The sequence below is a fragment of the Silurus aristotelis genome (genome assembly GCF_946808225.1).
Source record: "Silurus aristotelis genome assembly, chromosome: 12".
In the NCBI taxonomy this organism is placed as follows: domain Eukaryota; kingdom Metazoa; phylum Chordata; class Actinopteri; order Siluriformes; family Siluridae; genus Silurus; species Silurus aristotelis.
In genome coordinates, this window is record NC_139585.1 from 17,788,892 (window position 1) to 17,860,980 (window position 72,089).

General features: G+C 40.0%; 2 protein-coding genes and 1 long non-coding RNA gene across 3 annotated transcripts in view; 2 read left to right on the forward strand and 1 right to left on the reverse strand.

The window, feature by feature from the left end:
* Nucleotides 1–16,345: 16,345 nt before the first annotated feature.
* shisa9a (shisa family member 9a) lies at nt 16,346–45,439 on the reverse strand. The gene is made up of 4 exons (XM_083555624.1): nt 44,604–45,439; nt 43,350–43,456; nt 20,763–20,981; nt 16,346–18,125 (listed from the first exon to the last, which is right to left on the reverse strand). Exons 1-4 carry the CDS (start codon nt 45,110–45,112, stop codon nt 17,722–17,724), a joined length of 1,239 nt encoding a protein of 412 aa, XP_083411750.1. The 5' UTR covers nt 45,113–45,439; the 3' UTR covers nt 16,346–17,721.
* LOC310734039 lies at nt 30,739–31,688 on the forward strand. Its single transcript, XR_014535956.1, has 3 exons — nt 30,739–30,893; nt 31,266–31,334; nt 31,619–31,688. It is a non-coding gene; the product is annotated as an uncharacterized lncRNA (long non-coding RNA).
* A 14,573-nt stretch (nt 45,440–60,012) lies between the features above and the next one.
* cpped1 (calcineurin-like phosphoesterase domain containing 1) overlaps nt 60,013–72,089 on the forward strand; it is a 23,451-nt gene continuing 11,374 nt past the window's right edge. Inside the window, exons 1-2 of the mRNA XM_083555625.1 lie at nt 60,013–60,170; nt 66,652–66,870. Of these exons, the coding sequence (XP_083411751.1) occupies nt 60,107–60,170; nt 66,652–66,870 (283 nt within the window). The 5' untranslated portion in view covers nt 60,013–60,106. The remainder of the gene's footprint in view (nt 60,171–66,651; nt 66,871–72,089) is intronic.

The following is a 72,089-nucleotide window of genomic DNA, read 5'->3' on the forward strand; positions in this document are numbered from 1 at the left end:
CAGAACCATTCCTAGAGCTGGCCGTCCGGCCAAACTGAGCTATCAGGGGAGAAGAGCCTTGGTGAGAGGTAAAGAAGAACCCAAAGATTACTGTGGCTGAGCTCCAGAGATGCAGTCGGGAGATGGGAGAAAGTTGTAGAAAGTCAACCATCACTGCAGCCCTTCACCAGTGGGGCTTTATAGCAGAGTGGCCCGACGGAAGCCTCTCCTCAGTGTAAGACACATGAAAGCCCGCATGGAGTTCTCCAAGATGGTGAGAAATAAGATTCTCTGGTCTGATGAGACCAAGATAGAACTTTTTGGCCTTAATTCTAAGCGGTATGTGTGGAGAAAACCAGGCACTGCTCATCACCTGTCCAGTACAGTCTCAACAGTGAAGCATGGTGGTGGCAGCATCATGCTGTGGGGGTGTTTTTCAGCTGCAGGGACAGGACGACTGGTTGCAATCAAGGGAAAGATGAATGCGGCCAAGCACAGGGATATCCTGAACGAAAACCTTCTCCAGAGTGCTTTGGACCTCAGACTGGGCTGAAGGTTTACCTTCCAACAAGACAATGACCCTAAGCACACAGCTAAAATAACGATGGAGTGGCTTCACAACAACTCTGTGACTGTTCTTGAATGGCCCAGCCAGAGCAATGACTTCAACCCAATTGAGCATCTCTGGAGAGACTTAAAAATAGCTGTCCACCAACGTTTACCATCCAACCTGACAGAACTGGAGAGGATCTGCAAGGAGGAATGGCAGAGGATCCCTGAATCCAGGTGTGAAAGACTTGTTGCATCCTTCCCAAAAAAGACTCATGGCTGTATTAGATCAAAAGGGGGCTTCTACTAAATACTGAGCAAAGGGTCTGAATACTTAGGACCATGTGATATTTTAGTTTTTCTTTTTTAATAAATCTGCAACAGTGTCAACAATTCTGTGTTTTTCTGTCAATATAGGGTGCTATGTGTACATTAATGAGGAAAATAAATGAACTTAAATGATTTTAGCAAATGGCTGCAAAATAAAAAAGAGTGAAAAATTTAAGGGGGTCTGAATACTTTCCGTACCCACTGTATATTGAAAATTCGGAAAAATAACTGAACTCGTACTTGAAAAGAAAGTCAAAGTCACAACAACAAAGTCAACATATTATTATATTATTGTATTATATTACATCATTAGGACAGAGGCAGACAGTGCATTATCCTATTTCAAGCAGCATATTGAGGAATGTTTGCTTTTTAGCAATTGGACTAAACAAAATCTAATTGGCGAGTCACTCAGTGGTCAGCTTAATTAATGGGAAATGTCTATGTTTGGTAAAACTATGTTTTTATTAAAGGACATGTAATAAAATGTACATGTATGCATAGAGTGCGTGCACATAGAGTATAGCCAAGCCATATCACAAAGTAATTAATATAGTGGTCCTTTTTATTTAGACCCAAAAATCCAGGAAATAGACCAGGTTTTTTCAGTACTTTGTTATCCAGACTTAATATTTCTAATTTATTCTCAAAAAAACAGGTTTCTACGAATGTATTTCTACTTTTTTTTCTGAGAAAACGATCTGCTCTCATTTTTCACCTCTTTCAGCCCAGTGAAATATAGCTCCATTGTGTTCTTTTCAGTGACTTTTACTAGAATCACTGAAAAGCAGAAGCACATCACCATAGACATTAGCTCCACTTGTTTTCGTACAAGACTTTTTTATTGTATCACGAAACCTGCTTCTTTCACATGGCCATTATTATTCCTTATTTTTGCTACCATGCTGCTGTCTCACTCATTCAGAGATGTTTTCTTCAGTGCTCCATTGTGCTCCAGCAGAAATAATGTGCTGGCATGGGGGGAGAGAATAGGGCCTCATGTGGAGAGCAGACCAGCAACTATCTGTTCTGTGCAATCCACAGAGGCATTCTCTTCCTGAACAATACATGGCCCTGCTTCCCATCTTTCTGCCTGCACAATAGGTGTGTCTTCAGCCGCCGCCTGCCTCTAGCTGAGAGAGAGCTTTCTCTCTGCCTCTGCCCATACTCATTCACTCGCATGAGCTTGCTGCAAAATCAGCCTCTGCAAAGTGCATACACACGTAATCCAATCATTTCTGTTCAGCTCCTTTTGCACATACTGCATGCTGGCATGAAGGGAAAATCCTTTAAAAACAATGGCCCGTGAGGCATCACAAATGAACTCATCCATTTGTTTATGGGTGAACAGCTTGCTCTGCTGCTCTTCTATATCGTTTCTCTTTTGGATGAAACGTGAGCATTATGGCAAATGTGTCAAGTCTCTCAGGACTTAAAAGTTCACTCAACTTCCTCTTTTAAGTGATATTTAAATTGGGCTTTTATTTGTTTTTCATTCGACTTTATTCTCTTTTATTTTGCCTTTAATTGTTTTTGTGTGCCTGTGCTACAGACACATTATCCAGCAGAATGTAAGAGAGGAGAGCAAGAGAGTGAATTCTGTAGTACAAATGAAAAAGAATCACTTCTGGCATTTCAAGCAACTGCAAACGAGAAAACTTAATGAAGCTCATTAAAAACAAGGTTTATTACACCACACAAAGGCCATTAACTCATTCCATGATTTATTCATTGCCCTCATGGACAACGAATATGAAAATAGCTTGGCTTGCTCCGGAGAGTACGCTAACAAATAGTAACCAACTTTAATACAGTCATATGTGACTGTTATACACAAAACATCGGATTTACACCCGGATTTGCAACATTTTGTTTTAAAACCCTTTTTAATTATGGAATTACACGTGTTAGATATTGTGAAATGCATTTTATTCATAAAAATACAGAATAAATACCTTTTATTCATATACTCGTGGGCTTACCCACATATCATTTACATTTATTTGTTGTGTATTTCTGCTCTGGCTGCCACTGATTATGCTTTATGTGTCTGTCTTACTTGCACACGTGAAATAGTGTGGAAGTGTGTTGTGCTGATTGAGTTTACTTTATCGCAGCAGGCTCTGGTTATGGCTCTCCAGTCGTTTGATATCACACAGAGTCATGTGTTGTAGTAGCACCATGGGCAGCTCAGTGTTGCTACACTGTTACAGGGCTGGCTAGACATTTAGCCCACTTGATTGGTTCATTTCACTAAATATATGACATTGAATCTAAATGTTCTCTTTACACTTCATGCCTGCTCTTATTCTAACACATTTTCACACACCAGGACACACACTTATACAGAGTGTACAAGCAAGGGTTTATAATCATCTGAACATGTCCATCTGAGATTCACAGTTTTGTGATTTGCTTTATGTAACAAGAAAGGACAGATGTTGTCTGTTATGTGTTGAGCCCTGCAGTGCTTCAGTTGGCCAATGAATCTTCTGTGTTCTTGTGATTTGTACATGTTGAAGCCTAAATAAATTTGACTCACTATCAAAAGACATCATGGATGTAGTGTGATTTATATATTAACACTCCAAAATACTGATGTTGAATCCAATGTAACCGATATTTAATGGTTAAGAAAGAAGTACCAGGAGTGGTTGTTTAAGTTTAGCTCTTGCTCTTATAAGCATGTGATCTATTACAGATCATGTTCAATGCTTGAACAACTGGAGTCACATCTGTAACAATACAAACAGCTAAAGGACAGCTAGAACTACGATGCCCTTGGGACCTGGGACTTTCCCCAGTGTATACACACAGTACACAGTGCATATATATACACAGCCCTCGAGGGCCAGCATGGATCGGCTCCATCTGTACTCCATTTGTGCTGTCAACTATCTCAACTGACACACATGTGATAAAACCCTCATAGGACTCCTGAAGTGTCCTGGTCATAAGGGCTGTGCCTGTTCACCCATAACCCACTCTGGGACTATTACTGCCAGTTGGAATCAGCAAAAAATTACAAACATGGCTGAGGTTAATAGAAACAATTTGTACATGTACATGAGTCAAAGCCCAATTTTTTTTAGTAACATTTGGGACAGACTACACATAATAAATACAACCTTTACATTTCAATATCTATTTAAAAGCAGGATTCTGTCCAGCAATACTTGCCTCCATGTCAGTTTCATTTTCCTCAGTATTTTACTGAAATCAGTACACTCAGATATACACTCAGTCTTTTATATACAGTACATTTAGGAAGTGCAAAAACACCCAACTCATTAGTGAAATGTGGGCTTTGGCTGGGTACAGTGAGTATTTTCACAAGTGCATCATTAGTTTTTTATAAATTGTCTTATGCCTTTATTATCTGTTGTTTTTGCAGTGTTGTGTTGATGTGTTGATTTATTGTCAGTAGAAAAGACAGTATTAATTATGTCTTGTACAAGACTAAATGTTCACCTTGTAAATGTTTCATGTGAAATCTGAGTTATCTGCCTATATCTGCTTTCACATGGAACTGCTCCTACCTGCTCTGCAATGCTCACTTTACAACTCTCTGTTAGAAAGTTAGAAGGTTAGAAAGACTGTTAGCGAACTGTAGAAATCCACCAAATTTCATTCATATACCTGAAAACAAAGAAAGATAAACTGTTAAACATTAAACTGTTGGTAACTTTAAAACTTGTCTTTATCTGGGAGATCACGGGGAATATGTATGTAAAAATTTGATCTGTTAACTGGTTGCATATGTCAGATTTATTGCGTGACTCTGCAAACAAAAAGCTGTTGCTATCAAACATTGTTTACTTAATCAGCTGAGTAGTGTAATGATGAAGGAGATCAAATAGGCCAATTGATGGAAAGTTTGCAAAGAAATGTCGATATTAAACATGTTCTGTTCAGCTCTGTCTTTCTGTAAAAGTAATAAGAAAATTCAGAAGGCTGGGTCCAGAACACTTTTTGGTAAGACTGATGACAGCATAAGGATTCTAATTGGTTAGTGTTAAAACTCAGCAAAGACCTAAAACAGTATACAGTATGTTCTAGGTCCTTATTGAAAAGCTGTTTGTTTGTTTACCTTTTTTGGCCTACTCTATAACACGTATTCATTCAAAGGTGGCTTGTCTGAGTCTCAGTAACATTTCTCAAATATTATTTGCATTTTATTTCGCAAAACATTTGAATAAAACACAGGAGAACTGTATGAATTTCTATCACAACTATTTGTAGATAAATGTGGGGACATTACCTCCGATTTATGATCTTGTACCAAAGATACACGTCCATACTAAGGAAATAGAAATAGTGGGTACCTGTGTTTTTCTTTCAATTTCCTTAATTTAGTTTTTATTATTATTTTTTATTATTTTTATTTGTTTTTACATTTATTTAATAAAACTTTCCTTCGGCTTCTCCCGTTAGGGGTCGCCACAGCGGATCATCCGCATGTTTGATTTGGCACATGTTTTTACACTGGATGCCCTTCCTAACGCAACCCTCCACATTTATCCGGGTTTGGGACCGGCACTAAGAGTGGCTGGGGTTGGTTCCCTGAACAGGGATTGAACCTGGGCTGCAGCGGTGAGAGCGCCGCATCCTAACCCCCAGACCACTGGGGACCCTTAATTTATATTTATTTAATGAATTTTTTTAATTTTTTTTAAACATTCAACAAAATACTATGTTAAAATGCTAAAAAAAAAAAAAAACAGATATATCATTTTAGACTTCAGTTGATAATTGCCCTTAACATAAAGGTTAGTCAGTTTCATGACTATTTCTTAGAACAGTGTAAAAATGTTATGTTTAGGGTTTTTTCATGTTTTTGATAATGAAAAGGATATAATCTTTTTTTTTCTTAAATTTCACTTGTGGCTTTATGATAACAGGAAAATCTCTGACTACTCATTTTAATTATATTTTATCTAAAACTTGTACCGTCTCACAGAGATAAACCTTGTTGAGTTAACGAGCATGGTTTATTTCATAAGTCATTTAGTTTAGTTGTTTTTGGATGAAGAGAGCGATGAGAGTGATTTAATTCAGATACCCAGATGCTGCTCAACAGGCATGTAATTAAGCAGGGTGTTTGTGAGAAACTTGCTGCTGCTTTTCTGTCCATCAGAATAAACTAAATGTGTGATTGAAAACACACCTGTGTTGGTGTGATTGTAACTGTACATTTGTGAAATCTTCAGTATGCATCACCACTAACATCACTGAGGTTCTTTCAGGAGATGTGTGTATGTGTATGTGTGTGTGTGTGTGTGTGTATGTGTGTGTGTGTTAGATTGTATGAGATTTGTAAATCATTGCATTCTGGTTTTATTTACAATTTACATATTGTCCCAACTTTTTGGGAATTGAAGTTGTACAATGCAATAATAATGTAAAGTTACGCACCTTGTGAGAAGGTGGGCGATGACATTTATTCTGAAACTTTTTATTCTGACACATTTAGTATGTTTTGAAGCTACAATTTCCTATAATACATTTTTCTCTGATTATATTCTGTGTAACATATGCACCATCTTTCATACTACTTTGTTCAAAGGGGCGTAGAGTGAGATGAGCATTGCAGGATTGTTTTAACAGAAAACGTGCAATATGTAGGACTAGAAAGTGATATTTACTTAATTGATACACAAATGCATTTTTCTTGTAAATCCTCAGGTCAGACACCTCCACCTTCTTTTTTATTTTGTTTTGACCAAAGAACATGCAGAAACATGAAAATGAAGACATACTGCTCATCAGCAAGAATCCCAAATAGAGCCTCCATTTTATAGAGCTCTGTGAAATAGCTGGAATCACATTCACATCTCATTGAACACGGTGCTGGGAGCTTTGTCAGCCATCCAGTCAGCCATCTGTTACTGCTGGCCAAAGGCCCAACTCAGGGGCACAAGCAGCATGGCCAGGTTGGCTCGGGCTTGAGGTGTGAAAATTAGCATGCAGAGGAGTGCTCACAGGACAAGAAGCACCTCCCTCATATGCCATACGTGTTTTCGCATAGCCATATGCATCTCCACTCATCAAGTCCTCATTAACACCTGCTTTCAGAAACACTGCTGAGGCTTCATTTTTAAACTAACCATCAGAAATGACAGTTAGGGATAAACCAAAAGTGGCTAAGCATTTGAACAATGATCCCCTATCTGTGTATATGCTCAGCGCTTCATTTTCCCTGAAGCTAATCAGATGTTAGTGGTTGTGGTAATTACAGGTACTTAGACAGCAAGGTGTACATGCAAAAATTACATCTGGAAGTTGGAAGCTGAGTGTACGGCTGATTGATGATTGCTTGTTGTGCTTGTGAGTGATGTGGAAAACATACGGCATCCTTCCGAAGTTTGAAAAAGACGATGTTCATGCAAATCAGCCTGGTCTTTAGAAAGTGCATGAAAACAGTATTTAAAAATAAAACAAACAAAAACACTGAAACTAAGGCTCTATCAGTACTGCATTTGAGACAGTGCAGTTTAAATAGAGCAGATGCTGTGCAGCTTTGGTGTATGGAGTGCAAAATAACTAATTCCATAATAATGAATAATTGCTTTTAATTCTTTATGTGTAGCCTCTGATTTCAGTATGGATGAGGTGATTAAAGGCTAGGTCGAGCCACATAATGGTTTTTTGCTTTCAGTGTTGTTTGGTTTTATGTGTTTGATTCATCATTATGTGTGACTATGTGAAAGGCCACATTTCTTTTATGGCAGAGCTTCATTCACATACTTACATTACAATTTCTATGATTGGTTACAAGCATTTATAAGCAGAGTTCACTTTCAAAACATTGTTAACAAAACAAAACAATAACGAAAGAGTGCTTTATATTGACTGAATAGTGAAAGTCTTTTTATTGCTTTGCACAAGCAACAGCTTACCTGAGGATGCAGTTTTGCTTTTAATTTTCTTAAACAAATTTTCTTAGTAAAATGGCAACATGTTTGGAATCATGAAAACATAGACTAGATATTTAATGACTGAGGAAGAAAGATGGCTGTGATTGGAAGAGAAAGGGGTAAAAGAAGACTGTGTGTAATACCATGAGAAATTCTGTATGCGATTGATTTTCTACTATTGATTTTAATGATTTTTTTATGACATGTTTGGATGTGGATTGATTTTATGACTTATGTGTGGCTGTTCAAAAGGACAGGGTTGACACTAACAAGTAAAGAGCTGAATTTTGTCTGATTGCGATGAATACATACATTCTACATGACTAAAAATAAACATCAGGATTAGCAAACTTTTGTTTGGACTCATTTAAATAAAATTTTACTGTGTGCTCTAAATTTAACACACATTTTTAGTGACTGGTAGATATTTTAGGTTTATAGTTTTATCATTTTGGGTATTTTGGATTTACTCTTGCAAAAATGTCAGAAAATGAACAAGACTGAAGATATATTAAAGTACTGTAGTACAAAATACAAAAGAACAAAATAATGCATCTTATTAATATTCAGTTTTACCTGATAGTGTTTTTCAGCTCATTGTGTTATAATTGACAAAGTGTTCAGAGAGAAACATTGCTAGTGTTCTGGTAGAATGAGCTGATTTTGAAGTGTGTATGAAGTGTTTTGATAGTTTTAGTGCATTTTACATGTGAGGATAACAGCTCTCTCTCTCGCTCTCTCTCGCTCTCTTTCTCTCTGCTGCCCTCCTCTCCATCTATCTATCCATCTATCTCTGTTTGTCTGTGTGTGTGTGTGTGTGGGCATTTCATTAATTAGTCACATTAACAATGCCAATGGAAGGTCCTCGCATGGATAGTAGGGCAAATGTGTGTGTGTTTGTGTGTGTGTGTGTGTGTGTGTGTGTATGTGTGTGTGTGTGTGTGTGTGTGTGTGTGTGTGCGTGTGCTTGTGTGTTTTTGTGTTCTCATGTGTGCTATGATATGCTTTCAAATTATAGCAAATGTCTTTGCATGATGCTTTTGTCCCGGCGTGTGTATTGCCAAAATGGTGTAGATTATTTTTCTTCCTAAGCAGTATCTCGGCAGTGTAAAACCCTATTAGCTCTCGTCATCAAGTAGGGCTTGCCTGCTCCCAGGTGAAGTGTGTGTGTGTGTGTGTTTGTGTGTGTATGGGCTTGGGGGGTCTGTGTACTTGCTGTACTCTCATGGGCTGCATGAGCACATGGCTTCTACATTATGATTTATATTCCTGTCCAGTCATTAAGCAGGACTGGCAAAGATTTGATCTCTGCTTCATCACTGGTTGTTGCTATGGTTAATGGAGGCTGCTTGTAGCCCTAGTCCAGCACTTTATGATCGGAGATCCACTATGCCACTCTGCTAGGATCTGTTTATCTCTGCCATCTATCAGCTGCTGACTAATGCTTTTGTTTTGTATCGGTCTTGGATAAGTGTGCCAATGAATTTTTTGCGGGCATAAACAATGCATTCATGCGATTCCCTCGATGCCCACAGTGCACCACCACCCGCTCCTCCACCCAGCTACAGTTGTTGCCGTGGAAACATACAAAGAGATTTCAAAGCAGACTGCACAAGTTCTGTCACCGTGGCAACAGTTGGCTTTGATCCAGGCATAGTTTGCTGTGTTCAACTAATTTTATCCAACTGACCACTGACTAGTACGTTACAACTGCAAAGCCCCCATGTCTGCATTAGTATTAAACTATATTCTAGTATTCTACCTACAGAAAATGCTGAACAGCTTCTGTTCATACTAAATACTTTTTCGATGTGTGCATCCACCATTAACAGTTTCTCTTTTAAAATAGTCTCTGTCTTCAGTCTATACACACTAATCTATTATTTTTTTAACCCAAATGACTTCGACTCGCCTGTTACTAAGGCACTCAGACAGTTCCTGTCAGAAACAAAGAAGTGATATTAGAATTTCCAATGTGCCACTTAGATCTTAATCACTCAGGATATCATTGCACCATAAAATGAAAGAACCAATCTGAACATTTCAAGTCAGTACCTCCTGCTAACTGCTCTTATGACCTGTCATGGTTTATTCATCTCTTTAATAACACACTCACTTTGCCAACACTATCCAATCTTCATTTCAAAGCGCAGTGCTAGCAGTGCAAGTGTATTTTAGGGACAAAAGCACTCCTCCCTCTTGGTGTCATCTTGACTTAAACTTCGTTATTGGTCAGTCAGACTTACAAAGGACTGATACAGCCCGACAGATTGAGCTCAGCCTCTTACTCACGTCTGCAGAGTAATCAATAAGACATTCGATGGCCTTTAAAGAAGGCCTGCTGAGGATCTTTTTTATCTGGGTTTGAACCAAGCAGATGGTGAACTACAAATCTGGCCACACTGAAACTCTGTGGAAGGAGGGGACTGTAGACTCTGATGCCCTCAGACAGCAGACAAGGCTTGAAGACCAAGAACAAAAAATATTTTACTTTTGTTCAGTGTTTCTATTAGGAACACAGAGTACTTAAAAACCTGGGTATTCTTTCCAATCATCAGTGAAATTCTGTTTGTTCTGTGCTCAAACATGGCTAATCTTAACAGCAATCAAGTCTATGTGCTGCAAGTACACATCTCAATTCTTAGCTCTATTGCTATACAAGGAAATAATACTTTCAAAAAAATCTAAACTATGGAGTTTGGATAATGTAAAGGCAGCGATAGTACAGTGAGATTTAAGATTTCTATATGAGATCACTTCCTGGTGTAACATTTTATTGCTGTAGGCTGTTGTTTTTTGTGTTTAATTGGGTTCTATCAAACACTGCTTATTTAAAGAAAACTTAGCTCACTTTTGTTGTAGTTTCAGCATGTACTCAGGAGATCAGCTCTGCAGAGACCATATGTAATTAATCTGAGAGAATACTGGCACCTGTATGTATGTTCACCTGGGTCACTGTCAATACATCTGAAATTAAAAATAATTAAAAAAAAAGAGAACTGTACAGCATGGATTTGGCTGAACACGTTAAGCATTCAAAGTATATAGCAATACAGTGTAGAATAGGTTCCATTTGAAAAGACAAAAAGAAAATGAAGGATCTGGAGTCTGAACGCAAAGCTTGAGGTAAAATGTGTCTGTTATTTCATTGCCTCCTAAGAGAATGGATTAGAGTATTAGCATACAGCAAGTGCTGCTTTTGAGTAAACAGAATCTCCACAGGCAGCTGAAGTGGTTTAAGAAGAGGATGTAGATCAACATTATAGGAACATTTTGGTGAACAGAAAAATGCTTTGTTTTTTCGAAGCACTTGAAATGGTGCTGAAATATTTACTGATTTTCTATCATAGAGCAGATTAAAATAAGGTCTAAAATATTCATAGCAGAAGGTCAGGTGTACATCTATAATAAAGAACACTTGCAATATTATTATATCCAGTTTTATTAAATTATTCTACAAATCTCTTTAATGCTCCATAAAGAGCATATTCATACTGTGTTTAGCTTCATATTACTAAATCCACAGCATCAACTAACTTAATCCCATTTCAGAAATGATCATAGATAAATATTCTAATGTAAAACATGAGAAGAAAACCTTTAAATAGACTAATGACTAAATCCATGTAATATTTTATACAAATATATATTGTACCTAACATTTATTTCCTACTTGTATCAGCCTTCTTCATGATGTGTTAGGTGTAAACTTGACTAGTATACTCCTTTTCCCTTTTTTCTTTTTTTTTTTTTTTTTTTTTTTTTTTACAATAATCTAATTTATACAACTGACCGCCACAGGTATTGATAGCCAACAGGGTACCGATGGAAACTGTTGAGGAGAAGGAGAGGAGGAAGACGTCTACAGAGACAGCAGGAAAAGGAGCAGTGTAAGAGAGTGGAGGTTCGGGTTGGTATTTTAAATGTTGGTACTATGACTGGTAAAGGGAGAGAGGTAGCTGATATGATGGAGAGGAGAAAGGTAGATATATTGTGTGTTCAGGAGACCAAGTGGAAAGGGAGTAAGACCAGGAACATTGGAGGTGGTTTAAACTGTTCTATCATGGTGTGGAAATAGGGTGGGGGTGATCCTGAAGGAAGAGTACAGTAAGAGTGTAGTGGAGGTAAGGAGAATTTCTGATAGGGTAATGAACGTGAAGCTGGAAGTTGAAGAGGTGATGATAAATGTCATCAGTGCTTATGCTCCACAAGTTGGCTGTGAGATGGAGGAGAAAGAAAAATTTTGGAGTGAGTTAGATGAAGTGGTAGATGGTGTACCTAGGAAATAACGAGTGGTGATTGGGGCAGACTTTATTGGGCATGTAGGTGAAGGGAACATTGGTGATGAGGAGGTGATGGGTAGTTATGGTCTTGGTCTAGGTATGTGGAGGGGCAGATGGTGGTAGATTTTGCTAAAAGGATGGACATGGCAGTGGTGAACACTTATAAAAAAAAAAATAAAAAAAAAGGATGATCATAGGGTGATGTATAAGAGTGGAGGAAGGTGAACAAAGGTAGACTATGTTCTATGTAGGAGATTCAAACTGAAGGAGATTGGATACTGTAAGGTGTTGGCAGGGGACAATGTAGCTACACAGCATCGGATGGTGGTCCGTAGGATGGTTTTCGAGGTGAAGAAGAGAAGGAAAGTTTTCCTTGCCACAGTCACCACCGGCTTGCTCATCAGGGACAAACTTACACTTATAAAGGACATCTTATTCATTTTTATAACCACATTATCTGTGTAAAGCTGCTTTGAGACAAAAAGCGCTATACAAATAAAAATGAATTGAATTAAGAGTGAGGACTGAAAGAAGAATATGATAATGAAAACTGAAAGACGAAGACTGTAGTGTGAGATTCAGGGAATAGGTCAGACAGAGGTTTGGTGGTGGTGAAAAGGTGCTGGATGATTGGGCAACTACTGCAGAAGTGATAAGGGAGACAGCTAGAAAGGTACTTGGTGTGACATCTGGAAATAGAAAGGAAGACAAAGAGACGTGGTGGTGGAATGAGGAAGTACAGGAAAGCATAAGGAGAAAGGGGTTGGCAAAACAGAATTGGGATCGACAGAGTGATGTGAAAAGTAGGAGATGCGGCAGCAGGTAAAGAGGGATGTGGCGAAAGCCAAGGAAAAGGCATATGAGGAGCTGTATGTGAAGTTGGACAATTAAGAAGGAGAGCAGGATTTATACTGCTTGGCCAGGCAGAGGGACCGAGCTGGGAAGGAAGTGCTACAAGTTAGAGCAATAAAAGTTGCAGATGGAAATGTGCTGACTAGTGAGGAGAGTGTGTTGAGAAGATGGAGGGAATATTTTGAGCAGCTGATGAACAAGGAAAATGAGAGAGAGAAGGTTGGATGGTGTGGAGATGGTGAAGCAGGAAGTGGATAGGATTAGTAAGGAGGAAGTGAGAGCAGCTATTTAAAATATGAAGATTGCAAAGTCGGTTGGACCAGATGACATACCGGTAGAAGCATGGAGATGTTTAGGAGAGATGGCAGTGGAGTTTTTAACCAGATTGTTTAACATGATTTTGGAAGATGATAGTAGAGAAATGGAGAAGGAGTGTGCTGGTACCGATCTTTAGGAATAAGGGAGATGTGCAAACCTGCAGTAACTACAGGGAAATAAAGTTGATCAGTTACACCATGAAGTTATGGGAAAGAGTAGTGAGAAGAGGTGACCATCTGTGAGCAACAGTATGGTTTCATGCCGAGGAAGAGCACCACAGATGCAATATTTACTTTGAGAATGTTGATGGAGAAGAAGTATAGAGAAGGTCAGAAGGAGTTGCATTGTGTGTTTGTGGATTTAGAGAAAGCTTACGACAGGGTGCCGAGAGAGGAGTTGTGGTATTGTGTGAGGAAGTCAGGTGTGTCAGAGAAGTATGTGAGGGTGGTGCAGGACATCTATGAGGACAGTGTGACAGCAGTGACGTGTGCAGTAGGAATGACAGACTGGTTCAAGGTGGAGGTGGGATTGCATCAAGGATCGACTCTAAACCCTTTCCTGTTTGCATTGGTGATGGACAGTTCGATGGACGAGGTCAGACAGAAGTCTCCTTGGACTATGATGTTTGCGAATGAAGTTGTGATTTGTGGTGAGAGTAGGGAGCAGGTTAAGAAGAGCCTGGAGAGGTGGAGCTATGCGCTGGAGAGAAGGGTAATGAAAGTCAGTAGGAGTAAAACAGAGTACATGTGTGTGAATGAGAGGGAGGGCAGTGGAATGGTGCGGTTGAAGGGAGAAGAGGTGGAGAAGGTGGAGGAGTTCAGGTACCTGGGGTCAACAGTGCAAAGTAATGGAGAGTGTGTTAGAGAAGTTAAGAAAAGAGTGCAGGCAGGGTGGAGTGGGTGGAGAACAGTGGCAGTGATATGTGATAGAAGGGTATCTTCAAGAGTGAAAGGGAAAGTTAATAGGACTGTGGTAAACCTGCAATGTTGTATAATTTAGAGATAGTGGCATTGAGTAAAAGACAGGAGGTGGATCTGAAGGTAGCAGAGCTGAAGATGTTAAGATTTTCATTGGGAGTGACGAGGATGGACAGAATTAAAAATGAGTTTATTAGAGGGACAGCGTATGTAGGACATTTTGGAGACAAGGTGAGGGAGGCCCGATTGAGATGGTTTGGACATGTGCAGAGGAGGGACATGGGGTATATCGGTAGAATAATGCTGAGGATGGAGCCACCAGGAAGGAGGAAAAAAGGAAGGGCAAAAAGGAGGTTTATGGATGTGGTGAGGGAAGACATGCAGGTAGTTGGTTTGAAAGAGTCAGATGTAGAGGACAGAGTAGTATGGAGACAGATGATCTGCTGTGGTGACCCCTAATGGGAGCAGCCAAAAGAAGTAGAAAAAGATCTCATTCATACAACTGATCAAGGGCCCAGCAGCGGCAGTGTGCTTTAAACTCATGACCTTCTGATCAGAGATCCAACATCTTGGCCACTGAACTACCACTTTCTTTTTATTAGCATTTATAAAAGTATAACTTTAACATGTCAGCTAAGGCAAAAGCTTGCATTTGGTATGAAAATGGTTTCATAATTGTTCTAATGAATTACAATATTTGATAGTTGTTGGACAAAAACAAATGAATTGTCAGCAATAGATGTATTAATAATATTCGAGCACACAGTATTAAAGAATAGCGTAAAGGTGTAATGTGTAGCATTTGCTGGGTTCCCAGTTCCATACGGAGGAGGGTTATTGCAGGTGTGGAGTTTCTTACTATATTTTCTCTGGGTTGTCTAGCTATTGGTTTGTCCTGTTATTAAAGTTGCTCTTAAAAAGTCACTCATATGATACTTAATTACATACTGCTGTTAGTAGTAGTAGTAGAGTAGTAGTAGTAGTGTGAATTATGAAATTTGATGCAATTATTATTAAGAGATTTTATTCCGTCAAAGTATTATGCAGCAGAAAATGTTTTCCCAGTTAGTGAATGTTAACTGTTAAATGTTAATTTGTGTAAAGTTTTATACTTAAATATATACAATATCCTCACTCACTAAAACACTGTCATCAGTTGTAGGACTCGGATTGCTTTTCATTAGCACGAAACAATGACTTAAACCTATTTGTTGTGATTTCTATTAGATCTATGGTATATGCAGTGCAGATGAAGATTGCTAGTTCAATGCACAGCGTCAGCTGCATCTTCATTGCGGTGACTGAATGCACCACCAAGTCTGACAGCTGAATTTGTCTGGGTGCCAGGCTGACTGCACACTAAGAAAGCTTGATTCTGCTAATTAGGTCACTTGCACCCACTGCCACAATTTTCATTTTTGGCATGATAACAAAGCCGCGACACAAACGAGTGCATTCAACCGCTGGATAATTCGAGGCACCTGTTTAGAGGTAAAGGAGTGCCAGATGAGAATTGGATTAGAGAGCATACACTTGCTCCAAGAACCTGAATATAATCAATTAGTGCTTCTTTTCTTTTCGGCTCATCATCGGAGAAATACACACATTGCATGCTGACATCTAGAGCTCCTATCTTGCTCTAGCTAAAACTAAAATATCATTTTGGACTTTTGTACAAAAAGTAACAATGAAGGAGAATGTTAATCATGAGAGTAAATCTAAAGAGTGAATATGTCACAAAATGATGCACATTGTGTGTGTTTTTCTGTTATTTCCCTTTTTAAAATAGTTTTTCATATTGCACGGTGGTGCAAAGATGAGATGATGTCCCAGAACTGCAGAGTAAAAACGAGAAAAAAAAGTGTGAATTTGAAATTATTAAAGTCTCAAATAAATTATGTTGGCTGAATAGCTGATTGTGGAGTAATCTACTTGGGAAAATCCAGTTTTAATAAAGTATCCAGTTTGCTGAATTTGTGCATCTGTCTTGAAATGGACAAGGCTTTACAACCTGTTAAATTCTGCGAAGAACAAAGAAATATCACACACAGCCTTAAGTGTTATGTACTCGCTTTTTTTGGTTTGCAGGAATCATTTCATTAAGCAGAGCTAAATTCATAACAATAACCAAAAGCAATATAATGTTTCTTATGCCTTTTCTCTTCTTGTCAACACAGAACACAACAAAAGAGAAATATTATGGAGAGAATGAAGAAATGCTTATTTTATTCCAATGTCATTACTTGATTTTGAAATATATCATTATTTCCAAAACAATCACACCCCTTATTCTGTAATGCAGCAGAATAAACCTTTTTTTTTCTTATTTGGAATGTACAAGTGAGTGAAAAAGACAAATAGATAAAATTAAACACAACTTTAACAAGCTAATTCTTGGCACAATGTACTGTATCATTTGCATACACATACTGGCAAAAGTATAAATATATATATACTATAAAAATCAATTTCACCAGAAGGCCTGTGTGAAAGAAATCCCCAAAAATGAACAAACTAACAAAAATCACCTTAACAAACAAACAAATTTTCCCAAACTACTCACCACTGAAATAAAAGTGCTAAAACCCAGTGGATGCAACTTAGCTGCACATACATCTATTGTCATGAAATATTGTACAACAAGCTTTAAGTCCTTCAAGAGGATACAATACAACACATAAGAAATAATTTTAACTATACTGAAGGGAGATCAAATACTTGTTTTTAAAGCTCTAGAATAGCGGCCAATTTGTTGCGATCATTTTAGTTAACAGTGCTTTTTTCTTTACAGTCTTCAGTTCACATGCTACCTGATTGCACTCTGCAACAAATACAGCAGAAACTGTCTAAAAGATTATACATTTTTGTTAGGAATGACCATTCTGGGAGCTTGTTACTAAGTAAATGAATTAATTGGGAGTTTGTGAATCTACACACAGTGAGGACTGTTAGTATGAAAATGAAAGTTACAGCCCTAAAATACCAGTCTGTGGTATAACAGTTCACGTCTTTCAGGGTGTCTTCAAATAAGGCATCAGCCACTGAATGTTTTTCAGATACAATAAGAATGACCCTAATGATAAGATAATTGTGCTAAAGAGACATCATGTACATCAGCACTGGTGCTGTAAGAAATGCTGACCCTTTGTTCGCCATTCCACACAAGCCCTTGACCCTTTAAGTTCATTCTGCACTTCCTCTAAATTACTGGAGTAAACATTAGTTCACAATTATTCTTTTTGTGTCAGTTTTTATTGCTTGTGTACTTTTGACTCTTTTTTTTCTCATTGATTTGAATTAAAACTAATCATTATCTCACAGATTAAATACAAACATATCATCATTGGCATGGGTATAAATTATAGTGAACATTTCACAAAAACAATGGAATGTTCCTGGTTCAGCTGTTGTCATTGCTTGCTGACCGCCTGGTTGTGTAGCTGATCATGGTGTGACCAGCTCATGTCTGCAGTTACGCCTCCATTCCACAAGGGGCAGAGTGGAGGTTACAGTCAGGATACTAATCTGTTTTTCCTGCTCACAGACTGATGAGCCCTTCAGAGACAAGTCATTCCTTCAAACAGTCACTTCTGTCTTACTGTTGGTTATGAAGTATGGCTGTGTGGGAAGGTAGTGGTGACTGCGAGCGGTGTGGAGCTCGTTCATCTGAGCCACCATGCAGGGCTTCCTGGGGCCATAGGTCTTGCGCCGACCCATAGTCTCTGTGCCCTCCCAAGCCTTCAGCATTCCTGGGTTGGCTATGGTGTTGGAGCTGTAGGCCATATGATGATGTGGCACATGGGGCTTGATGGGCTTAGGTTTCTGTTCATTCTGCTTGAGGATGGGGATCTCGGTGATGTATGTGGCGGTGGGCTCCACATGCTCCAACCTCATTGTGTGGAGGGGCAGGCCGCCTTTCGCTCCCAATTCTGTCAAATGGCAGTGCTGTTTGTTATAAAATCCCCCGTTGACTTTAGACGCTGACAGCAAAACAAACAAGAATAATGCATGAGGATACACAGAGTTACAGGTAGAAAGCAGTTTGTCTCATTTGCTCATTCTTTATTTATTTAGCAGATGCCCTTATCTAGATTCACAATACATTCTCCTTCTCGTTCATGAGATCAGGGACTAGGAATACCATCAAGCCAAATTCTAACAGCAAGAGTTAAGCACAAAATGAAAGAAAACACACAGGATATATTTGAATAGTGTAAGTGAAAGAATTCAAGTGCTTGGTGAATCGGTACATTGTTAGTTTTTGTCTAATGTTGGCCAGTGACTGTTTGGACAGCAAGTTAATTTCACTATCGGAGTGCCTGGACAGAGAAAGTCTGATGCAATTGTCTCTTAAGAGTTGGTAAATCCCATGGTGTTGTGCTAGAGGCTCAGATAAAGTGTAGTACTGAGTTGAGTGTGATAAATCCTTGAAGTTAGGTGGGTGAGGCTGTTTTTGGCTTTGAAGGCAAGCCTCAGGGTTTTGGATTAAATACGGCTATAGGTAGACAGTGGAGATTATCCTGGATATGTGGCAGGGGTTGGATGATGCACAGAGTCAATGGTAGTTACAGAGTAATTCCGGGCTATTAAGGAATAATATTGTTTTTTTCAATTTCAGGGTATCCGAATTACAGGCTGGGAAAGTTAAGGTGTTTGTAGCAGCTCCACACCCAAGTACAGTATTTTAATTATGGCCAGTCTTTTTTAAAGGTAATACTTACATACCCTGACAGATTTTGCCTTCTCAATAAAACTTTCTATTTCGCATCATTAAAGTCACAACATCAACTAGTTTGTTGAATGATGCTTCTGAAATGCATTGACCATTAAATTCTTATAGTAAAAATGCCCATTGATCTGTAAGTCTGCTTCCTGAACAATACAGCTGCATGATCAGGATACCAGGGCTAACATGGCCACCCCTGAGGGCTGTAATGTTCTCTTTGGCATTTGTTTATAAAATGTCTTCTTCTGACCTTTAATCTGTCATGCAGTTCATTGCAAGTAGACGCCTGTGTCTACTGTGTGCTCACACTGCGCCTTCACCAATTGGAACACTAATGGCATGTTTTAGTCGCTTATAAAAGTCCTCAATTAAAGTTGTTTGCAGGGGGGGGGGTTTCCAAACAAATATCAGCTTGGTCTATTCAACACATCTTGGATTGCCTGTAAGAGATTTCAATTAAGCTGAAATGGTTCTCAAATGATACTGAGCAATCCAACAGTTCCTGGTGCAATACGCTTAGTTTTGCGAGCTGACATATACAGCAATGTCCAGTATGTTGGGAGATGTCACTTGAATTCATGTTTGAGTTGTTACACAAAAGCCCAGTGCACATGTAATTACTGCCTTTGATTTTTCTTTTCAGGTGGTGTGTGATGGTGGTTGCTTTAACATCCTTGAAGATAAGCTTTTTCCGGCTCATTTGTCTTGTGAAAAGAGAAAAATATATATTTTTTTGTAGTGCACTATTTTACCACTGGTCCCTGGCCCCATGTATCACTCTCTGAAGCAGAGTCTTTAGAAATGAGACATATGTCCCTGATGGAGTTCAGATATCTATTAATCATCACAACAATCATTTTCATGGCAGGCTGTATATGCTATATATTATGTAGTCTGTATTATTTCTGTGTGTATATTTATATATATATATATATATATATATATATATATATATATATATATATATATTGTTTGTGTGACATATTTTTCCCTCTGAGAATTTTTTTTATTAGTTTTTATTGTAGTTTGCTAAATAATATGGGGAGATAAACTAGCCAATGTTGGACTCAAAAGGAAAATGGTTTAGAATCCAAACTGCCATACGCTGGAAAGGTCCTTGTTTTACTATTTGGTTCATTTACGACTGGTATGTGGCATGGGATTTTTGTAGCTATAAAATGATATAACCTATCCTCCAAGGATACCTTTACTGATGTGTTTTTTTATTCGTTCCATTTTTCTCTAAATCCAAGGAAAATTCAATACCTGGTGACCTTAGAGATGCATTCAAGGTACAGCAAAGATAAGTATCGATTGGCAGAACTGTGACTTATCAGCTCTCTTTTGCTTCTTTGGGAAATTTCAGTAAATAAATAAATTAATATTTAACTGCCTTCCCGTGGAGTTTATTATTCTCCTTTAAATGATTTCTCAGTATGTCACTCATGATTAGAAGAAATGATGTGGTCAACCTAAACTTGCAATCTGCAGCATGGGAGGCAAGCACACCTGCAGTGACATAAGTAAATACTTTTCATTCTCGGATGACTCTGTTTTTCACTGGGCTCTGGCTAAATGAGAGATGCGGAGGTACAGTAAGTGGAAGATGATGGGATACTCATGCATCATGATGTTGGGAAAGAACCATAGATTGCCCGATTGCAGTTATGATTTAGTTGGCAAATTGAAATGTTGAAATGATATCCAAATGTTTGAAGAAAAAAAAAAAAAGAGATGAAGCTGCAATAAAGTCTGCAGCTTTATTGCATAAATATACAGTTTATTGTAATATTGTGGAAATAAAACCACAAATACAATATAGTAGCTGATTTCAATTTAGAATTGGTGTATGGTCCCTTTTCCAAAGATAATAACTATATCTTGGCCTTACCAACAGCCTTTAGTGAGGCATATTTATTGAGTTCTTGTCCAGGCTGCTGTTGTTGCTGCTGCTGCTGCTGATGGTGCTGCTGCTGCTGCTGCTGCTGCTGCTGCTGCTGATGGTGCTGCTGCTGCTGCTGCTGCTGCTGCTGCTGCTGGTACACATGGGCCAGCTGGCTGAGGACCGGGTAGGGGTGAGCCTGGCTCATGTTGTGCATTTGGGCTCCCTCTGAAATAAAACAAGAAAGTGCAAGTTGGTTAGAGACCTGCATCATTCCTAGAGTATTGAATATATGTCAGAATTATTTGTGACTGTTAGGAATAGAGGTTTTGGTCTGGTCTAAATTTCTTCTGGAAAGAAACAACATCACCTTAGGGATCTTATTACCTCAGGCAACAAAAATATCATGGGACCCTGTATCTGAAAACTGTTTTTTTTCACCAGAGGCAATTGTTTCAGCATTGCCTTTAAAGGACAAATTAGCAAACAAAGAGCCAGTGAAGGGATGCTTTTACTTTATGTACACGGTCAAAGTCACCAGTTCCTCTTCCATTAATGTGGCCGTCACCGACAGAGATAAATGAAGCAACGAGATGCACATCTATGTGGCTCCAGTGATTTCAATCTTTACCTTGGTCTGGTAGGTGAAGATAAATTGTCAGCAGTGAATGACGATCAAAGCAGTGTAACCTGTCTGGCATATCTGTCAACAAGTAGCTCCTGTTGTGACTAATTAATCACTTAGCCTTGCTGCAGGGTTGCTGACAAACGTCGGCGCTAAGCGCCATGCAATGAGTCATACAACACCAGTCAACGTGCTGAATCCACCTCCAGACTGTACACTCAAATACGATATTAAACACAGTATTCCACAGAGTAAACAAAGGCAGCGGTGTTGAATGAATTTCCCGTTTATAACTGAAATTTATTTTCTTTGCATTTTATTCAATATGTCTCAGGACTGCTTTATAAATCTCACATATAATTCAGTGTAATTTTTAGAAATCTTGGTATAAATGTAAAAAAAAAATGATTTAATTCATGCACAAAAAAAAACAGGAAATACACATCTGTATATTATTTCAATATTGCATGTTTCAAACTATTATTTGGATCTTAATTTTAAATAAATTGTATGTTTATTTAATATTTACATTTATTGTATTCAGTTTTTTTTAAAAACAAACTGTTCATTTTATGTTCTCTTATGAAATTTTTTGAAATTACTAAAAGAAAGGCAACAGGTCACATTTTTATGGAAAAGAAAAAGAGAAGTTGGATATGAAATTACTTTTTAGTGAAGCAGTTTTCACTAAACTCAGTTTTATGGTGGAAGGCATGAGGTGTACAAATCAAGGCTAATTACACACGAAACCAAAAACCTGACAGAATTTAAAAGATCTGAAGTTAGAAGATAACATCAATAACAACACATTTTTATAAGGAACTTTTGCTTTTGGACAAAATCACTGCTGTTACATGCTGTTCATTTTGTTCACCACAGATTTCTCAGCCTACTCACTTGAAAAATTGACAAAAGTAGCAGCTAAGTGGGAGTGATCCCATGCTTGGTTTTGTTCAATTGCTATATCTCAGCGTGTTTTGCTTTGTGTTTGGATCTGACTCATCTCTACAGGGAAAGTTTCCTCCTAAGTTTTCAGCTGCAAATTGCCTCTACATCATCTTATCCCCATGCTGGTCTCCTGTCATGTGAACGCATCTGTTTTCTGGTTCCATTTATGATGCAGAATATGACACATGCACTCGACCACCCACATGCTTAGAACACAGTCTTTGCAATCAATGGAAGTGAATGGAAGGCAAATACGTTTTTCACCTGGATTCAGCAATTCATAACTTTTAAAAGAAAGGGGGAAAAAACATTTATACACTCATGCACTTGTGTATACAGCACTATATATATCTGCAGAAAAAGAAAAACTTAAATTACAGCAATTGTTTGAGAGTGCACCACAAATACATTATCTTGCCTCGAGCTCTTGTACAATATTATCCTGGTTAGTGGTCACATCATTATGCACTGAGGAACTTTACATAAAAGTAAAGTGCAATCATTTATAGAGCACTGTATTTAATAATATAGTGAATCATCCAGGGAAAACACAACAACATAAAGTAATGGATTATAATATGATAAGTATTGAACAAATTTATACTGTACATTCATAGATTTTACAGACTAGCAGAACTAATAGACCAGAATATATGTTATTATATTCAAAATCATTTAAAGCTGTTCCTTCACCAATATTTGAACCTTATAATAAATTCATATGGATATCAGATAGATGTCCAGTGTGGTATGTTGTGTAGAAGGTGTGAGGTTTGATATTCAACTTTATGTTGTCATTAATTCCATTTCTGCCAAACATTTTACATTAGCTTCTCCAAACAACAAACAAACAAAAACATCCAGGGCAAAAATAGGCCCAGGCAATCAGAGCCACAAAAATGCTGTCTAAAATTAAAAAGTCTGTAATTTATTAAAAAAGTATTTTATTTGGTACAGTTTCATTTACTTTATAGTTTGCAATGCTGTTGATGATACATAGCAAATTGCTCAGCTAGCAATTTATCAGTAAGTATCACTTTATATTACAGGCTAATATAATTGCACAGCGGTACAATAACAGCAGTGTTTTTCTACTGTCAATTCTCACAACAAATGGAACATATCGTTGAGTGACAAAGACACAATCCAGTTGATGCAGCAGATAAACAGCTGAGTTTCTCACTAATCTAAAGATGTATTTATTTGTGTTGATTTGATTAATTGTATTAATAAACTGCAAAATATCTTGTGTACACAGATGAGTAAGCATAGCTGATCTAAATAACAAACAAAGAATGGAATGATGTGCGTTCTGTGTGATCAAATTTGTAACATCAAATGACAGCAACAACTTTTGGGGCAGGTGGGTTTTAATTCTGTTCATTTTCAAAGCAATTTCTCTCTGACAGCACAATCAATCAGAATACCAAATGAACATGCACCAATAAACCTCCGATATGAGCAAAAGATGACAATACATCATTTTTACAGCCTGCGACAAAGCTGTAAATGTTTTTGCACGTGAGTTCATGTTTAAAAGATTCATACCTTACATATATTTAGGCATGATATACAGTTTTACATACTATACATGGAAGGTGTACATGAAAGCATGCTTTAAGGTAGTGGGGACAGGAGATGTGTTAAAGGAAATACAGGCAGTAATAAATGTAGTGGGAACTCATTTAAAAACCACGATCAAATCTGTATTTTCTGCAACAAACTGTTCTGTTCCCTTTCATAAGCCCTTCCATGACTACTTATCTTAGCTGTGTGAACATAATGAGCATAAAAAATCATTTATTGATCTTATATTCATTTATAACCTTATTATACTGATCAGGGTCATAGTGAAGGGAGCCAATTCTAGGAACACTGAGGTACGAGGCTAGAAAAGAGCCAAATTGGCAGGGTGCATGCACACACACACCATCCTGCACAGAAAGTAACCCAAGCTCAATAATGAACATGAGCTGTTGTGAGGCAGCAGTGTTACCTACTGCTGTGTGCTATTCATAAATAAGTGTGCTGCATAAATAATCAAAGTCCTGTCCAGAACCCCTTTACTTAATCCTACTTAGTGTATGTGCGAAACATAAGTGCTGTGAACTCTGAAAGTGTAAAGCTTTTTCCTAATTCAGAACACTGTCTTTTTTCCAACACTACCTTTTTAATTCTTTATCAGCCTGAAAAGAGGCTTTTAGTCCGACCACCTTGAGCTATGCATGCATATGTTCTTGTGTATTATCTGGGCCAACAGCCGCTCACTTTCTCCTAACCTATATTAAATGAATCTCAAGCCCTAATAGTTGGAATTACCCTGGCTTTATATGTCTAGCTAATACCACACACTTAACAACAATAGGCTAATTCCACTTAAAGGGCAACAACTGCAAAAGCTAATTGTTGAATTATTTGTACAGAATATTAGGCGTGTGATTTTGAGATCCCATTGTACACAAAGACTGGTAAAAACAATTAAAGCCTGTATATACTATCAACATTTGATAAGTAAAATAAACTGAAAAATGATTATAACAAAAAACTAAATAATCAACCAGATATAGTAATATAAGAAGAATTTTAATAAAATTAAAAAATAATATATAACAGTTTTTCTCCAAACTGTGAGCCACACATATTAAAATTATGAATGGTAATGTGGGGCTGTAGCTGCTATGCAATTTGTCAATTTTATCATGCAATAATATATAAACTGAAACAAATGCTCCTGAATGTGTGTCAAAAAGTCAGGATGCACCTGATTCAATAGGACACCCATCAACTATGTAACATAAGAGATGTGTGTGTGCCCTATTTTCATTTTAAATGCTGATTTGCAAAAGAGCTTTACTTTGAGATGAGCCATCCATCAAGGCTTGTTAAGCTGGTGATGAATCTGCTTTATGAGTGTATGTCTCTCCTTTGCTTCACCCAAGGATTTGTAAGCAGAGGCAGAGGCTCCCAAGTGGCACAACAAAAAAGCATTTACCCTATTGTTGGAAGATCATGAAATTGAATCCTGATAATACTACAACCATCTGTGACCAGGAGTCCAAGAGAGCATAATTGTCTCTGTTCTCAATGCGGACAAGATAGAATTACTCTCTTCTCTGTCAATCAGAGCTGCACTCGCCTTTGTGGGCATTTGTGAGCGTCACATACTACATATGGCAGGTATCACTTTTCTTTCAAATGTGTTCAGTGGTTCTTCGATATTGTGTCACAGAAAAAATATATGCTAGCACTTACCTTTACAAGTTGGTAGCTATTCCATGTTTTTTTTTTTTTTTTTAAGCTAGCTATCTAAGTACGAAACGCATGATAAAGAAACAGAATTAAAAAATGAAGCAAGAAATATTGAACTGCATGGGTGTTCTGATGAAAGAATATGGCATGTTGTTATTGTGAAGCAACTTTGTTTTACTGACCTGGGCTCCTGTCCTATCCCTGTCTTCTTCCAACAAAAACAGTCTACTTATTTTATGCCCCATGCACCCCCCATGTTAGATGGAGGTACCTCATTAAATCACTGGCATATAGTAATGTATCATCCTACACCTGCCTGAAATACACATCATTTTGCTTAAGATCTGACCATTCTCTTAGTTGCAGCAAAGTCAGTGTTAATAGTGTTTGGGTATGCCAGAGGATTGTAATTACAGCCCCCCACATAAGTGACTGGAATACAAATGACACTGTGTGAATACTGGTTCAGATGTAAGGGCTTCTTTTAGTCAGCAGGTGATGTTAGTGCCAGGCTCCACTTGACTCTTTCTGGCTATATTTTCCTGGTCACATCTGAAAGAGGAAGCATTGACTGATAACGATTTCTGTATGCTAAGTTAGGGGACATTCCAAAATTTTATGTAAGGCCCCAGTAACTCTGGACCTGTGTCAATCTTGGCATTTTAGGGTGGACAATTAGTGTGGCCCCATGCAGCTTGTCCAGCACTTGGTACTTGGCATTAGCAGCATGGCCTGGCCACAAAGCTGCAATTCACAAGCCTGGTAGGTCTGTAGTAGATTTGCTTTTTTTCTGTATCTGGGGGCTTCCTGCATCACTTAAACTACAGACACAACACACTTCCCTTTTAACTGCAATATTGTGAGAGCTCCTGTTCCATTGCTATTCTATAACATCAAGCAACTCACATCATCCTGACAAAAGCTGGATGGTAAGAAACATATTGTATCTCAATTTTATACACCTGCACATATTGTGTGCTACTCTCATGCTAACCCTAACCCTAATCTTCAGCGTCAGATTCTTCTCCGTGATTGTCCTCAACCATTTGTGCCAGACAGGTTTGGGGTGGGTTAATGGTCGTCCAAGAAAATTGAGGTCATCCTGGACACAGTTCTTCTGGTGGAATAGAGACAGCAGTGCTATGGGATTATTTATTTACTGCACACACTTGCCACCACTCTAAACAGTGCTTTCTCCATTGTCAGGATACATTCTGGTTTGAGGTTGAAACCTACTGTACCAGCCAAAGCCTTGTTTCTCCCAGCAAATGACTTTGCTTGTGTCTCTTTACAGTCTAGGAAGATTGTCTTCTTATTCCTATTCCTAGTTCCACATAATAACCAAGGTGATCTTGTAATGCTACAGTAAATGGCTAGACCAGTCTCTTCTGGGTAATGATTTGGGTCTTGATGTTCTTTTCCTACCATAAGCACGTGTTAATACATTCCACGTCATCATCTATAACTAGCTTAGCTAAGAACCTTTAAATCCTGCAATGGGATGTGCCTGTTTGTTTTGAATTCAGACTAAATATTCAGTGTGACTTTCAGACACATCAACTACTGAATGATGTGTTTTTCTTGGAAGAAGGACATGCAGATTTACTTGGTCTTTTGTCTGAAAAGACATGAGCTGAGGCATCTGAGTTTCCATTTATCCATTAAACTTTTATTCTTGCCAGCTACATGATGCCAGCTATTCTACATAAGAAAATGAGTGGCTTCCAGCTACTATAATCCTGTCAAGACCTGCCAGGAAAGCATATGCTACAGTTTGTTTTGTTTGACTGATCTCTTTGGTAGCACTGAGCTGACTGTCCACATTTAATTATCTTGAGGCAATTCAGGTACAGTGGGACTAATGTCAGGGGAGGATGTGTGCCATTTGATCTCTGTAAGAAATGTATCTTTGTATCTGCTGTATCTTTTGTACCTGTTGTACCACCACTAGTTTCTGGAATGCTCACCATATGATTATACTACTGAATCTACTGAGACTGAATATGTCATGGTTACTATAAATCAGACCATAAAAAGACCAAGACAACAGTGCAACCATGAGACACCTTTCCAGAAATTCATTAAAGATGCATGAGAATATTTTGGGAGCTGAATGTCTTCGGGGATGATAGTTTGAGAAGGGCAGCAGGGCCCATGAGTGATTTCCGTTGCACATCAGAGAGGTCCTTCCTTCTCATGTCTGCCACTTGTTTTTGACATTAGCAAAATGCAGGCAGCACAGAAATAATTTCATTACACTGATTGCAAGATGCCAAGTATTATCTCCTCAGAGACCTATCTTGCTCAACCCGTGATATTTATTTTTGTGCTTATATCAGGGTATTAAACAACAGTCAAACAAAGCTTAAAGCAAAGAATAAAAGAGATTTTGACACAATGTGACACTGTGTCATACATACTGTAGGATTAGTGTACTAGGCACATGAAATTAATTAGAAACTCTGAAAAATGTATGCAATTTATAGGTTATGACATGAAATTGCACTGTGTTACAACTAATTGACTAGAAATGCCACTTTCAGCTTTAACATTGTCATTAAACCCATTAAAAGATTAAAATAGATTATTTAAAAAAAGGAACTAATTGCAATATACTCTTAAAATATTTCAGTATAAACAGTTCAATCCAGTAGATATCACTATTGTAACATTCATATTATAATAAGTAATATATGCAGTAGAAAAAGATCCAAATATTCTTATCTGTGTATATTGTGAATTATATGGAGGATTTTTAATATCTGAGATAGCAGCACTGTATTATGCATGTTGTCAGTTTGGGCTTTTGATAATAGTATACACCGAATTCAATTGTAAATCTGATATCATTGATTCTCCTGTTTCCATCATCATATCTGACCCAGTAGATAGCTGCCCACTGTCACACAACAGCTCCAAACCTGGGTGAGGGTGAAAACTAGCATGTGTTTCTTCTGAGACATGTGAAGCCAACCACTACATCTCATCACAGGGCAGCTGAACTGCACTCGGAGGAAATCTCAAACTGTCCTCTTCAGTATACATGAAATTGCAGGGGAGAGCCTAATGCAATCCCTTTCAACCAGAAAGCATGACCAGTTATGTTCTTTTGGACTCTCAGCTATAGATGGATGTAGCATCATTGAAACTCAGCATCACTCTGTGAGAAGGTGTTTTCTGTTGCAGCACTCGGGATCTTCATTGTAATTTTAGATGTAAATGAGCCTGGATTTTTGTTAATACAAAGCAAACTGGAAATGATGGTTTAAATATCCATTGAAATCCAATCACAGTGTAACATATTTACTATTTGAGCACCAGTGGTTTTCGTTAATCTTCTCTTCTGAAAGGTTTATACGGCCAAAAATATGCCTTAAGAACCATGTTCAAAAAAGAGTTATCCATGACAGAGGATAGCTAGTAAAAAAACAACAACAACAAAAACAACTGAGGCAATCATTCTTTCTCAGGACAAACTATAGTAAGTCTTGTAGCAGGGAAGCCCATATCGAGAGAGGAAATGCCCTTGAGCAAAGATTAAAAATTTTGCCATCTGAGAACATGCAACTTTGCTTGCGGATATCCTTCCTCAAGGCTTAATATTTAAGACAGAAATATGGTGATATTGCCTACAATACAACAGTAATATAACTGATTGATTTGAAACAAAACATTTCATATGATATATGTGTATTTAAAATTTTAACCTAAATCTGAAAACCCCTGATGATTACTTTGAAGTTTTATTAAGAAATTTACCTTAGATTTAAAAAACCTGGAATGGAGATCTTGCTGAAATATCGATCTTGCTGAGATGTATTTTCTCTTTCTGTATCTCTCTCTCACACACATAGTTGATGGAGGTTGTTTGTCACAAGAGCTCTATTGGTTATAAAAGGCTATGGCAAAAGTATATCAGATACATTCATATTTTTTCCATGTATACTAGGGCCATCTTGTAAATATGTATGGAAATCCTCATTAATTATCACTGTCCAAACATAGAGCACATTTGCCTGGGTATTTTTGGTAGACTGACTGTTCTCTGACCAGTTACTAGCCAGTCATTAGTTAAGTCATGTGTGTTACAGTGAGTAACTGTACATATGAAGAAGTATAAGCATATAATAAGTGTACCTGATAACTGGCCATTTAATGTAGATTTGCCATGTGTTTACTCCAACCCGTGCTTTTCCCCTACTCATGTGGACACATGAACCATCACACCAATATGGGTCTTTTTTTTTCTAAATTAAATTCCAAATTTGGCCACACTTTGCTGTATTTTTGCTATAATAGCCTCATTTTTTTTGGAAAGGCTCTTTTCACAAGATTTTTAAAGTGTGCAGTGGGGATTCGTAATCATTGAGCCACAAGAGCATTAGCAGGGTCTGGCACTTATGTTGGGTGAGGAGGTCAGGGGTGCAGTCAGTGTTCCAGTTCAACCCAAAGGTGTTCACTGGGGTTTATGTTTAAGGTTTTGTGCAGGTCTTATGATCCAATGCTGTCAAATCATGTCTTCATGGACCTCATTTTTATACATGCACATTGTCATGCTGGACCAGGTGATACTGTAGTACAATGTCCAAAAACATTCTACACAATTGTGTGTTTTTAACTTTTGGGTAACACTTTGGGGAAGATTCACATTTGGGTGTGACGGTCAGATGTCCACATCCCTTTGGCTGTATAGTATATTTTCAGTGAGAGATGGCAAGTTTTATACAATTTATTTACAGTAGGTATGTTCATAATCATCAAATTAATGCTCAGTACTATATTACTCTAAAAGCAATCTTCAATGTGCTGCAAAATTTCCTATCTTCGATGAGGGTTAGATTTTGCCCATGTAAAGTCTGAGTTAAACAGACAGATAATACAAATAATTTCAATCTCTGTCAAGAGAAAAACAGTTTAACAGTGGTAAATATTCTGCTGAAAAAAATCCATTAATCTGTCACATCACTGAAGAATACCCCATGTAATAAAGTGTGTATTTTCTGTGTGTGTGTGTGTGTGTGTGTGTGTGTGTGTGTGTGTGTGTGTGTGTATGTGTGTATGTGTGTATGTGTGTGTCTGTGTCTGTGTGCGTGTATGTGTGTCCAGTGGCAATGCACATCCGTTATGTGAGGAGAGTGAGGAGGAGGAAGGAGCCCAGCAGCTTCTGATCAATACAATACATAATTGAAGTCTATGAAGCAAATTGGAAAGAGATTGGAACTGGTCCTAAACCAATGAGAACTAAAGTGCAAATAAAATATCATTTAGGGACAGTTGTAATCTCTCGACCACAGGGCAATGTGCTGCTAATCAACAAGGTACTTTTCCATGAATGCATATTAACTAACATCTGTGATATTAAAAAAGCAGATAATTTTGCAACGACAATATCACAGTTAAACAGCATTCTATAATTGCATCTGGTATCATCCCGAACAGAACGGGTTCCTTTGTGAGTTGGATTCCTCCCAAGGTTTCCTCCTTTCTTTTGCCCTCCTATGTTAAATAATTCTTTCATCACAGTGCTTTTTTTTTACATGTTCTAATATGACTAATACTGTTATTTGTATCTGACAAATTTGCATATAATAGCTACAAAGCCATGGAGGAAGTTGATGCCATCTCTAAAATCCTATTTAATGCTCCTGAAAGAAATTAAAATTCATGATCTGTGTCTGTGTGAGTTCCAGACACAGCGTCTCAGATCTACAGATAGCCAATTGGTGCACTTGCATATATGCATGAGATAAAAGAAAACAGTAAGTAAAGGGCAAATGATAATACCCCACTTTTATATTTAATACAGTATAATTGTTATTTACGGCATTGTGAAACAAACTGTTCATGGACACAGGACAGGATAGGCACAAATCCATCAATTGCAAAATGTTTTATATTATCACAGCCTTTTTGCAGTTTCATTCACATTTTAGATTACATTCAATAACAACAGTACTTGGTTCAGTACTAGAGTAGAGTTTGTATCTGAAATAAAATTAGAAACTGGCACAAAGTATGAGTCCTGTATGTGCCTCTGTTTCAGTGACGCACATAAACTGACCACATGTCCCTTCCCCCCAATGTGCTGGCGGCCCATGAGGAAGAGACTGCCAACCTGTCCTCCGGGTGCAGATTCTGAGCCAGTATTGCTCGATGGACTTCTCTAGGAGCGTGAACCAGGATGGTCCAAATACATCCCCAGCAGGGGGCTCCTGTCATGTTAGCATGGCAGCATTAGTGATTGTACCCAGTGAACCAACAGAAATATGCTGCCTGCCTCAAGGACCATGAACCATGGCCCAGTAATCAGGGTGGGACAGAGCCTCAGGAGAGAGGGCTGATATACTGCCATGGCCATGCACACTGTAACACTGTGTTTTCACCCAAAACCAATAGTTTTGGAGAATGAAAGAGGAAAAGAGATAGGGGTTGTACCTTGCAGTGGATTTTATAAATATATATGATATCATTATGAAATAGGAGCAGAACACATAGATTCTTCACAATAGAACAAATGAGAGAGAGAGAGCCCTTCACAAAGGCTAAAGATTAAGGAGGATTTCTCACCATAAGGAATTTCAGAGAACTTAATAGAGCTTTAATCCCTCTTTGTGTTTTTTCATCTCTAGACCTAGACCTAGAGCAATATCTCACTTATTAGCAAGGAACTCAAACCCTTTTACAGAATAAAGATTATTGCATGGAATTTGAGAAGTTTATAAACCAGCCACATATTTAATATGGCTAGGATAAAAGCTTATGGCTTGCATAAAAGCCATGGATTAGTCATTTTTAGCCTTCATTTCAGAATGAAAATTGTTATAGATTTTGCCGTATGTACAGTGAGGAAAATAAGTATTTGAACGCCCTGCTGTTTTGCAAGTTCTCCCACTTAGAAATCATGGAGGGGTCTGAAATTGTCATCGTTGGTGCATGTCCACTGTGAGAGACATAATCTAAATAAAAAATCCAGAAATCACAATGTACGATTTTTTAACTATTTATTTGTATGATACAGCTGCAAATAGGTATTTGAACACCTGAGAAAGTCAATGTTAATATTTGGTACAGTAGCCTTTGTTTGCAATTACAGAGGTCAAACGTTTCCTGTAGTTTTTCACCAGGTTTGCACACACTGCAGGAGGGATTTTGGCCCACTCCTCCACACAGATCTTCTCTAGATCAGTCAGGTTTCTGGCCTGTCGCTGAGAAACACGGTTTGAGCTCCCTCCAAAGATTCTCTATTGGGTTTAGGTCTGGAGACTGGCTAGGCCACGCCAGAACCTTAATATGCTTCTTACAGAGCCACTCCTTGGTTATCCTGGCTGTGTGCTTCGGGTCATTGTCATGTTGGAAGACCCAGCCTCGACCCATCTTCAATGCTCTAACTGAGGGAAGGAGGTTGTTCCCCAAAATCTTGCAATACATGGCCCCAGTGATCCTCTCCTTAATACAGTGCAGTCGCCCTGTCCCATGTGCATAAAAACACCCCCAAAGCATGATGCTACCACCCCCATGCTTCACAGTAGGGATGGTGTTCTTGGGATGGTACTCATCATTCTTCTTCCTCCAAACACGTTTAGTGGAATTATGACCCAAAAGTTATATTTTGGTCTCATCTGACCACATGACTTTCTCCCATGACTCCTCTGGATCATCCAAATGGTCATTGGCAAACTTAAGACGTTCCTGGACATGTGCTGGTTTAAGCAGGGGAACCTTCTGTGCCATGCATGATTTCAAACCATGACGTCTTAGTGTATTACCAACAGTAACATTGGAAACGGTGGTCCCAGCTCTTTTCAGGTCATTGACCAGCTCCTCCCGTGTAGTTCTGGGCTGATTTCTCACCTTCTTAGGATCATACATCGTTGTGTATTACACAACTGCAGTGAAAATGGTCTGTACATTTCTTGAAAGTTCTTTAATATATAAAATAATATTTCTATAGCGAATGTCAGATAAATATATGTACATTGTAGCAGTAGTGCAAGTAGTGCAAAGTCTAAATTATTTATTTATTGGAAGATTGCAATATTTATTTAAAACTGCCTTCTGATGTGACTTTTCTTTAAAAGATAAAACTGCTTTACTTAAAGTGTGTCATATTAAATCAAAATTACTGCTCATGAGACTTTTTTCTTTATATATTGTTTTCATTAAGTTACGTATAAGTTAAGTATTGGTTTACATTTAAGGGTTTTTTTTTAGTTTGGGACCGTGTCTTCTTGGCAAAGAGGTTCCCCACAAATAAAAGTTATTCTGGTTGATCACCCTTGTATCCTTTAATGAAGCCTTTGATTGCTCTCTTCTCTTTAATGAAGCCTGGGTGTGCGCTCTTTCAGAATGTCAGTGTTGCCTTTCACAAGGCCCAAGGCCTTATGGAGGAGTGTGAAAATTATGTCACATATGCTATGGCATTCATAGTTACCTCTTGGAGATCTGTCTGACCCCTATCAACTGTACACCAACTAATGGACTATTTTCAGAAAGACACTTCAAGACAGTTGCAGACGCCACCACAACTCACATTGAAGCTGTTTTACTGGCTGTTTTACTGGCTGTTTTGACTTTTACTGGAAAAGTTATTTAACTTCTTTCTTGAATTTATCACCTGATGTACATCAATGGGCCTCCTTTCATTTCTTTTATTTACATTTTTATATCAATGTATATTTTGTAGTCACTGAGCCTGACCATTTTGCATTCATTTTTTCCTGCGAATCTGTTCCGCATTGTTCTGTATTGTGTTTGTGATAGTAATCATTATGTTGCCATTTTTTAATTTGTTTTCTTTTGATTTAGGTTTTTTTGTGTAATGTCCTTTTACATTATAAATATTTTTATCTCAGTGAATTGAATAGATCTGTCAGGAATCCCCCTGCCACGCCCCCTTCGGAGGCTGTCATACCCCGGGATTCCCCGACGCACCTCGCTCTTGCTCTCGGGCGTGCCCCGCCCGCACGAGGCTCATTGCAATCGGGCTCATCCCGATCACCTGGGACTAATTTCATGCACCCATCACACCACCTATAAAAGCCTCACACTCACATACGCTTGCTGTCCGTTATTGTATGTTCGTGCGTGCATGTTCGTGTGTGTCTGTGCAGGTTCACGGTGATGCTTCTCTCCGCGTATGCTTCTCCCGCTACGCTCCGTCTCTTCCCGGACTCCGCGCTCTCTCCACGGTAGCGTGCATCATCCCCAGTGCACCTCGGACTACCGACGCTTCCCCGTCGCTGCCTCCGCGCCGCGCTTCCTTCCTCCTGCACCGTGGATATTATTTACGGACTGCCGTTTGCCGGTTTATCCCGCGCTGCGGGTGCTTTATGTTGGCTCTGCCTTTTTTGGTTTAATAAAACGCGATTTGCTTTCACTTTGGCTTCCGCCTTCGTTCACGCCTGACAGAATAACGGACCCCTGAAAAGGAATAAAGGACTGAGAAAAAAGAAAGGACATGATCGGATTAACGCCGTGTTCCCGGCGCGAATCGCACCTCGGTGGGCGGGTTCGCTCAGCCGCGATGCCGAAGCAGCCAAGCCCCGCCTCCAGGAAAACCCGGAAGCTCGCGGCCGGCTCGCGGTCATGTTCGGCGGCGCCACACCCCTACGATGACGTCACGGGATTCCCAAAGCGCTTCTCTGGCAACAGACATGAATGGGGCGAATTTGTACGGAGCGTGAGAAAGTATATGGAGACGAATCCGTCCCGTTTCCCGACGGAGAGAGCCAGGGTCGCGTGGGTCACGTCTCTTCTAACGGGGAAATCGCTCTCAGTCGCTGTAGAGCTGTGGGATGCTAATGGTGGTGAGTTCGGCTCGTGCACCCGGTTCCTCCAGCTTCTCACCAGGGAACTCGGGATGGTCACGGCTGATCTCCATCTCCTCAGCTCCACCTTTAAGAGCACGGTTCCGCACCTGAGTCTCATAAAGATCTCCGCCCTGCTTCGAGACCTCCAGGAAAGCTCCGCTCCGCCTCAGGTTCTCCAGGGGATCTCCGCCGTGCTCCAGGCCATCCAAAACGGCTCTGTTCCGCTTCAGGACCTCCAGGAGCTCTCCGTCCTGCTCCAGAATCTCCGGGAAGGCCCAGTTCCGCTCCAGATTCCAGAGGAGAGCTCGGCTCCGCCCCAGGCCATTCCAGAGAGCTCGGCTCCGCCCCAGGCCCTTCCAGAGAGCTCGGCTCCGCCCCAGGCCCTTCCAGAGAGCTCGGCTCCGCCCCAGGCCCGTCCAGAGAGCTCGGCTCCGCCCCAGGCCCGTCCCGGGAGCTCGGCTCCGCCCCTGGACTTACCGGAAAGCTCGGCTCCGCCCCAGGACCTTCCGGAAAGCTCGGCTCCGCCCCAGGACCTTCCGGAAAGCTCGGCTCCGCCCAAGGACCTTCCGGAAAGCTCGGCTCCGCCCCAGGTCCCGCCGGAAAGCTCTGCCAAGCTCCAGGTCCCGCCGGATAGCTCGGCCCAGCTCCAGGTCCCGCCGGATAGCTCGGCCCAGCTCCAGGTCCCTCAAGAGCGCTCGGCCCAGCTCCAGGCTCCTCCCGAGAGCTCCTCTCTGCTCCAGGCTCCTCCCGAGAGCTCCTCTCCGCTCCAGGCTCCTCCCGAGAGCTCCTCTCCGCTCCAGGCTCCTCCCGAGAGCTCCTCTCCGCTCCAGGCTCCTCCAGAGAGCTCCTCTCCGCTCCAGGCTCCTCCCGAAAGCTCCTCTCCGCTCCAGGCTCCTCCCGAGAGCTCCTCTCCGCTCCAGGCTCCTCCCGAGAGCTCCTCTCCGCTCCAGGCTCCTCCCGAGAGCTCCTCTCCGCCTCCGAGCGACCCCGAGAGCTCCGCTCCGCCTCCGAGCGACCCCGAGAGCTCCGCTCCGTCCCCGAGCGACCCCGCGAGCTCCGCTCCGTCCCCGAGCGACCCCGCGAGCTCCTCTCCGTCCCCGAGCGACCCCGCGAGCGCGGTTACGTCCCCGGACCTCCCGCCGAGCTCCTCTCCGCCTCCGAGCGACCCCTCGAGCTCCTCTTCGCTCCCGGTCCCTGATGAGAGCCACGCCCTGTTCCAGGCACCGCCAGAGAGCCACGCCCTGTTCCAGGCACCGCCAGAGAGCCACGCCCTGTTCCAGGCACCGCCAGAGAGCCACGCCCTGTTCCAGGCACCGCCAGAGAGCCACGCCCTGTTCCAGGCACCGCCAGAGAGCCACGCCCTGTTCCAGGCTCCGCCAGAGAGCCACGCCCTGTTCCAGGTTCCACCGAGAGCTCCGCCCAGCTCCAGGTTCCGCCCGAGAGCTCCGCCCAGCTCCAGGTTCCGCCCGAGAGCTCCGCCCAGCTCCAGGTTCCGCCCGAGAGCTCCGCCCAGCTCCAGGTCTCCGAAGAGAGCTCAGCCCAGCTCCAGGTCTCCGAAGAGAGCTCAGTTCCGCTCCAGGTCTCCGAAGAGAGCTCCGTTCCGCTCCAGGTCTCCGAAGAGAGCTCCGTTCCGCTCCAGGTCTCCGAAGAGAGCTCCGTTCCGCTCCAGGTCTCCGAAGAGAGCTCCGTTCCGTCCCAGGTCCTCCGTCAGAGCTCCCCTCTGTCCCTGAGCGACCCAGTGGGCTCCTCTTTGTTCCTGAGCGACCCAGTGGGCTCCTCTCTGTCCCTGAGCGACCCCGCGAGCTCCTCTCCGCTCCAGGGTCCCGAGGAGGGCTCCACTGCTGCCCAAGACCTCCGTGAGCGCTCCCCTCCGCTCGAAGGCCTCCAAGAAAGCTCAGCTTCACTCCCAGGACTCCCGGCTAGCGCCTCTCCGCTCGTGGCCCTCCAGGCGAGCGCCTCTCCGCTCATGGACCTCCAGGCGGGCGCCTCTCCGCTCGTGGATCCCCAAGCGGGCTTCTCTCCACTCCCAGGCTGGCCTGCAGGCTCTGACTTGCTCCCAAGGGTCCCCAGGAACGCCCCTTCGCCCAGGGGTTTCCCTGTGCACTCACCCCGGCTCCAGGACTGCGAAAGGGACGTCGAACCGCTGCCCCCGGGTTCGACCGAAGGCGACGGCTCGCCCCACAGTCCTGCAGAAGGCGAAGTGACTCCTCCGAGTCCCTCTCCGGACGACGCCACGTCCCCGAGCTCCGCTCCCGGCGACGTCTCGCTCCCGAGCTCTTCCTACGGCGACGTCGGTCCTCCCGGTCCCTCTGACAGTGACGTCAGGCCTTCAGATTCCTTAGAGGAGGATATGGCACTCCAGGGGTCCTCCAAGGGCGTCGCTCGGCCTCCTGACTCCGCCGAGGACGTCCTCCAACCTCCAGTCGGGATCGTGAGCACCATCCAGTTCCGGTTCCCCGCCGTGGAGGTCGTGCCGCCTCCGAACACCACCGGGAACTTCACTCCGTCTCCGGCATCCATCCTGGGGGTCCACCAGCCGGTAAGCCTCGCTGACTGCTCACCCCCGCCTCTGGCGGTCTGTCCCTTCCAGGTCCCCGTGGGTGAGAAGGCTCCGGTCCTCGCCGAGGTCGTCGTCCAGGTCTCCGTGGTGGACAGGGTTCCGTTCCCGGCCTTCCTGGATGTCGTCGGCCCGCCCCAGGCCCCCGTGGTGGACGTCCTCCCCCATCCGGTCTCCGCTGAAGGCATCACTCCGCCTCCGGTCTCCGTTGAGGAGGTCTCTCCGCCTCCGGTCTCCACTGAGGGCGTTGCTCCACCTCCAGGCTCCCCTGAGTGCATCGTGCAGCTCCTGGTCCCCGTGGGAGTCGTCTCTCCGTCTTTAGTCGACGCCAAGGGCTGTGCTCCGTTCCTGGCCGCCGCGTCGGGCTGTGTTCTGGTTCTGGGTCCTGCGGTGTCCGTGGTCGACTTCCGGCTGTCCACGGGGGTGGTCCCTCAGCTTCGGGTCCTTACCGGCTTTCCCCGGCTCCAGGACGAGCAGGAAGGCCCTCCTCCGAGTGCCCCGGCCCTGTGGGTTGGGGGCGTCCGGTGCCACCCCTTCGGGAGGGGGGTGGTGTCAGGAATCCCCCTGCCACGCCCCCTTCGGAGGCTGTCATACCCCGGGATTCCCCGACGCACCTCGCTCTTGCTCTCGGGCGTGCCCCGCCCGCACGAGGCTCATTGCAATCAGGCTCATCCCGATCACCTGGGACTAATTTCATGCACCCATCACACAACCTATAAAAGCCTCACACTCACATACGCTTGCTGTCCGTTATTGTATGTTCGTGCGTGCATGTTCGTGTGTGTCTGTGCAGGTTCACGGTGATGCTTCTCTCCGCGTATGCTTCTCCCGCTACGCTCCGTCTCTTCCCGGACTCCGCGCTCTCTCCACGGTAGCGTGCATCATCCCCAGTGCACCTCGGACTACCGACGCTTCCCCGTCGCTGCCTCCGCGCCGCGCTTCCTTCCTCCTGCACCGTGGATATTATTTACGGACTGCCGTTTGCCGGTTTATCCCGCGCTGCGGGTGCTTTATGTTGGCTCTGCCTTTTTTGGTTTAATAAAACGCGATTTGCTTTCACTTTGGCTTCCGCCTTCGTTCACGCCTGACAAGATCATTCTCAATAGTGAGGAGAAATTCTATTCAGCATTCAGTAAGACGCAATGGGGATATTTAAATTGACTAAGGCTGCGATTATTTTTCTATTATTATTTTGCTATATAGAATAATAGTACATTCATTGCTACTGATTAACTAAATCATATACGTAAATCTTTTCAGTGATTTTGCAAACAAAAATCCACTATCTTTTTCCATGTCCCCATTACTAACAAAAAAAACTTGGACAAACACATACGCTTACTATAATGGCACTACAAAATTACCCACATAACAACAGATAATCATTCTAAAGCACAACAGCCACTTTCAAAGCACAGCCATTTGAAGGAAATTAAATTGAATCAAGAAGAAAATTCCCAGAATTCTAGGAACATTTACACTGTTAATTAAAGAGATACAAAGCTTATGTCTGTTGTCGGAACTCAGGCCCCATGTCTGAGTAGACATAACAAAGTGGCTCAATACTCAAATTAATTTTAGCTATTCACTAATCAATTACCAATAAGTTTCAAAACTTAGAATAATACATGAACAATCTAAATAAAGACATCTTCCAGTCACGAATGAGAAGGAGCAAATCAGCTTTATTGCAGTCAATTCAGGCCCGGCCCATGGAGCTCTAGAGAGAGAACCATCTCAACAGCAATGGTACCCGTCAGCTTTCACATGCGAGTGCGAAATGAATATAAACAATCCTTACTTTTTATATCTCACACCTAGTAAAATGTACATATTTTGTTTTATATTTCCTCCCTAACAATTTACATACACCAATCATTTTACGAGGATTTGCATATCCCACCTTTTGATTACGTGTTTTCTGGAAAGTTTATACCTTTTTCTAGAAAGTCTTGTTTATGTCCATACAATTCTAATTTACATGTACAAAAATATCTCTTGATAGTGACCTTTTCTTTAAAGAAATCTCCGATCGTGCACTTTTGCACATAACAATGCAACAGATCATCTGCCGCAATATTCAAACGTTTTCTGAAAATCTCGTCTGGTTTTTGTCTGCAAATCATCCTTTGTTTTGTTTTGTGTACACTTTGTATAGAAACGTGTTAGTTATTTTTCTAGTTTTACAAACCAAGGCTTTAGTTTTAACACACCAGCACTTTTCTCCAAATGCTTTTCCTATTTTTCATAGTTCTCGTCTTTTACTTAGTTTTTCTTAAAATCGTCTTTAAAAATATTTCTTATGCCATAATACTTCTTTATATAAAATTTCCTGTCTTACTTTTATCCTGCCTGCATCTCATTCTCTCATAGAAACAACTTACTTCCTGTGTGTTTTGAACATTGGATCTATTATACAATTTCTTGCAACTATTCTCCTACATTCTTTATTATCTGACGATGTGTTGTGCCTATTACCCTATTACTCTTCATATTTTTGATATGATTTTTTTCATTTAGGTTTCTACTTGTGCTTTCAATATGTATATACAATATATATACATATATATATATATATATTGTATATATATATATATATGTATATATATATATTTATATATATATATATATATATATATATATATATATATATATATATAAATATAAAATTAAATATATTTAGCTGTTTCAGTAAAGTTAAGTTAGGTTTCCTGCATGCTGCTTGCTTATTTTACTATTTTTATTTTATAAAAATTGCCATTTTTTTTCTAATCCCTAATCTAATCCATCGGTCGTATCTGCTCACTGACTTTATAACATGTATTACATTTTGATTATATAATGTATGCTAACGTTATATATGATAAACTTTACTCTAAAGCATGATTATTGATTTTGTCTTAACTCTCTTTATGCACCGAGTTCTCTGCAAAGCTGAGTATTGTACTATATTAATGCTGAATAATGTTTATATGTATTAAGCTTGGATTGAAACCAATATAAGCAATGTTATATGTTATCTAAAGCATATTGCTAAATTATATTATATATTACTAGATTCTACTACTAATAGCTGAAGCTAAATTACATGGGTGAACTTTATGCACCCTATTATGCAAGATGAGTCAAGACGTCATGCGGTCTCACTGTTTTCTTCGCATAGCCAAGGTGTTCAACCACATAGGCAGCTGATGTGTATCAATATCTTTGTCTGACATTTACCGACATTTTCTAATATGTTCCATACATGACTTCTGACTGAATTTTGCACAGTACATGATGCACCTGCACATGCCTATTCTCTGCACACTGTGCACAATGCACCTGCACTCACTAAAAAACTGACCTTACTATTACTATTAAACCCGACTTTTTTACTATTATTTTTGTTATTATTATTTTATATTCTATATTATTATATTAATATTTATTATCATTATATTATAAACTGAACTAGCCAAATTTCTCAACATACTTACACAAAGTAAGCTTTAGTCTATGGAACATATATCTCGCTCCAGTATCTCGGCTGATTACAGACACTGATCGATTCCAGACATCTGCCAGCACAAGGTGCTAATAAATGAGAAATAATAGGCCTATTTAGAAAGCGCATTAAGGAAATGCATTTTAGCCAAGGTGGTGAAACAAACCCTAGAAACAGAGTGTTTGTGGGTGGATGGGCATATACACAAATAAAAAAGATTGGACAGAAACAAAAACTTCCTAGGACACCATTAGTCTTTCCCAATTGTTTCTTAGGGGCTTTCCCTAATTCTTCTATTTTCTTTAATTTTAGGATTTTATGTCTTCACTCACAAAAAAAATCGAATTTTTCTGTAGACATTTTGTTATAAGATGTTTTGGCTGTAAGGGTGATGAGACTGATCAGCATGTAGAGTGACTACTATTGTTAATAAATCACAAATGAAATGATTAAGCTTGAGAAATACCGCTAGAGGCACACATTTCTATTCTGTTCAGGATTTTTCAAGCAATCTTTTTGAAAGTGAAAATTGTATCTGTGATTGGTGCAATCAGGGTTATAATTCAGAGCTGGCTTTAAATGCACTGCACTGATGTCAAACTCATTTCTGTTGCTCTATGTCCTTTTTTTTTCATTAAAATGCACTGATTTCACATTCTGGAAGATCATCTTACCTTTTTTCGGTCTAAAATGTCTAAAATGGAATGTTTTTTTTTTTTTTAGCATCTTTGCTAAAGTTTTTCTTTTGGGGCAACACCTAAGATCTCCTACTCTTGGGAATGTAGGACAAGAAAAGCCCAGAAAAGATCTGACTAGTAGAAGGATAAAAGCATTAAATGGATGTGTGTAATTTACTATGTAACATTCAAATCATACCACTATTGTGCTTTCTAACAGCATGTTATCAGTTACAGGGGCTATGACGAGCAGGTCGAAGAGAATACATTTTTTTTGCATGAGTCACTGTACATTTTAAATGTTAGCTTTGATATTAAGTAGTTTATACACTGTGCTTGTCCTTACCTTTTAATACAGGCCTAATAATCTATCGCACCTGAGGGCTTATTTTATTAAGCTAAAGAATTTCCCAAAGTTATCTGAATATCTAATTGTAAATATAAACCTTATTGAATTCCAGTGTTTGTAATCGAATCACCACATACACTGCTGGCACAAAATTAAAAAGAGTAAATTAAAAAGAGTAAAATTAAATAAGACAACAATCATGAACCATCAAACTCTTTCACAATTTACTGTGCATGCATCCCTTGGGATTTTCAGAGTTTATTCATTGCCTTATAAATGAACAACTAAAGAAATAAGGATTATAAAAAAAGAGTTTACAGGTATTACAATTCAAATGTTTGGAATTAATTATCTGCAATAAAAACTGCTGCTTGGAGTATCATCATCTATATGATGAAACAAAATGAAAACAAACTGCAGTCTTACATTCTCCACACAAATTAAAATTGCTCTCTCTTTAATACCCACACCGGAGATGATGAAATCAACATCGCAGAATATTAAATTAAATTACACATGCGTTTAAACAGTCATTGAGCACCTCACTTTAAGATACTTTGTGTATTGTATAATCACAATAAACCACATCTGCAGCCCAAACCACATCTGCAGCCCATACAATATGCTTTCACAATTTTAACTATTAATTTAACTTCAGAGAAAATATACAGTAAAAAGTTGGCATATTGAAACCAAAACTGAACTGCACTCCATGTGAGGCTTTACGTCAGAACATGTTGAAGGACCTCACTTTTTCATTATGTCTTGTGTAATCCCATCTCAAAACCTAGACATATAAACATGTTTGAAATGTAGCAATGTGTTGCTGCCTCGTGCTCCTGCACAGCTGACGAAACATTATGGTAAGGCAAAAGCAACTCCAAATGTGACTTACGCATATTGTTTGCCCTCGCCTGCATGTTGTCATAGTTCTGTACATGTCTTCCGATGGCTTCTTCATGTTCGGCTTGACAGGCACCTTGCATCACACTTGCTACAGCTCTGTCAGGGAACAAACATTTTACTAAATTAGTGAACAATACAGCTATGCCACCAAAGTTGACTATGCTTACATGAGTGTATTTAAACTTTTCCCATGTAGAACTCAGATACTGTATTTAAAACTAAAACAATGGTCACCAGCTCTCCTGCTGAAGATTTATCATCCTGATAAGGATGCCTGAACAGGCTCCTAAAAGGCATTGGAGAAAGAGAATAATGGGTTGATGCAATTGTGCCAAATTTAGGCAATATCGGTTACAAGTTGATTTTTTTTTTTTTATCTAAAACATTCTAAATGTTTTATGTATACATTTAGAAATTGATCATGTTAGCAATACGGGAAGATATTACTCAGGATATCGGTCACCAACAGTATCGCATAATATCTGAATTTAGTTTAGATCATCAAAAGAATGATCCTCAACAGAATGACTGCTGTCCAAGGTGCTGACTTTGTAAACCCATATGAGGGATGTGACATTCAAGAACACCAGTTTTCAGGCAATGACAGCTAAAAATAATGTAAACCTCTAACTTTTTCAAACAATAATAAACTGTTTAAAAACAAATAAACAACTCAAGATATCACAAAATATATCTAGCAGCTCAAAACCATTCTTTAAGTTCATTATGATTATAACCAGCAGTTCACTGCTTGCCGTTGGTTTTCCACTGACGAGCATCTTACAGATTCTACACGTGTATGTAACATTATAAGAATGCATTGAATTGGATTATAAAACATTGACTTTATGTATTTTGGAAAAGACTTGATGTATTTTGGAAAAGACTTTCTCAAAGACTTTCTCATTACAAACTGCACAGCGCATAATGAGACTTTCAGTGATTGTGTAGTTGTTGCGCATGCGTTCCATATCGTACAGCAAACACGCTGCCAAGTCTCATGTAAACCTCGTCTTCTTTCAATTATGTTCTGCTCCCAGGTGTAGGTTCATAAGCAGACTAAATAAATGCGTCTACAAACAATGTGGGAATAAGTGTTATATTATCAGTCAGGCGCAGTAAGCGCGGAGAAGGCGTTTTAAACTACGCACTCTTGTGCGGTATACTGAAATCACGCCTTTTTATATATATAAAGCGAAAGCGCAACAGTTCACAAACTCACAAATAAGTACTTCGAACCTACCGAGTCATGTTTTCCCTGTGAGGTCTCTGCGCCTTTTCCAATCCAAGTTTGGTAAAAATCCCGACGAGCGCCATGATGGCCACAACTCCACAAACGACGTACACGATTAAGTTAGTCTTGTCTTTGGTCGGATCGTGCCTCGGGTCCGTCTTCTTGTAAGGCGTTTGTCCCTTGAGCCACACTGGTGTGTTGTAGTTTGTGCACAGGCTCTGATCCAGGCGCGAGCTCTTGAACGCGCAGCAGAAGCGGAAGCCACAGGTGCCGCAGCAGTACAGGTAGGTGCCCGTGCGGCACACGAACGGCGGGTCCCACTGACCCATTACGTCGTAGTAGCCACGGCACTCGTCCTGCGTGTGCGGCTTCTCGGACACGCTGCTCTCCTCAGAGCCGTTCGAACCCGACAGCACGACGAATCCCTCGAGTCGCCGCTCTGCTTCACCGTCCGCCCTGCACACCAGCGCCGTGACCTCCACCAACAGGTACTCCCACAGCAGAACCGTCCATCTCATCCTGCTCCCGTTCTCTCAGTGCCACTGGCTAGCAGGTGGAACAGAAGAGAAATTGAAGTGCGAAAATGTACCCATACGGAGTGCGTTTCGTTATTTTCCTTAGATTGCTTTTCTTCCAGTTTTTCTTAGACCTGCACGAGTAAAGTCCACCGCGGTCGCTGTGCGTTCAGGTCCGAAGCTCACTGAAAGCTTTTTTTTTACTGTACTTTCAGCCGCTTTTTGTGCAGCGCGCGATGCTGCGTGTCAGGGATGATGTGCGCGCGTGCAGAGCCTTCGAGCAAAACCACGGGCAACAGCGGACTCTCCGCTTCACACTGTGTGTGTGTGAGAGAGAGAGAGAGAGAGAGAGAGAGAGAGAGAGAGAGAGAGAGAGAGAGAGAGAGAGAGTTTCAATTGAATTGGAAGAAAGAGGGAAGAAACCAAAAACAAGAGAAATACTGTAATAAACAAAAATCCAGAGAGAAATGGAAAAAGAATTAAGAAGAAATCATAAAAGGAGGGATATATATATATATATATATATATATATATATATATATATATATATATATATATATATATAGAGAGAGAGAGAGAGAGAGAGAGAGAGAGAGAGAGAGAGAGAGAGAGAGAGAGAAAGAGAGAGAGAGAGAGAGAGAGAGAGAGAGTGTGTAAACAAAAATCCAGATAGAAATAGAATTGACCAAGAAATCATAAAAGGAGTGAGAATGAGAGAGAGAACAGACATGAGTGAGGAAGAAAAGGGTGGAAAGAAGAGAAGGAAAAAGAGGAAGAAGGCAGGGATTGATGTAACAACCCAGTGTACTTTACAAATGCTTAATTACTACATCCAAAACACTAATTATGTTGCATTTAGGTCAGCACTGATCTCACTGTTTATCTGGGGTCTGTTTGATGTGGTTCGCTTATACTGAACTGATCCTCTTAGCAACAGAGTCTACATTCTCTCCGAGCTTCTGTTGTCAAGTTGTGGGAAATATCAGATGCATGATGGCTGTGTGCTTTAGGACAAAATGTGTCTTGTGTTTAGATCCAGTAAGCTGCAGTGTCAGTCAATGTCTCACATGTTCGCAGCATAAGCATATCTGCCAATCCAGCTTTTCATGTGCCACCACAACACTGCTACTCAGTGTCTGGTACACGGCACAGTTACCATACATACATACCATATGCTATACAGAACAAAAAGGTCTACAATCTGTTGTTAGTTAATCTAAATTTGTCCTAATAAATCTACTAAGATTTATTATAGTCGAGGCTTCTCTGCATGACAGAAAGGCCATTAATTGACATCATTAAGCTGTTCTGTAAAAGAGTTGTGCTTTGCTATAATGGATCCCTTTGCAATTTACAGACTTAAATGACTACTTCAAAATTAGGGTTTTAAATCTGAGTAATTCTTTTAGTAATTTGTAATAATGATAAGAAGATTATAGAATTATAGTATAAGATGATGTATGAAACAATAATATTTTTGTATTGAGAGAAACTGCAGTGTTATACATTGAAAGCTGGCACATATGGTACATTAATGGACCTAAAAACACATGTTATAAAATTCTTAAGAAGAGGAAAACAGAAAAAAATAAGCAGAAAGATTTTGTAAACAAAATGAAAGGTTTTATTGAAGGTTCAGTGTGGGTATTTTGTATGTTGAGTGCAACAAGGTGCTATTTGTTTTTTTTTTTGGGTACAGAATTTTTTGACTGGACATGTCCACATTTAATATGGCACTATACGTAAAAGAGCGTTCAAATCGTTCAAAAAGAAAATGCCAGATCTGACAAGATGGACAGAATAGCTTCTCATTTTTACCTTTGCTGCAGTATAAAACAATAAATAACATCACATAAAACTATTGTGTGTCCGTTTATATATGATCAAATATAATTCTTAAGATTATGGTATGTAAAGTGCTTTACAATATATGCTTCATAACTGAACACTCACACAAACGTTTAGAAGGGCGTGGCCTTTTTATAATATAAAACGAATTACTAAATAAATAGTTGTTACAAGATGTTATACTATTCTGAACAAATTAGATTAATATGTCAAAGACCCAGCAGTTGAACAGTTTCATGCTGTTATCTTATCTGTTGTGGATAAACACATTCCTTTGAGAAAATGCACAACTAAAGGGAAAGACACTGAATAATCTGTCTCAACATTTTCAAGATAATTGGCTTGCATTTTTATAAACTGCTGGTTACAGCATGCATGGGCCAGAGCCACCAAAGGTAACAAAGTCACAGTAAACTAAATTCAGATTTCAATGTAATAAATTCATGCTAAATCCAATCACAGCTTCATATGTTTCATCTTTTACTGAAAGTACAAATAATCTACCCTCCAGTGCAGTGGTGTGGCAGGTACAGTGCCATCTCACAGCTCTGAAATCTCTGGTTTGTTCCTACTGAATTCTTGACTTACGGTCTTGGGTGGAGTTTGGCACGTTTTCCAGATGTTTGTATGGATTTCTTCTGGGTTCTCAGGTTTACACACACTCCATAAAATCAGCCTGTAGGTGCATATAAACGTGCTAAAGTGTGTGCACAATGATGGACAGCTTTCCAATTCACACCCAGCATTCCAAGGATATGCTCCAAAGTCACTGCAACACTGACCACGATAAAGAGGATAAATGAATGAATGAATGAATAAATGAATATTTACATCATGGACATCCATCTGTTGGGGGTTAAAGCCATGAATAATTATTTTTAATTATTTTATTCAACAGCTAAGCTGTTACAGGAGGTTTGAACAAAAGTGGAGCTTTACCAGGGAGTACAATAGCAGTATTTACTCCTGACACAACCTCATCCATTTCAATGACCACAATGCTTTACTCGTAACACAATCTATGAATGCCTGCGTTGTTAATTTACACAGGTGACTAGCTTGTTAACCTGTTTGCTTATCTAGGTTGCACAGATTGCTGTTTTTGTGATTTATTACTGGGATTTCCAACCTTATCTTACAAGAGCCACTATATTTAATCTGAATTTGTGTAAATTCATTCAGTCTGGTTTCCACTTTATTCATAGCACCTTTGAATGCACCCATACCATTTTGTGTTTTATTCCACTTTTTAATTTAGCCTCGATGTTTGACACTGTTTAGTAAAACCACAGTGTACATTTTAAATCCATAAGGCTGTTTGGTGTTGTTGTTTTTTAAGTGGTTTACTTACCTAGGTTACGTATACAAGAGTTACTTGTTATTTGTCTCAGAGATCTCCTATAGATCAGAAAAAATCTTTTTCTATTCACTTGAAACCTTTGAAATTTGTATGCATAATTCCAAGACTATTATAATTCTCTGCATGCTAGCAATAATCAAATATTAATATAAATAATAAAACTTAGTGTATAAAAATAAAAGAAATCAGGCTAGACAAGGTTTCCCCTAAGGCTTATTTCCAAACATTGTACTTCTGATTCATTTTCCTAAAGGTACAGCTACAAAAGAATCTCCTACATATAACAGTTTGAAACCCTGCACTCTGTAGATAAAAAATACACAGTCTGATTGATTAAGATGACATTTTGTACAAGCTGACCATATCCACAATATTGTATATTGGACAAAACTAACCTTGGTGTTCTACACTAAATCACATACTACAAGATCTGAAACTGTTAGGTGTATGAGCAGGTCTAACATAACAACATGCTAACAATGGACAGATTTCCTTAGCTAAGGCTAATAAAACATTTATTTATATCTTTGTATCATGTCACTCTTGAAAATTGTATTTGTCATGTAGTTGTATCACATAAGTTCAACAACTCCTGTACATGTTTACTTTATGCACGGAAGGGAAATTAAAGGAAATAAGCAACATAAAATGTTTTACTAACCTGTTTGAACACCGATTCGCTTTGATGTGCTTTGACACCTGCATAATGTGCACATGTCTAGAAATGTAATGGAGTAGCTTTAGAATTTGATCCTAGAGATAGTAATTTGATAAGGTCTTAAAAAGAAGCAATCCAAAATCTTCTATAGGTGTTCAAGTGTGTTAAGATCTGGTGGCTGTGAAGGTCAGAGCATTTGATTTGCTTCATTTTCATCCTCATTAAACCATTCAGTGAATTCTTTGTGCAGTGCGAATGCAAATCCTGGACGGAAAGACAAATATAAAATACAAATATAAAGACATAATTTGGTTACAACAGCATTAATAAAAAATAAAAAAAAATGTAAACTTTTAATTTTAAAGGATTATTGGATAAAACTGTATCATTCATTTATTTATATAAAAAATGCCGACAGCTACTTCGTTCTTTATTTGTGTGACCTTTGTTTTTATTGACCTCATTTTCTGTTGTGGCATAATTGTGTTGTTTTGACTATTTGTTTTGCTTGCTTGTGAAGCCTGGCAAAATTTGAATTACTTTATTATCATTTTCAGTTCATGTCTTTGTATGGTTTGACCCATGTGTAACTGGCAAAAAAAAAAAAAAAAATTCTGCCAAATTAAGCTTTTCCGTTTACTGAGAACCCACTTAGTAATAAATCCCACACTACTAAGTTGCCTATTATATGTATTATAGTGTACCGTCTAGTTGAGTATACAGGTGTCTTTTGTAACACTGTAAAAACAAATACTGCTTTCAGTAGCTGACATTACCGACCTGTCTTATTAGGTGTCTTTACCGTAAAACTGATGTTGCTACGTTTACATATAATGAAAAACATGTTACTGTTCATGTGCTGGCTGAGTCTGAAAAACAAAATGTTACTACCAGCATGATGATGGAAATTGTGTTTCTAATGGTGAATAGAGTGCATTCAAGTGTAGCCAGACCACCTACATATAATCAGGAGTGTTATCAGACCCTCTCTCGTGAAACTCAGGATCTAGTCATTGTTCATTTCAAGGCCATGTTTACATGAAAAAATATAAAAACCATTAAAATTTAAAGCTTCAGTGGTCGGTTTATTAGGGACAATTACCATGGATTTTGTTTTGTAAGAATTGCATTACTTACTGTTACCTATTTGATGCCATTCACAATTATCACTCTCTCTCTATGCATCTATAAATGCACACAGACTAACAAACTTCTACCTCTGCGTATATTATGATTGCTATATGAAATGTATAAAAACCACCCAAAAGTATTAATGTGTATATAAAAATAATGAACTTTTAAATAAAAGGCAAGATGGCAAGATGACTATTGTCAGCACAGTTGTGGCAATGCTATGACATCACAGTGGCATATTAGTGTGTATAGTCTTGGCACAGTGTCACTGTTGTTTTTTTTATCACTTTATTTTAAATCTTGTCGGCACAGTGTATGTCATTTATCCTTTATCTTTTTCTTTATTCTCAGGGTGGCTTACCGCAGAAAGGCTGAAAAATCAGAGTTGCTGCCTCACAGTTATACTGTCTATATGGAGTTTCTGCACAAGTGGATTTCTTCCATGTTCTCCCACCTGTTGATTGATGTCCTGTAGGTGAATGAGTGTGAAAAGGTGGGTGGAGGATGCCCTATGATGGACTGCCATTCCACATTGGGTTTCCCCCAGGTTCTCCCACCTGTTGATTGTGTCCTGTGGGTGAATGAGAGTGAAAAGGTGAGTGGAGGATGCCCTGTGAAGGACTGCCATCCCAGCCTGGCTTTCTTTCAGGTTCTTCCACCTGTTGATTGGAGTCCTATGTGTGAATGAGTGTCCAAGGTGTAACAGTGACCAGGACAGAGCAGTTACTGAGAAGAATAAATGAATGAATGAATTGGTCTGCTAGTATAGGTACTAGTAATTAGTATAGACACAAGTAACGTAGGGCTGGGCGATAAATCGATTTTATCGATATGTTTTAATAAAAATCGGTTTTCTCTTTAATGTCCGCCGACGCTCCCCTCTGGGCTCCCATAGTTTCAAACGAACTCAGCCCCCCGCGCATTTGCCATAGAGATACACAAACACATGGCAGCGAGCAAGCAAAGGTAGCAGTAGCATCAATTTACTGCAGCACCTCCAACAGAGGCATGCTGTCGAGTGAGAGAGATGTAGGGCCCTACGACATGAACAAGACAGCGGCAGCACAAGACTGCGCTTAAGCAGCCGCATGTTGAAAATACACGGTTAAGCAACCGCACTTTGTTTAGTGTTGCGTGTCTAATCGTACACTTCCGGTATGGGTGGTGGGAGCGGTCAAAATACCTGTAAAGACGCTTCAGAACGGCGTTTCCGTTAAGAAACAGAACAATCAGAGCATTTGAATGACCATATTCAAACACTCATAAAACATTTTTTTATGATTATTTTTGAGGTTTGCTCAATCTTTCAAATAATTCTTATTTAGAATCTCGCTGTCTATTATATTTTTATTTTAAATTTCAACTCATTTTACTGTGGAGTTTTTAGGAAAAGTAAAGGCAAAATCACTCCAAGCATCACTGCATTTTTAACCATGTTCCACATTCAAACACTCATAAAACATTTTTCTTTATAGGTTTGCTCAATCTTTCAAATACTTCTAATTTACAGTGTCCCTGTCTTCTTCTTCTTCTTCTTTCGGCTGCTCCCATTAGGGGTCGCCACAGCGGATCATCCGTCTCCATACCACCCTGTCCTCTATATCTGCCTCTTTTACACCAACTACCTGCATGTCTTCCCTCACCACATCCATGAACCTCCTCCTTGGCCTTCCTCTTTTCCTCCTACCTGGTGGCTCCAACTTCAGCATTTTTCTACCAATATAATTCATGTCCCTTCTCTGCACATGTCCAAACCATCTCAATCTCGCCTCCCTCACCTTGTCACCAAAACATCCTACATGTGCTGTCCCTCTAATAAACTCATTTCTAATCTTGTCCATCCTCGTCACTCCCAACGAAAACCTCAACATCTTCAGCTCTGCTACCTCCAGCTCCACCTCCTGTTTTTTACTCAATGCCACTGTCTCTAATCCATACAACATCGCAGGTCTCACCACAGTCCTATAAACTTTCCCTTTCATTCTTGCAGATACTCTTCTATCACAAATCACTCCTGTCACTCTTCTCCACCCACTCCACCCTGCCTGCACTCTTTTCTTTACTTCCCTAACATACTCTCCATTACTTTGCACTGTTGACCCCAGGTACCTGAACTCCTCCACCTTCTCCACCTCTTCTCCCTGCAACCGCATCACTCCACTGCCCTCCCTCTCATTCACACACATGTACTCTGTCTTACTCCTACTGACTTTTATTCCCCTTCTCTCCAGCGCATATCTCAACTTCTCCAGGCTCTTCTCAACCTGCTCTCTACTCTCACCACAAATCACAATATCATCTGCAAACATCATAGTCCAGGGAGACTCCTGTCTGACCTCGTCCGTCAACCTGTCCATCACCACTGCAAACAGGAAAGGGCTCAGGGCCGATCCTTGATGCAGTCCAACCTTCACCCTGAACCAGTCTGTCGTACCTACTGCACACTTTACTGCCGTCACACTGTCCTCATACATGTCCTGCACCACCCTCACATACTTCTCTGACACACCTGACTTCCTCATACAATACCACAACTCCTCTCTCGGCACCCTGTCGTACACTTTCTCTAAATCCACAAATACACAATGCAGCTCCTTCTGTCCTTCTCTATACTTCTCCATCAACATCCTCAAAGCAAATAAGGCATCTGTGGTGCTCTTCCTCGGCATGAAACCATACTGTTGCTCACAGATGGTCACCTCTTCTCTCAGCCTGGCTTCCACTACTCTTTCCCATAACTTCATGGTGTGACTGATCAACTAAATTCCCCTGTAGTTACTGCAGGTCTGCACATCTCCCTTATGCTTAAAGATCGGTACCAGCACACTCCTTCTCCATTCCTCAGGCATCCTCTCCCCTTCCAGAATCCTGTTAAACAATCTGGTTAAAAACTCCACTGCCATCTCTCCTAAACATCTCCACGCTTCTACCGGTATGTCATCTGGTCCAACCGACTTTCCATTCTTCATCCTCTTAATCGCTGCTCTCACTTCCTCCTTACTAATCCTATCTACATCCTGCTTCACCAACTCCACATTGTCCAACCTTTTCGCTCTCTGATTTTCCTCATTCATCAGCTGCTCAAAATACTCCCTCCACCTTCTCAACACACTCTCCTCACTAGTCAACACATTTCCCTCTCCATCCTTTACTGCTCTAACTTGCAGTACATCCTTCCCAGCTCGGTTCCTCTGCCTGGCCAATCGGTATAAATCCTTTTCTCCTTCCTTTTCTCCTTCCTTGGTTTGACGTAGCTTCCTGTGACGTAGCTTCCTGTGTTTGACTTGTTTGCCGCGAGTTACGTGTTTGTATCTCTCTCGGCGTCTTTCAAACAAACTTTGCTATCTATCCATCCGTTTTTCCTCTTTTAATAATCCTTAATTGTTTTTGTCTTCCTGACTTGTGCCTGTAGTTAGTTAGTTAACTCGACTATAACTAGTGTTGTTTATATTTATTTTCTCTCACTCACATCTCTGTATAATAAATCTGTTCGTGACGATAAGCACTATGCCGGTTGTTTGTCTGCATTCGAGCACAGGTGAGGACTCGTTCGAGTTGCAAACGGTGGCGTTGGAGATGGAGGCATTGGAGAAACAGATTCGCGAGCTGCATGTAAAGCATGACCGGCTGCGAGAGCGGAAAGCGGCGCTGGAAACATCCCGGGCGGACGCGCACTCATCCCAGGTAAACTCCCGGGTTAAACCTAACGCTCCCAGCACATCAACTCCGCGTGCTTCTATGCCCAGGCCCAGCGCACCTACAACTCCGGCACCGGTGCAACATGGACCCTGGATGCGGCCGCGGCGGAAGAGACAAGCCAAGCCCCGATCGAGGACGTCTCCACCTCCACCACCGGCCTTCGAGATCTCGACCGAGAACCGCTTCGTCCCCCTCCGCGAGACGGAACGCGACACTGTTATTCTCGGAGATTCCATCGTCCGGCATGTCCGCGCTACCCGGCATGTCCGCGCTACCTGAGCTAAAGGTAAGGTGCACACTCGCTGTTTTCCTGGTGCTCGTGTTCTGGATGTCGCTGCGCAGGTACCCGCGATCCTGAACGAGAACTTCGGAGCGGTTGTTCTCCATGCCGGATCAAACGACACCAGGCTGCGGCAAACGGAGATCTTAAAGAGGGACTTCAGGATCCTGGTGGAGACGGTACGCAGCACATCACCCACAACGAGGATCATTGTGTCAGGACCTCTTCCCACTTACCAGCGAGGGGCTGAGAAGTTTAGTAGACTTTTAGCACTAAATGAATGGTTACAGTCATGGTGTCGAGAACATAAACTTCTCTTTGTTAATAACTGGAACTGTTTCTGGGAGCGTCCTAGGTTCTTCCGCCCTGATGGCCTGCACCCCAGCAGAGTTGGAGCAGCAGTGCTATCAGATAACATCTCTAGGATACTACACACCATCTGACTGGTAAGAAATCAAGAAATCTTCAACTATAAGAACACGCATACTACAGACCAAATAGTTACAAGTTCACACACAGCCCAGTTTATAGAAACCATATCTATTCCTCGGGTAGTAAAACCAAGAATTACATACACAAGATCCAGAAATAATCTTATTGCACTTAAAACTGAAAAATGCCAGATAAACAAACACAACAAAGTTCTAAAGTTCGGTCTTTTAAACATTAGATCACTTGCACCCAAAGCACTGATTGTAAATGAGATGATCACAGAGAATAATCTCGATGCACTCTGTCTCACTGAGACCTGGATTAAACCAGGTGATTATATGGGTCTAAACGAGTCGACACCGTCAGGATATGTTTATAAGCATGAGCCCCGTCAGACTGGTCGTGGGGGGGGGGGGGGTGTAGGAACCATTTATAGTGCTTCTCTTAATGTTAGTCAGAGATTAGGATTCAGCTTTAAATCATTTGAAGTGCTCGTTCTTAAAATTGTACTTTCAGACATGCACAGAAAACTCGCTCTGGTCACCGTGTACAGACCCCCAGGGCCCTACGCTGATTTTCTTTATGAGTTTGCTTGTTTTCTCTCAGACCTCTTGATCAGCTTTGATAAAGTGCTGCTTGTAGGAGATTTTAATATTCATGTAGATGATGAAAACGATGCCCTAGGATTATCATTTGTCGACTTACTAAACTTGGAGTTAAACAAAACGTCACCAGACCAACCCACCGTTTTAACCACACACTAGACTTAATAATATCCCACGGAGCAGACGTCACTGATATAGATATTTTACCCCAGAGTGATGACATCACAGACCATTATCTCCTACTGTACACACTACCGGTAGAGCAGATTAACCGTGTTTCACCACGGTATCGACTTGGTAGGACTATTATTCCAACCACTAAGGACAGATTCATAAATAACCTGCCTGATTTATCTCAGTTTCACATTAAACCCATAACTGCTGATCATCTTGATGAGATGGCGAACAACATAGACCTTATCCTCACTAGCACTTTAGACACTGTTGCCCCCATCCAGTTAAAAAAGGTTCGAGAACAAGCACCTGCACCTTGGTATAATAGTCATACGCATGCCCTAAAGAGAACAACACGTAATCTGGAGAGAAAATGGAGGAAAACTAAATTGGAGGTATTTAGAATTGCGTATAAAGACAGTATGCTTAGCTACAGACAGGCGCTAAAAGCTGCTAAAGCTAAACACCTGAGCAAACTCATAGAAAATAACAAAAACAACCCCAGGTTCCTTTTCAGTACAGTCGCTAAATTAACAACAAATCAGGGATCTGAAAAATGTGTTCCATCACAGTTTAGTAGTGAAGACTTTATGAATTTCTTCACTGAAAAAATAGATAACATTCGAAAAACAATTGTGGCAGTTCAACCTCTGACAGCATCTCCCGACACAATCGTACTTACAACCCCACAACTACACTGTTTTACATGTATAGGACAGGAAGAGCTGTATGATGCTATTATGAAAGCTAAATCAACAACATGTCAGTTAGATCCAATTCCCACTAAACTACTGAAGGAAGTGTTATATACAGCTGGTGAGCCTCTTTTAAATATTATTAACTCCTCACTATCGTTAGGTCATGTCCCTAAATCCCTCAAGTTAGCAGTTATTAAGCCCCTCATTAAAAAACCTAATCTGGATCCAAGCACGCTATCGAATTACAGACCAATTTCAAATCTCCCATTTATGTCTAAGATTTTAGAAAAGATTGTCGCTGCCCAGCTATGTAACCACTTGCAGGAGAACAATATCTTTGAAGAGTTTCAGTCAGGTTTTAGGCCCCATCATAGCACAGAAACTGCTCTAGTTAAAATCACTAACGACCTGTTTTTAGCTTCAGACCAAGGCTACATCTCCCTATTAGTTTTACTAGATCTTAGTGCTGCGTTCGACACTATAGATCATGATCTTCTCCTCGATCGCTTACAGAATTACATCGGTATTCAGGGACAGGCATTAAGCTGGTTTAAATCCTACCTGTCCAATCGTTACCATTTCGTAGATTTAAATGGAGAGCTATCCAGGATAATGCTAGTAAATTATGGCGTGCCACAAGGGTCAGTTCTGGGACCCCTGCTTTTTACAATATACATGCTTCCATTAGGAAATATTATTAGAAGGCATGGAATTAGCTTCCATTGTTATGCTGATGATACCCAGCTATATATTTCATCCAAACCAGGCGATACAGCTCAATTAGCTCGCATAACTGAGTGTGTTGAAGAAATAAGAGATTGGATGACCCATAACTTTCTGCTATTAAATTCTGATAAAACGGAGATTTTGCTCATCGGCCCAAAAAATAGTACACAGAAGCTCCAGCATCTCAGCCTGCATTTAGACGGTTGTTCTGTAACTACTAGTTCAACGGTAAAAGACCTGGGAGTTATTTTAGACAGCAACTTATCTTTCAAAAATCACATCAATCAAGTTACAAAAACAGCCTTCTTTCACCTTAGAAATATTTCTAAGCTAAGAAATATGTTATCTATATCTGATGCAGAGAAGCTCGTCCATGCGTTTATGACCTCTAGAATAGACTACTGTAATGCATTACTAGGTGGATGTCCTGCATCATTAATAAACAAGCTTCAGTTAGTTCAGAATGCCGCAGCAAGAGTTCTTACTAGGTCAAGAAAATACGATCATATAACCCCAATCTTATCGTCCCTACATTGGCTTCCTATTAAGTTTCGAATAGACTACAAACTACTGCTACTCACTTATAAAGCACTAAATGGTTTGGCTCCCATGTATCTATCCAGTCTCTTAACACGCTACAATCCGTCACGCTCCCTGAGATCTCAAAACTCTGGGCTTCTAGTAGTTCCTAGAATAGCAAAGTCCACTAAAGGCGGTAGAGCATTTTCACATTTAGCTCCTAAACTCTGGAATAGTCTTCCTGACAGTGTTCGGGGTTCAGATACACTCTCCCAGTTTAAGTGCAGATTAAAAACATATCTTTTTAGCAAAGCCTACACATAACACACATCACACACATCACATCATAACCTTGTGCTCCAGAACATCTGATCACATGCACATTATCAACTTGTGCTGTTAATATCATGAACAGCAGCTACGCTAATTCCTCTCCACTGCTTCTCTTTCTCTCCCCATCCCGAGGCATCCTGAGGTTTGGCCAGCTCCAGTCACGTCCCACCTCGTGAAGATTATGGACCTATGGATGATCATGGAGAAGTAGATGCCGAGTGTTTAAAGGCCCTGGCATGGAGAAGCTGATGCTGGATCTATGATGATCACAAATTGTTCTGTATTGTTGAAAGATTTATGACCAAACTTTTGATGTCACCCATATGAGGATGGGTTCCCCGTTGAGTCTGGTTCCTCTCAAGGTTTCTTCCTCATATCATCTAAGGGAGTTTTTCCTTGCCACTGTCGCCACGGCTTGCTCATCAGGGACAAACGCACACCATTCACCTTCACTGTTGTTTTCTGTAAAGCTGCTTTGAGACAATGTCTGTTGTGAAAAGCGCTATACAAATAAACTTGACTTGACTTGACTTAGTGTCCAACCTCTTATACAGTTCCTCATATGCCTTTTCCTTGGCTTTCGCCACATCCCTTTTAACCTGCTGCCGCATCTCCTTGTACTCCTGCCTACTCTTCTCATCACTCTGTCGATCCCACTTCTGTTTTGCCAATCTCTTTCCCCTAATGCTCTCCTGCACTTTCTCATTCCACCACCACGTCTCCTTGTCTTGCTTTCTATTTCCAGATGTCACACCAAGTACTTTTCTAGCTGCCTCCCTCATCACTCCTGCAGTAGTTGCCCAATCATCCGGCACCTCTTCACCACCACCAAGCCCCTGTCTGACCTCTTCCCTGAACCTCACACTACACTCTTCCTCCTTCAGTTTCCACCATCTTATTCTTCTTTCAAACCTTACTTTCCTCCTCTTCTTCTTCGCCTCCAAAACCATCCTACAGACCACTATCCGATGCTGTCTAGCTACACTGTCCCCCGCCAACACCTTACAGTCTCCAATCTCCTTCAGGTTGCATCTCCTACACAGAAGATAATCCACCTGTGTGCACCTTCCTCCACTCTTATACGTCACCCTACGATCCTCCTTCTTCTTAAAATACGTGTTCACCACTGCCATTTCCATCCTTTTAGCAAAATCTACCACCATCTGCCCTTCCACATTCCTCTCCTTAAAACCATACCTACCCATCACCTCCTCATCACCTCTGTTCCCTTCACCTACATGCCCATTAAAGTCTGCCCCAATCACCAATCGTTCTTTCCTAGGTACACCATCTACCACTTCATCTAATTCACTCCAGAATCTTTCTTTCTCCTCCATCTCACAGCCAACTTGTGGAGCATAGGCACTGATGACATTTATCATTATCCCTTCAACTTCCACCTTCACGATCATCACCCTATCAGAAACTCTCTTCACCTCCACTACACTCTTACTGTACGCTTCCTTCAGAATCACCCCTACACCATTTCTCTTCCCATCCACACCATGATAAAACAGTTTAAACCCACCTCCAATGTTCCTGGCCTTACTCCCTTTCCACTTGGTCTCCTGAACACACAACACATCTACCTTTCTCCTCTCCATCATATCAGCTATCTCTCTCCCTTTACCCGTCATAGTACCAACATTTAAAGTACCAACCCGAACCTCTACTCTCCTACACTGCTCCTTTTCCTGCCGTCTCTGTAGACGCCTTCCTCCTCTCCTTCTCCTCCTTCGGCCAACAGTAGCCCAATTTCCACCGGTACCCTGTCGGCTAACGATACCTGTGGCGGTCGTTGTTAACCCGGGCCTCGACCGATCCGGTATGAAATTCTCATTTGTGATCCGCATATTTGATTTGGCACATGTTTTACGCTGGATGCCCTTCCTAACGCAACCCTCCCCATTTACCCGGGCTTGGGACCGGCACTAAGAGTACACTGGCTTGTGCCCCCCTAATGGCTGGGTTTACAGTGTCCCTGTCTATTACTTGAAATTTATTGTTCAATTTGGAGAAAAGTAAAGGCAAAATCACTCAAAACCTCAGGTGCATTTTTCAATCATGTTCCACATTTAAACACTCATAAAACATTTTTCTTTGTAGGTTTGCTCATTTTATGTTATGTTACGTTCTATTTTCACAATTTACAATGGCTTGTTGTTTCTGATTGCACTTTAACCCATTTAATAAAGTTTAAAAAAAAAAATTTAACATTTGCTTTGTCATATGCAGGTTGATTTTAAGCAGGGGGAAAAATCGATTTAAATCGCAAATCGGATTTTTTGTGAAAAAATCGGGGATTTAGGCCATATCGCCCAGCCCTAAAGTAACGTAAGGAGTATGCTAGATTTAGATTAGGATAAAACAAGACCTGAACCTTCAGACTTTTCGAGTTACAGGTATGCAGAGTTAATCAATCACCGAATCATCGATTAGTGACTTCACAGTGCTAGACTAAAGCAGCTGCACTTCTAGCTCGATAACTTCGGCTCACATCTGACAGTGAACTAGCACCCAACCACTAAACTATGGCCGAAGACAAGAACATGTTCCTAAGAGCGAAACATCGCACGTATGAAGGTTTAACGGAAGGTAGAGAAAATAACCGAGTTAACGCTACAGTATTGATATTATATGAATTACCGAACCTGATGTTTGACGTTTAGAATAAAGGCTAATGTTGTATGCTAGCTTGTAGTTTCCTGCTTTGCACTAATGATGCGTTTGTGCAGTTTCGGGAAAATAATGTTCACATATTAATTTGTTTTTCTTTACGTAATAAACGATCATTGATATTTCTAATATGACAGATGTTTAAAGCGGTGAGATTGGCTTTAGTTGAAACTATGAAGGAAACTTAGTGCGCGGATATTAAACACTTAGTGGTAATGTTCATAATCTAGGCTCTACTCTACAGTCACCTTTCTGTAACCTGCTGAACTTAATATAAGGTCAGTAGCATGAACATGCAAAAGTGATGCCTTCAGAAAACAATCAATGCAGAATGTTCCTGTAGGCTGACGGTAGGCATATCAGCATAGTAGTTAATATTTATGACATGCACACTGACACACGGATCAGGTGGCGTTTAGGCCTTTAATTACACTGTAATAAGTAACCCGTATAACTACACTATTAATATGCTAATATAAATAAGTAATTTATGAAAACCAGGAAATGTGAACTGATTTTACATTGCAGTTCTTTTCAGACAAATGTAACTATTTTGTTGGAAAAAACTATTGCAGAAAAGAAAATCAGCACTCTTAGATTTTACACCTGGATTTGTCATCATTATATCCATTAATAATTAATGATTAAACTGAATTTGTGATAAAGGGTTTCATGTTCAGAATGTTTAGTTTAAAAATAATTGTAGTTTATATTGCCTAAATGTAGTTTTCTAGAGGTCGACCGATATTTAGAAATCGGGGCAGCCGATTTTTTGGGACCGATATTTTTTTTTTTGCCCGATATTTTGGGACGATTATCCTTCTTTTCCCCTTCATCTCATTAAATCTAATAGTTAATAAACAAAACATGATACGGAAAATTGCTTAAACTAAACATTTATTAAACAACACAAGACTCTTAAAAGCAGGGCATTTAAAAGGTTAAACCACAGCTGGTTGAAGACTTTCTAACAATAGAGTTCCAAAAATGTTATTCTCATTCTCTCTCTCCAAATGTTATTCTCATTCTCTTTCTCCAAATGTTATTCTCATTCTCTTTCTCCAAATGTAATTCTCATTCTCTCTCTCCAAATGTTATTCTCATTCTCTCTCTCCAAATGTTATTCTCATTCTCTTTCTCCAAATGTAATTCTCATTCTCTCTCTCCAAATGTTATTCTCATTCTCTCTCTTCAAATGTTATTCTCATTCTCTTTCTCCAAATGTTATTCTCATTCTCTCTCTCCAAATGTTATTCTCATTCTCTTTCTCTTTCTCCAAATGTAATTCTCATTCTCTCTCTCCAAATGTTATTCTCATTCTCTTTCTCCAAATGTAATTCTCATTCTCTCTCTCCAAATGTTATTCTCATTCTCTTTCTCCAAATGTAATTCTCATTCTCTTTCTCCAAATGTTATTCTCATTCTCTTTCTCCAAATGTTATTCTCATTCTCTCTCTCCAAATGTTATTCTCATTCTCTCTCCTCAAATGTTATTCTCATTCTCTCTCTCCAAATGTTATTCTCATTCTCTCTCTCCAAATGTTATTCTCATTCTCTCTCTCCAAATGTTATTCTCATTCTCTCTCTCCAAATGTTATTCTCATTCTCTCTCTCCAAATGTTATTCTCATTCTCTCTCCTCAAATGTTATTCTCACTCTCTCTCTCTAAATGTTATTCTCATTCTCTCTCTCCAAATGTTATTCTCATTCTCTCTCCTCAAATGTTATTCTCATTCTCTCTCTCCAAATGTTATTCTCATTCTCTTTCTCCAAATGTAATTCTCATTCTCTTTCTCCAAATGTTATTCTCATTCTCTTTCTCCAAATGTTATTCTCATTCTCTCTCTCCAAATGTTATTCTCATTCTCTTTCTCCAAATGTTATTCTCATTCTCTTTCTCCAAATGTTATTCTCATTCTCTTTCTCCAAATGTTATTCTCATTCTCTCTCTCCAAATGTTATTCTCATTCTCTCTCCTCAAATGTTATTCTCATTCTCACTCTCCAAATGTTATTCTCATTCTCTTTCTCCAAATGTTATTCTCATTCTCTCTCTCCAAATGTTATTCTCATTCTCTTTCTCCAAATGTAATTCTCATTCTCTCTCTCCGAATGTTATTCTCATTCTCTTTCTCCAAATGTAATTCTCATTCTCTCTCTCCAAATGTTATTCTCATTCTCTTTCTCCAAATGTAATTCTCATTCTCTTTCTCCAAATGTTATTCTCATTCTCTTTCTCCAAATGTTATTCTCATTCTCTCTCTCCAAATGTTATTCTCATTCTCTCTCCTCAAATGTTATTCTCATTCTCTCTCTCCAAATGTTATTCTCATTCTCTCTCTCCAAATGTTATTCTCATTCTCTCTCTCCAAATGTTATTCTCATTCTCTCTCTCCAAATGTTATTCTCATTCTCTCTCTCCAAATGTTATTCTCATTCTCTCTCCTCAAATGTTATTCTCACTCTCTCTCTCTAAATGTTATTCTCATTCTCTCTCTCTAAATGTTATTCTCATTCTCTCTCCTCAAATGTTATTCTCATTCTCTTTCTCCAAATGTAATTCTCATTCTCTTTCTCCAAATGTTATTCTCATTCTCTTTCTCCAAATGTTATTCTCATTCTCTCTCTCCAAATGTTATTCTCATTCTCTTTCTCCAAATGTTATTCTCATTCTCTCTCTCCAAATGTTATTCTCATTCTCTCTCTCCAAATGTTATTCTCATTCTCTCTCCTCAAATGTTATTCTCACTCTCTCTGTCTAAATGTTATTCTCATTCTCTCTCTCCAAATGTTATTCTCATTCTCTCTCCTCAAATGTTATTCTCACTCTCTCTCTCTAAATGTTATTCTCATTCTCTCTCTCCAAATGTTATTCTCATTCTCTCTCCTCAAATGTTATTCTCATTCTTTCTCTCCAAATGTTATTCTCATTCTTTCTCTCCAAATGTTATTCTCATTCTTTTTCTCCAAATGTTATTCTCACTCTCTCTCTCTAAATGTTATTCTCATTCTCTCTCTGTATATAGCTGTTATTCTTATTCACTCTCCAAATGTAATTCTCATTCTCTCCCTAAATCTTATTCTTATTCTCTCTCTCCTTAATGGTCGAGAAGAGTGGCAGGAGTGATTTGTGATAGAAGAGTATCTGTGAGATTAAAAGGGAAAGTTTATAGGACTGTGGTGAGACCTGTGATGTTGTATGGTTTAGAGACAGTGGCATTGAGTAAAAGACAGGAGGTGAAGCTGGAGGTAGCAGAGATGAAGATGCTGAGATTTTCATTAGGAGTTACAATGATGGACAGGATTAGAAATTGGTTTATTAGAGGGACAGCACATGTAGGACGTTTTGGAGACAAGGTAAGGGAGGCAAGATTGAGATGGTTGGGACATGTGCAGAGGAGGGACATGGGGTATATTGGCTGAGGATGGAGCCACCAGGATGGAGGAAAAGAGGAAGACATTCACAGTTTTATCTTTTCCGGTTTGTTTGGATGCAGAATACAGACTACTGCTACCTGCTGGTATGAAAATGTTATGTCTCTTATACTAGCGTAAAACGTACATTACACGTGTGAGTGAGTATTTCAGATGTGCCTGGCTAATAATCTGCCTAATTTGCAGCACAATCGGCCAATGCTGATTAATCAAAAAATGTTGTAAAAATAGCCAGATCAATTGGTTGGCCTCTATATTTATCCAAGGCAATTATCACACCTGATGGAATTCACTTTTAAAAATCTAAATAAGAAGTATTTTATAGCAATGCTGTGCTGTGCATTCAACACAAACTGTTTTTGTTAGGAAGCGCAACGTGCCTAAAAATTCTTATTTGAATCCTGTGCACCCAGAACTTATCATTGGACCAACTGCCCATAGGATGATTTAGAGACCTTGGGAATAATCAGTCATTGTACCTCTAATAAACTCTAATGAAAACTGTCTATACCGCCAATGTATTGGCAGAATGTACATGCTGTAGAAGTGCTCCTAGCGGCAGTAATGGTCAGCAGTCTAATCCTGTTGTAGTTATAGTCGAACTTGTTATTATAGTATTTAGTAAATATAGTCAGGAAATTGTCATTATAAAGTGAGATTTGATTGTTTGTGTTTGTTCCTGATTTATTTATTTATTTATTTATTTATTTATTTATTTATTTATTTATTTATTTATTTATTCTGGTGAACTAGCTTTTCAGTAAGAATTACTACAGGCCTGGGGTGCAGTCAGGATTCAAATTCATCCCAGAGGTGTTCAATAATGTTGAGGTCAGCGCTGTATAGCAGGCTACTCAACATCCTTCACTCCAACACATGTAAAACATATTTTAATGGGGCTTGCTTTGGCACAGGAGCATTGTCATGCTAGAACAGGTTTTTGTCTCCTGATTCAAATGAAGAGAAGATGTAATGCATCTGCATCCAAGGATAATATATACAATTATGTGCCTCCGTCAGGTAACAGTTTGGGGTAGAACCACATATGGCTAAAAACCTCATGTGTACCAATACTCCTATACTGTTGTCTATGTAGTATATGTCCAAATTTCGACCAAGAGACCAAAATTTATATAAAAATATTGAAGAACTTCCTCTTTAGTCTTCTCTCCTTAGGGGTCACCACAGTGGCTCATCAGTGAAGATTTAGATAAATTACTATATATATATATATATATATATATATATATATATATATATATATATATATATATATATATATATAGTAATTTGCATGTACGTGTGTACTGCTCTATTCTGTAACCTGAATTCTATCAGGTAATTATCTGTTTTGTAAGTGTTTATTTAGCTTTTAGTTCAAGGGTCAGTCAGATTACATTTTAATCTCTGACCTTGTGTTAAATAACAGATCTGCCTGTGGACAGACTTATACTGTTCACCTTACTTGTTGGTGAACCAGCAAATTTGATCTCATTACAATCTCTTTCAGACGAGGTCTAAATATTTTCTGTGAACAAAGGTCATTTAGGAAAGCTGACCGGTAGCTGAGTCTTTACAAAAGCATTAATTAGTCACCAGAAGTACTTGAGAATGGCATTAATCAGCACACCACACTTTCGGATGTTAGTCCAGATGACAGATTGTTAACCAATACAAACAATTTAATTACAGTTTTAGCTAGAATAGGAAGAGGATTCCACTTTTGAGTTCATTTTTGCCTAAAATATAAGTTGCTGTGCAGCATTTATTTTAAAAGACTTCCTGTTTCTTTTGAGGGTTTTTATGCCATTTTTGAAATCTAGATGAGGGCAGTGTGTTCAGATTTATTTCCCTGTTATGTGTTACTCTTGTCCCAGACTTCGGAGTGTTGTCCGAGTGATTTGTAGTATGATTGAATGTTCTGTCTTTCAGTTACAAGAAGAGAAAATAGCATGTGTTTAGGAGTCAATAATTGCTAGTCTTCATGAAGTGTAGATTAAAAGGGAAATTTAGAAAGAATGAGGATGTTTTGATTAAATTTGATGTGTTTAGATAGAAAAAGTGAACAGTATCTTTGTGTAGTAAATAAACCAGTGTATAGAACTAACATGAGCTCTGAAATGTTAAGGCCCCAAGGACTGATGCTTAATGCTCAGCTTTTGTAGGTGTGACTGGACTAATTTAGGAGATTTGCTCGGCTCGTGTGTTTATACCTTTGTGCATCCCTTGTAAAACTCCAGCCTATAAATTTGACAGATATTTTCTTTGAAGCAAAAGTCATTTTAATAGCATCTTTTTTCTTTCAAAGAGTGCCAGTCGGTGCTGTTAGGAAAAAGAGCTGTAATGTTTTAATGACTCGTTCTGTAGTCATAACATTTGAGTCCTTTTATCTGTATCAAAGAGTTGCTGTTTTCTTGCTAAATGATAATAGTAAAACAACTTATTCTTTTATCCACCAGTAAGGGGATCCTCTTCTTTTACTTCTGAGCCTGGGATAGAATTAGATATTACCATAAATCCGTGTGGGAGGAAGAGAACGCTGCGTGAAGAGCACGTATAGACGTGTAGTGCTCGAGTTGCCGAGAGGTTGCGTATGGATTTGTACACCACAAGCATCATGGGGTGGAAGGTTGCAATTCTACTCTCATTTGTTTCTTCTGGCACAAGAGCTGATGCGTTATTTGTAGGCTTTATATTTAAACAAGTCCATTGTAATGCAGCTTTGTTTTTCACATGCTCTCCCTGTTATATTCTGACAGGTCACAGAGTGAACAAACTCTCTTTTCAAGGAAGATAATGCTTTTTATGAATATTTGAAAAGAAATACTTGCTTTTGTGTCTTATGCAATACTGGATTATGTAAAGCAATTCATCATGCAAACCTCAACAGTAGACAAGAAATTAATTATTAATGTCCTCCGTTGACTGGCAGTGCAGAAGCAGACATGCCCTTCTGTCTTCCACAGATGAGGAGAAAGAGTGGAGAGGGCCGTTTTGCTTCATCCAGGCGGCTGACCCGCAGCTGGGACTGATGAAGGCATGGAGGGTGGGAGACTGTGATAGAGGAGGTGATGAATGGGCAGAGGAGGTGCAGCTCACCAAGCAGGCTGTCGATGCCATCAACAAACTGCAGCCTCCGCCCCGATTTGTTGTTCTCTGTGGGGATCTGATCCATGCCTTACCAGGTAAGAACCCAATTCACATACAGAATAAACTGACAAGTATTTCATTACAACTTTCCATGACTTCAGCAGGGTGTAGTACAATACAGTGAAGTTATTACAAGTTGAAAACATTTTTTTAAACATGGATTTTTTTACTCCTATTTGCTACTAAATAGAGGAGGAATGATGCTCTCAAGGTATCCATCCACCCATCCTTACATCAATCCATCCATTTATATAATATAGAATTATCAAACAGAGCCAAGATCACAGCACCATCAAATGTCTAAATTAGTTGCTCTTCAGGCACCAGTTTGTCTGTTTTCCGTACAGAAAAGTTACTTAAAATAATTTTTGCCATCTGTCTGTCCAGCTGTCTGTTTGTCCATCCTTCTGTCTAAGATCAAAGGACTTATATGGAATGATTATTGCAAGCAGAACATGAACTGATTCAATTTTGCAGTTGAACCGAACTGGGCCAAGATTTTCATATTTATCATCTTCCTCTTTATCATCATCAACATCTTCAAGCCTGTGCAAACTAGTCTAACAATTTTATTTGTTTAACCTTAAGCCTGTCATGTTATATAAGGAATGAAACATGATAGTGCTTCCTAATATAGAAAAAAAATGAAGTGACAAGATTGATTTCACTTTGTTAAATAGCTGAATTTTCTTTTTGCTTAGATTATGTGTTGTGCCCTCCATATAAGTTCTATTTCTAACTATTTTTAGGATACGATAAAAGATATACCTTTAATCGTCCTGCAGTGGGGAGATTTCTGTCTTACAGCAGCAAAGAAAAGAAATGTGCAAATATATAAAAGGTAGAGACATAATACGAGTATAAATACAAAAGAAAAAGAGATCACCAATAAAGCTTTTAATCATATTGCACATGGGTAAAATTGCATGGTTTAAATTAGTGTCATTGCACAAAACTTTGTTATTGTTATTATTGCGCAGTTAAAAACACAGTAACAGTGTGTATTATGGTGACTGGTTCAGTAGGAGCAGCTCTGATTGTACAGTCGATTAGCAGCAGGGAGAAAGGACCGTCTGTGTCGCTTCTTCAGACACTTAGGATCTAACAGTCTGTCACTGAAGGAGCTGCTCAGAGAGGAAACTGTTCCATACAGGTGGTGAGAGTCATTTTCCAGCAATGATGATAGTTTTGTTATCATCTTCCTTTCTCCTACCTCCTGTACAGTGTCCAGGGAATTCCCCAGGACTGAGCTGGTCTTCCTGATCCGCTTGTCCTGTCTTTTCCTGTCTGCAGTAGAGATGCTGCTGCACACCATAGAAAATGGCTGAGGCCCCCACAGAGTCAAAAAAAGGTCTTCAGTAGCTCTCCCTGCACTCCAAAAGGCCTTAGTCCCCTCAGGATCTGAATGCAATCGCAGATTTGGGAGCGGTTGAACTAGAGGTTTACAGCCTAAAAGTGCACCCAAAAATCTGCAGTAATTATTTGACGCAATCTTTCCAACATGGACCATAATCTTAAAGGAATGCTTCTAGGATCCAGTGGAATCCATGCCATTAAGAGTTTTGAGAACAAAGCGAGGCCCGACCCAGTATAAGTATAATATAATAAAGTCATCAATGCGCATATTTAAATATGAGCACATTAATTTACAGCAGCGCTCTGGAGTCTGCATTAATGTCAGGCTCGTGCTGTTATGAAGGAAATTAATGCACACCTACTGACTAATCAGATTGGAGAATTCACCCGCATTGTGATATAAAGCAGTTTTATCCCTGGATGAGCCTTTTGTTTAACTCATTTGATGCGTTGTTTCATATGTGGCCAAACATTTGAGCTGTTTTAAAAAGGAACTATTGTCTAGACGAACGAAGTACATCGCATCACTGTTTATCCTGGAGTGCTTCTGTGCTGAACACTTAAAAGCTTTTTCTACACTAGGTCACTGACTTTACCCTGATAAAGGGCTTAGTGATGCTGATTAAGGGCTTAGTGAAGCGGATGAGACAGAGTTTAATGAAAAGAGGGAAACCCTGCATTAGACAAAACAATCATTAATTTCTCGTTTGCACTGTTTATGTACTGTATGCTATTACATTTCCACAGCTGTATCAATCTAGGGTCACTTTCACACATTTTTGTCACCTAAAATCAATAACTGCAAAGAGCATATAAAGTAGTATTTAATGACACCATCCATCCTCTCATTGTCAATGCATCATCCTGTTTCTAATGCATTGAACTTCTGTTTGAAATTCAGTTTTTCTAAGGTCTGGAGCTGTTGTCCCAGTGTGAGCCATGTTTTATTTTGTTTTGTTTTTAGAGAGATCTGAACTGAATACAAATCACTGAAAGTCTTCCAGCATATGTTGGCCTTTCTTTCATTTTCATAGAAAAAGCTAGACGGGGACAGGACTCCTGGGGAGCACCTTTTCTGCAAACCCCTTTATTCTTTGGAGTTCTGAAGTTTCTCAGGAGGGATATCGTCTACCTGTGAGAATCTTTGCAGTCTTCATAGTTTTATTTTCCTCAAGGTAATTTCAGCCCTGCAGCTATATGTTCTGCAGTAGCTGCACTTTGTAGGTAAAGATTTAATAAGTGGGCTGTAAAGGCACAGCTGGGTCCTGTGGGAGGGTGTGGAGACCTTTAAACAGTCTGCTAGTGACAGGCCAAGCAACCAGACTGTGGCAGATGCATGAGATGACCCATCCATCATGAAACTTCTTTCCTGCACTTTCGAATAAGCTGAACCTGTCTGACATTTCCTCTCCTCTGTTTTAGCTTTGAAGTGGAGGAAAAACAGTTTTGTCTAGCCTCTGGTAAAGCTTGAACTTTTAGAACAGTGTGTCTCTCTATTTGGAAGGCTTTTTCTGGGATTCAGAATCATTTTTAAATAGAAAAATTACATGGAAATATATTCACATGTACAGGGTTGTAACTCCCATATAGACATTTTAAGATGTTTGCTTGTTTGTTTGTTTGTTTTTTAAGTCTCTGCTAATCTGTTCTAAACAATTCCAACATACATAATCATTGGATTTTCTTTTCAAGCACTACCTATCTATATTTGATTAAAAAATGTGTCATGATGTTCTTTCCTCCTACATCACAGCCCTAATTGAAATGTGTTGGCATGATTTTGCTCTGTCTGTAATAGATATTTGATTAGAATTTTCGATTATGGAAAGGCTCTAAGGTGAAGGTTTGCTCAGGGACCCATTCATCATTCACTTTCACTGAACACATGCCCAGGCCACTTCAAGCCTGACTGGTGACCAAATTACAACCCCCTCCAAAGCAGCTGTTCTCCAACATTCTCTTCTCATCTTATCATGAACCACAGAGAGCAGTGTGTCAGTAGTGTTCTAGAGTTGATGGATGTGATATCCGAGCGGAATCAGAAGGCGAGCTCGTATTGGGAGATGATTAGACCTACTGCTTTTGGACTTGTAGGAGGGGCTTTACTGATGGGTGAATGAAAGTCAAGGATAACATTATGCCTTCTACTACGCAGACCACATATGTGAGCACTTTAGGTGCTGTTGGAGCAGATAGAAATGAAGTTCTCCAAAGAGCGAGCAGTTGGAGTGACCAGAGGGAGATGAGTTTTGTGTGTGTTTAGCTGATAGGGATCTCTGTTGCAAGGGCTTGTAATGGGGTTCTTTGGGGGTTTGTCACTGATTGGAGACACTGGGAGCTGTTAAAGTCTAACACTCTGTACCTCTGATAAGAGAAAGAAAAATAGCTCCAAATCCACTGGTTTCATAAAACATCAGTTCACTGCGAATCATTTTCTAAAATTGCTTCAAGCCACAGCTTCAACTATTTCATTTGCACAAATCTTCTTTAGTGTTTATTTGGGTAATGCACCTTTGTCCAGCTTTTACAAAATGTAGCAAACTATTTGTTTACAAACTGTTTATCTGTTGTGTTTGTTGAATTTGTTTTAGTAATCGATCACAGAATGTTGAAAAGCTCAAATACGGTTTAAAATGAATTTACACTTACTAGCCACTTTAATAGGAACACGTGCACACCTGCTCTTTAATGAAGATATCTGATCAGCCACTCATGTGGCAGCAGCACACTGCAGAAAGAGGTCAAGTGCTTCAGTTTACATCAAACATCAAAATGAACAACATGAGGGAAAAATGTGACCCCGGTTCATTTGTCTAGCATGCGGATGTTGGTGCAGGATGGCTGATGGCTGTTTGTGTGAACCTGTGCCCTCCGCATCATCGCATTCCATTTCTTGTCAAACAGGAGTGGAACCTGATGTGGTATTTTGCAGTTGTAGCCATTACTCTCTAGATTTAATTCACAGCTACCTTACTAAAATGTTCTGTAGTGATTGGACAGTTGCATGGATGAAAAGAAGCAGGTTGCTAGTTGTGTTATTTTGTAATTTCATCTTTCCCTCACTGAGCTTTAAATGTACATTTACATTTACACTTATGGCATTTGGCAGACGCCCTTATCCAGAGCGACTTACAGCTGAGCAGGTGAGGGGTTAAGGGCCTTGCTCAAGGGCCCAACAGTGGCAACTCAGTGCTGGGATTTAAACCTTCCGATCCAAAGTTCATTGGATGAGTTCATTCAATGCCTTAACCACTGAGCTACTGAGCTACTGAGCTAGGATGTCACACTTGACATGTTGACACTAACAGTTTGTATTTGGACTGTCTTGGATTTTTCTTTGAATTCAAAAGTCATTGTTGGTTTCTGTCATCTTTTATTGCCAACCTCCTGTAAATATACAGTGAGGAAAATAAGTATTTGAACACCCTGCTATTTTGCAAGTTCACCCACTTAGAAATCATGGAGGGGTCTGAAATTGTAATCGTAGGTGCATGTCCACTGTGAGAGACATAATCTAAAAAAAAAAATCCAGAAATCACAATATATGATTTTGTAACTATTTATTTGTATGATACAGCTGCAAATAAGTATTTGAACACCTGAGAAAGTCAATGTTAATATTTTGGTACAGTAGCCTTTGTTTGCAATTACAGAGGTCAAATGTTTCCTGTAGTTCCTGAAAACAGCAGGGTGTTCAAATACTTATTTTCCTCACTGTATATTGAGTGCAACATTCATTCATTCATTCATTCATTTTCTCCCGCTTATCCGTAATTCGGGTCGCGGGGGCAGCAGTCTAAGCAGGCCCCCGCCTTCGACTGCTGCCCAATCCTCACAGCACCGTCCCTCCTGCAGGTGGTGAGCCCACGGGAAGTGAGTGCAACATAAGGTTTATTAT

What these genes read in the sequence shown, in the direction of transcription:
- shisa9a (XM_083555624.1), bottom strand. Translation starts at nt 45,112, where the DNA reads ATGAGATGGACGGTTCTGCTGTGGGAGTACCTGTTGGTGGAGGTCACG. An exon ending in CACAGGGAAAACATGACTCG is followed by an intron (nt 43,457 to 44,603) that starts GTAGGTTCGAAG and finishes GTTCCCTGACAG; the next exon opens with AGCTGTAGCAAGTGTGATGC. An exon ending in TGCCTCACTAAAGGCTGTTG is followed by an intron (nt 18,126 to 20,762) that starts GTAAGGCCAAGA and finishes TTTTGCTGTCAG; the next exon opens with CGTCTAAAGTCAACGGGGGA.